This window comes from Epargyreus clarus, unplaced genomic scaffold (assembly GCF_041222505.1).
Source record: "Epargyreus clarus isolate Ecla_fem2 unplaced genomic scaffold, WU_Ecla_fem_2.2 ptg000018l, whole genome shotgun sequence".
Classification (NCBI taxonomy): domain Eukaryota; kingdom Metazoa; phylum Arthropoda; class Insecta; order Lepidoptera; family Hesperiidae; genus Epargyreus; species Epargyreus clarus.
The window spans coordinates 4586831-4658919 of record NW_027332226.1 but is presented as its reverse complement, the minus strand read 5'-3'; the positions used below and the strand labels follow the sequence as shown (position 1 = coordinate 4658919).

The window sequence follows — 72089 nt, the reverse complement described above, 5'->3', positions numbered from 1 at the left end:
CAGAAGTGACATTTTATTGAATCTGACGATGTTCATATGTAGTATGTTATAGTTTAAGATCCCACTGCTTAATTTTTATATTAGTGTGTTTTTAGTCAAAATATAACATTTTATGGTTTATTTTAATAAAATAAAATCGATATATGGGAAATTCTGTATCCTAATCTTTAAATTTCCTTCGATATCTGTGGTAAATAATAAAAAATATTACCATAAAATTTATATAGGATAGTATACGGTATTTTAAAATTTCTTTAATTGAATAAATATTTCAATCATTAAGGTCGTATTTCTTCCTTAACCTAAACATAATTTAATAAACAATCTTTGTATAGCCAGAAATTAATCCTCAAAAATACCACGGTAAAATTAGAATCTTATATATAAAATTCTCATGTCACAATGTTAGTTACTGTACCTACTCTTTACTGATTTTGAAACGGCTTTACTGATTTTCACCAAAATTTATATGCATATTCAGTAAGTCTGAGAATTGGCTACTATCTATTTTTCATATCTCTTAAGTGATAAGGGTTGTTCACCCTTAACATTTTTTTTATTTATATGGCAACACAATGTTTGCTGGGTCAGCTAGTACATTTATAAAATTTACACAACTTTGCAATTATTGGTCGTGTGTAAAATAAAACTGATAATAATAAACATAGATTAGTAAAGATACTTCGCCGCCTTGAAATTGAAATAAGCCAGAAACGGCTTAATAGTAAGTTCTTTTTTGAATTCTTGTCAAATAAAAACATTTTTAGAGAAAATTTACGAATAAATAACTAATACTGCGTAATTTACATAATAAATAAATAATTATTTCAAATATTTTAGAGACATTTTAGCACGGAGACGTGGCAAAACTTTTTTACGCAACTATTTCAATTCTCAAAACTGGGTACATTTTCTTGTTAGGAGTGAGTAATATTTACTAATCTATGATAATAAATATAAACAATTTTTAAATCGTATATTTGAAACCAGTCGATACATCTGTATAGATACATTCTTTCAAATTATATTTTTATATAATAATAATTTATTTAGTTAAACTGTACTATAACATTTCTACGTAAACGACATACTAAAACTATTATCGACAGTTTTGGACATTTTTTACCTTCAGTTCCATTATTTCTTTGTCTTTGACAAGCATGCGGATCAATGGGAAAGCCACCATACGTCCCGTTTTTACAGGACAGTCCCTTTTTTCGATGCTTCGTGCCGTTGTCTCCGAAATGAACCGTTGCCATTGTCAATTAAGTAACAGTAAATAGTATAATTGTGAAAAAAAAACATGGGGTGCTCCATTTATCAGTTTTCATAAAGCGCCCCACATTTTTTGCACAATTATTGTTGTCGCGGGGCGCTGTGTTCGGCGGTGTGGTGGTATGCCACGCCGCCACCTAACCTGCGACCGTATAGGGGTGCGGGCGTGATGTTGTACGGACGGCCTTCTTCCGTCCGGCGCCGGAAGCCCGCTCGTGGTGATAGTCGTCGCGTCGGGGAGTTGCGCCTGTCCCGTGCCGTAGAGAGGGTAGGTGCGGGGAAGGGGTGACGTGCAATAGAAACAATAATTGACGTGCAATAGAAACAAGAGTGTAGGCCAGCCAAAGCCTCTTCCCTATCCCGACCTAACCCCTACTTCCTCTTCTTGCACAGGAACGCTTCCGTCTTCAGATCTTCCTTTTCTTCCCCAGGAGTCTTCTTCTTCCCCAGGAGTCTTCTTCTTCTTCAGGAGTCTTCTTCTTCTTCGGGAGTCTTCTTCTTCTTCAGGAGTCTTCTTCGTATTCTTCTCTGCTGAGACCATGCTAAGGCCGGAAAACTGGTTTTCTGAGCTACCCCAGAGCAATACCGTAAAGAGAGCCGCGCTTTTTTAGGCCCATTTTCGTGTCATTTTCACTTTGGCTGACCTAGTTTTCACCCTTTCTTTATTTAATTTCCAAAAGTTACATACATGTATCATACATGGTTGGAATCCTTATAATTAGCCCTATTTAGCTACATAAGTTTTATATTCATATCTTAATTAGTTACGAAGTTATTCTCGAAAATATTACAAAAAACGTACAAGTTACGTCATTTCACATGTCAATAATCCTAATTATCTCGAAATTATCATAATTGATTCTTATTATTCTTACATCAATATGAAGCTAGAAACATATTCTAGGAGATAACATAAACTTTAGAAATATAAAACATGTATAAAACTCAAAAACCTAACCTTAAATACTGTTTTCATAAAAATACGTAAAAACTCTAATAAAATACTACAAATGCGACCGATAGCGCCATCTACCGTGTCTTATCCCTAAACTTAAAACTTACGTAATGTATTTTTCTTATTTAACTCATAAAACATATTTAGACAGACATAAAAACAAGTTAATTACAATTATTAATTAAATATCATTCATTAGTCGCCGACATCCTCCCCCTCGTGCGTAGCACCAACTCCTGGCCCGGCGACTCCATGCTCGTGGCTCGACGTGACGACCGCCTCCCCGCAGTCTGGCTCGCTGGTCGATGCTCCACCGCCTGTGTCGTCGACCGCTTGCTCTTCATCACGTCGTGCTGGTACCAGTAGCACCAACTTGGAGCTGGGACGTTTCAACACGCCCCCCGTAGTGCGCACTTCCAGTACCCTGGTGCGACCGTCAGGCCCAGGGAAGGTTCGGACCACCTCACCCCTCGGCCAGGCTCCTCGTGGCAGCGTGGAGTCCACTATTAGGACCGTGTCTCCACACTGCAAGTCCCTTGTGGCAGCTCTCGCGTCGACTCTTCTCGGGATCAGAGTTGGAAGATACTCTTTCACCCATCTGCTCCAGAAGTGGTCGGCTAGTCGCTGCGCCGTCCTCCATGTGCGCCGGCCGGTGAGGTCTTCGTCGGTGAATGTTCCCAATCTTGTGCCGCAGGATCTCCCAATTAAGAAGTGATTGGGAGTGAGGGCACCTTCTTCGTTGTCTTCGTCGGCTTCGATAAGAGGTCTTGAGTTCACCAGGTGCTCCGCCTCCAATAGCAGAGTGTGCAGGACTTCTTCCTTGGGATGCCTTTCCTTGAGGGTGACCGCCAAGGCCGTTTTGATGGAACGGACCAGGCGCTCCCATGCCCCGCCCATGTTCGGAGCCCCAGGTGGTATGAATTTCCATCTGATGCTCATCCGCTCGGCTGTAGTGATTAGGTCTTCTTTGTTGAGGCTGGCGAGGGCTTCTTGAAGTTCCTTGTTGGCCCCCACGAAGTTGGTGCCGTTGTCGCTGAAGATCGTCTTCGGCATCCCCCTTCTTGCTGCCATTCTTCGTAGCGCCAGGATCATGGAGTCCGTTGACAGAGATGCTGCCAGTTCCACGTGGACGGCTCTGGTTGTGAGGCACGTAAACAGAGCGCCCCACCTCTTCTCATGACGCCGACCCACCGTGATGCTCATGGGCCCGAAGTAGTCCACGGCGGTGTATGTGAACGGCGGTTCCCCATGCCGCAACCGTTCCAGCGGGAGATTCCCCATCGGCTGGAGTCGTGGCGTGCCGCGGTACACCTTGCACCACTGACACCGATGAACCGTCGCTCTCACCGCAGACCGTAGTCCCAGGATCCAATAGCGCTGCCTCAACTCGTTGATCACCGTCGCGTGGTTACCATGGTTGAATACTTCATGGTAGTACGCGATGAGCAGTCTGGTGATGTGGTGCTTGCTGTCTAACACCACAGGTTTCTTATCTTGCCGAGTGTGTCTTGCCGCGTCGATTCTTCCTCGGAGTCGTAGTAATCCATCTTCCATGACGACATCCAATTTCTTAAGCCTGCTATTCTTCTCGAATGGCTTCATCTTCTTGACGCAGCGTACTTCATCTTGGAAGCTCTCTTCTTGGCTTCTTCGTAATAGGATCTTTTCGGCTTCTTTTATTTGGTCGGGTTCGAGGGGAATGAATCTTCTTTCTTGGGTGTTCTTGTTCACGGGCTTCATTGCTACCTTGGCTTTCTTCTTATTCCTTTTCCAGGTAGGATCTTGACGCTCAGACTTGCGGGACACGTTCACTGCGTGTTTCTTCTTTCGGCACAGGTTGACGAACTGTAGTACCCTCGCGGTCGCTCTTACTAGTCGAGTCCAACTTGAAAACTTGACTGGGTTCGGAGTTGGATGCCGATCAACGGGCTTCGTTGCCCCCACAGTTGACCTCTTCTTCTCTTCTCCCGTGGGCTCCGCCTTGAAAGTACGTGGTTTCGGCCAATCTTCCTCCTCTTGTGCCAGGAATGAAGGTCCGTTGAACCATCTGTGTCCGCTCCCGAAGTCCTTGGGCACTTCCCTCGTTGCGTCGTTACTATCGAGATTCTTTACCCGACTTTCATAATCCTGCTTCAGTGCCGGATCCCCATCCAGTTTCTTTTCGATGTTCCTTAACCGGTTTTCCGCTTGCTTGTAATTGTCGGGCATTTTCTCTTCCTTGTTTTTCCATAGCAAGCCGGTCTCCAAGCGCCCATTATCCAATCTCTTTGTCGTTTCTTCTAAAATTGCCAGAGCCCTTTCTTCTATGTCTGTGGTCGGTCGACGTGGCTGGATCCCCAACGATTCTACGGCGAAATGTTCCTTGACCTTTTCTATATCCTCTTCTTTAGAAGACACGTGCGCGCAGGTTACGAAGTTCACAGGTCTTGATGCTGCTCCATCGGACCCGTGTAGCACCCACCCTAGGTAGGTCAATGATGCTACGGGTTGACCTCTTTTCCCCTTGCGTGTGGCTCTGGACACGATGAGCTCCCAATTGTCTTGTCCGATTAACAACTTGGGTGACTCTTCTTCATAATACAATTGTTTCGACATTGGCTTGAGATGAGCGCATTCTTCAATCCTTCTTATTTCCAATCTCTGAGGCGTCAGGTTGATGTCATCTATCGTACGGGCCCCAGTGATGGTTCTCTTCTTGATCTGGTGCATTCCCTTCAATCTGACGTTGACCCTCATTGAATCTTGCTTGGAGATGGTCTTCCCACCTACGGTCTCCAAGGTGAGTGCTTCCACGGGTCCTTTGAGGCCGATTTGTCTTGCAACCGCAGAGTCGAGAAGCGTGACAGTTGACCCCTCATCCAGTAACGCCAGTATCCGGGCAGTTCCCTTCGGTCCATAAAGCTCAACAGGAACCATCTTCAAATATGCCTTCGCTGTCCTTGCAGTGTTCACCGGGAGCATGACGTTATTCGCAATTTCTTTCTTCTCTTCGGACTTCGGGTGATCCCATCGTTCTTCATGAAGCACGAAGTGATGCCACCGCTTACATGTCTTGCACGGTGGACGCCGACATGTTTCCTTCCGATGTCGTCCTTGGAGACACTTGAAACACATCTTCAACTTGGTAGCGACGTCCCACCGTTCCTTCATTGGCAGCTGTAGAAATTTGCGACATTCGAAGAGGTGATGCTCGTACTGGCAATGTGGACAGGTCTTCTTTTCTTCTATTTGTTCGGACGTGGTGTTCGTGAATTGACGTCTTGGAGGCTGGCGCGGCTGCTGCGTAGTCTCCTGCGTCGCGTATGGTCCACACCGGTCCGCTTCCCTGTTGAGGAACTTCATCAAATGCACCAGGTCTGGATCTTGATCTTCTGCGTCGGCGGCGAAGTCATACCACCGATACTGCAATACCGCCGGCATCTTACCCAGGATAATCCTTACCATTTCCGGTGAGTGTAGATACTGCGGTCTTCTTAGCCCCCGTATTGTCGCGACGGTGTTGTTCACTCGACTGGCGAACACGCAGATGTCGCGCGCATTTTCGTTGATCCTAGGAAGATTCTTTACCTTTTCCAGTTCCATCAGGATCAGGGCTTCTGGTCTTCCAAACCTTCGATGAAGAGCTTCTATTACTTCTTCAGGAGGGCACTCTGAATATAATAGGCTCTTGATAGCCTCCCTTGCCGTGCCCTTAATTGACCGCCGCAGCCGCGCCATATTCTGTGCATCCGTAAACAGCGGTGCGGTGTCCTCATATACCGTCCTGAAGGCGATCCACTCTTCGCTTCTTCCATCGAAGTCGGGTAATTCATGTACGTAGTTAGGTTGCGATGCATTCCTTGGAGCAACACTAATGGCCTTCATGATGGCCTCAGCCAATTCCTTGGTCCCGTTGCTTGAAGGTTCCGCTTGGTCTTCAGGCTTGACGATAGTGACTGGAGGTTGACTGGCTCGCCCCTCCCCGGACGCCCCCAGTCGGTGCCCCTCCCCGGACACCTCCCCCTGATGCCCCTCCCCGGACATCCTCTCCATCGTCGACTGAACCCATGTGTGGATGTTCGCGTTATGCGACCAGTCTTCGTCCTCGACCTCGGACTCTTCATTCTCCATCTGGACCAGCTCCCACTGCGCCTTGGCGAGTTCTGCAGCTGCCTTTGCTTCTTCCAGCTGTCGGCGCGCCAATTCCAGCTTGGCTTCCATCTCCCGACGTTTCGTTGACTTCACCGACCGCGTTTTCCGGGTTCCAGCTGTTGCAGCAGTTGGAGCAGCTGGAACACCTGGAGCAGCTGGAACAGTTGCCAAGGTGCCTGAAGTGACTCTAGACTCATATGTTGTAAGCGTACCCTCAGTTGCGGTGCCCGATGTCCCCGAAGAGTCAGTTGTCCCCTGCGCGCTTTCCGTGGCGCGGGGTGCAGTCGACTGGTTCGGCGACGAGGTTCTCCTCTGGCTCCGTGTGACTGGCATGGCGGCGTCAGTAACCCGACGATGTGACGACCAGCACGATGATCCGGCTCGAAGGACCAGCTGTTGTCGCGGGGCGCTGTGTTCGGCGGTGTGGTGGTATGCCACGCCGCCACCTAACCTGCGACCGTATAGGGGTGCGGGCGTGATGTTGTACGGACGGCCTTCTTCCGTCCGGCGCCGGAAGCCCGCTCGTGGTGATAGTCGTCGCGTCGGGGAGTTGCGCCTGTCCCGTGCCGTAGAGAGGGTAGGTGCGGGGAAGGGGTGACGTGCAATAGAAACAATAATTGACGTGCAATAGAAACAAGAGTGTAGGCCAGCCAAAGCCTCTTCCCTATCCCGACCTAACCCCTACTTCCTCTTCTTGCACAGGAACGCTTCCGTCTTCAGATCTTCCTTTTCTTCCCCAGGAGTCTTCTTCTTCCCCAGGAGTCTTCTTCTTCTTCAGGAGTCTTCTTCTTCTTCGGGAGTCTTCTTCTTCTTCAGGAGTCTTCTTCGTATTCTTCTCTGCTGAGACCATGCTAAGGCCGGAAAACTGGTTTTCTGAGCTACCCCAGAGCAATACCGTAAAGAGAGCCGCGCTTTTTTAGGCCCATTTTCGTGTCATTTTCACTTTGGCTGACCTAGTTTTCACCCTTTCTTTATTTAATTTCCAAAAGTTACATACATGTATCATACATGGTTGGAATCCTTATAATTAGCCCTATTTAGCTACATAAGTTTTATATTCATATCTTAATTAGTTACGAAGTTATTCTCGAAAATATTACAAAAAACGTACAAGTTACGTCATTTCACATGTCAATAATCCTAATTATCTCGAAATTATCATAATTGATTCTTATTATTCTTACATCAATATGAAGCTAGAAACATATTCTAGGAGATAACATAAACTTTAGAAATATAAAACATGTATAAAACTCAAAAACCTAACCTTAAATACTGTTTTCATAAAAATACGTAAAAACTCTAATAAAATACTACAAATGCGACCGATAGCGCCATCTACCGTGTCTTATCCCTAAACTTAAAACTTACGTAATGTATTTTTCTTATTTAACTCATAAAACATATTTAGACAGACATAAAAACAAGTTAATTACAATTATTAATTAAATATCATTCATTAGTCGCCGACAATTATACTATTTACTGTTCCTTAAATGATACTTATATTGAAAATTATTTTCTACTTTTTAGTTAATTTGATCATAAAAGCGTGTTTTTTATTATTTTTAACTATATTTTTTCAAGTAAAAAGTATTTGACATAAAAAAATCGATGTCCCGTTTTGACTGAAGTAATCATTGGTCACTATATTCCATGGTCAATATTTACGTTTGCGTACACTTGAAACGCAAGGTCAAACACTAGTTGTCTTTTTTTATCACATTGTTCTAATAGCTCTGTCCCTTATAGAACATTTGTCTATGTAGTTAAAGGTGAGTAAATTAAAAAACGTGCATGTGTGCTATCAAAGCAGTTTCGCTCAAGTTTTCTCTTAAGTTAGTGGGCGTATAACGTGTCTAGTATAAAATGTCATTGTTAGTGTCCGTCCGAGATTTCTTAATGTAAGAAATGTAGCTCATAATGCCATTTGTAGGTATATACTACAATGAAGTAGATTTTATAAGCAGTGAAAGATTCGTTTCTATTTCAAAGGTGTCTGATATTACGGCCTAAAAATTGTTAAAAGCGGTCGCACTCGCAAGTAAAACTGCGTGTGCGATCTCGTCTCGTCTTAAAAAGTAAAAGTTCCCAAAGTTATCAGTTACTTGATGGATTTAGGCCTTAACTTAGTTATTCTAAAATTAGAGTCGTTGCATAGTGAAACAGAAAGATAGATGTTGATAAAGTGGCTAAGAATTAACCGTCCATTTAAAGAAATATACCATAATAAGAATTGACAAGCAGTACAAACAATAGGCAGGTCACATAAGTATGTAGGTAGGTATATCGTAGAATCGATGGCCGATCGAGCAGACCCGTTCTTGAATGGAGACCATAAATCAGCATAATACGTAATCAGGACGCCCTTCCCGCTTGTTGGACCGATGTCCTTAAGAAGCTGGTAGTGGCTAATGTCACTGGGACTACTACTTGATAATGAGAATAGCTATTCACTTGTTACATTTCGTCAAGTCATGGTGTGGCCAGCGACGTAATGTATACCTACGTCACTGACCATTACGAAATGCAGACACCATCGGCCGAGTCGACTCGAAAGTCGACGCCTCAGATGTTCGACCCGATTCTCTCCCGCAATTTTAGTGAAAGTATTTTGCTTGTAGCGAAAAAATGTAAAATAACAATATTGGCTGACGGCTAGTTAATTTTAAGTACACACAGAAAGTTAGTTGAACAATGAATGCTGTAGATATATTCATTAGCAGTTGTTTCTACTTTTATTTCTTGTCGTCTAATCGTGGCCTAGGTTACGACTATGTTTACGACTTTTTAAAAGTAAAATAATTTGGCAATTTGTTAAACATACATATATTATATCAGGGAATTAAAAGTTTCAATCGCAGCTTAATTTATTGTTGCATTTTTAAAATATACCTTAATCTCCATACCTTCTCAGACGAGGCCTGTGTTTCTGTTTACATGTTTACTGATGATGTGACCAATATAACCAATAACCATGGTGTTTACACGTTCAAAATCATTATTTGCACTAATTTTTATCAGACTTAATAGCTCTCAAATATACCTATTTGTTTTCTTAAAACATAAATACGGCACGGCACGGAGGTTAATAAACACTTAATGACTTTACATCCTTCCGGTATTCACGAATCCATAATAGTAATTATAATTGAAGGCACTTTTTGTAATATTCTCTTGGCCGCTTCATTACAGTGCATGCATTGTATAAAACCATAGAACCGTTATAATAATAGTCGTCAATCTTTGAAGTTTTCGTAGCAAAAAATAACAAATTTGTAACGTACCTAATCTAGGTGTCTTTCAATCCCTTGTATGCTACATCCGATGTAAAGCAAGCGAAAATATTTTTATTCTAACGGAACAAAGCTGAAAAGAAGATTTCAAAACGCAGCACAATGGAAATATTACATCCAATGTTTAACACATTTTATTAACATCTTATGGCGTACTTTGTCAATCGGACTCTGCTGAGCTGAACTTTCACTGTCATTGGCCCCAACTCGGAAGTCATCATACGATGTTCTTGACGTGGAATGATATAATACCTCATTGCTTGCAGGCATGTAGGTTCTGCAAGGATTTTTTTTAAGTTACGTGAACTTTATGATAAACTGGTCTTTGCGTAGGTAAAGCTCCAGTAGCATTATAATATTGATGTCTTTTACGAAGGTGTGTAACACCTGCCACATTTAAACTTCTTTGTGGGCTACAAGTGCCTGTGTACGCTACATTTTATTGAGGTCTATCTTAGACCTAGATCCTATATCTTTAATAAATGTGAAAAAAAAGGATTAGGGTCTGAAACACCTTTTTGTTGGCTGACTAAAATAATATAGTAATAATATCAGCTTTATTGTTTATACATTATATAATGCGTAGATCTCATAATAAATAAATATCGTTTTGTCCTGTCTGCTTTTGATCTTCGAGACTGTGTGGAGAGACAAGATTTCGCTATTAGATTAATTATTAGAGGTTCTTCACAAAGTAAGTTTAAGTACTATGTTCAACGTTCAAATAGCTCAAAATGTACTATACTAAATATACTTATTGTATTTTATAAAATATACTTTTGTAAAATGATTGTAAATACGAGTAAAAATTATTTAGGGTCTCTATTAAGTATAACAAGACCAAACAATTGAATATTAAGCGCATTTTAGTTAACTACTTACCTACCTTACTTGGTTTATAGTTCAAGAGCTCTCTTGAAAAAAATATGACATGCATTAGCAATTCAAATTTCGATTACAGCGAGTAATTTTGAACAAGCACTTAGATGGTGGGAAGTAATACGTAACGTGACTATAACACTTTAAAGGTAGAACTTATCTTTTTCTACGACGGCATACGAGTATCTGCCAAACTTATTTTTAACTATAGCAGTAATATATTTTTGCTATGTTCTGGTTGATGTATGTAAGATAAGACACTACATTGCAAACATAATTGTGCCAAGTGGCTGCGCAATAACATTTTTAACACGAAGTACACGATACTTGGAAATCCCATGTTCTGCTCCAATATGACTTGTGGGCCATTGCGACTATGATGGGTTCCAACTTATATAGAACTCAAGAGAAGAATATAAGTATAATTAAATTGAATATAAGAAATTTAAGCTGTACCCAGGTGTTGTCATGTGGACAACAGAGAAACTGGTGGAAGCATGCCATGTCAATACCTACCTCGCGCAAAAAAGGGTGGCAGATCAATTATTAACTAGTTCCATAAGCTACGAGTAGAAAATAGCAATTTATAACAAAATACATCATTTTATTATTAGGTCCATTACAGCCCAGTGAATAATTTAATGATTGTTATTAATACTCCTACCTTGATGGCTATTTAATGACGTTAAGGAAAAAAATCATAATTATATGAAAATTAATATCACTTTTTATCGGACTGATAGTATCTTTAATAAATTCGTAATCTTTTACAGGGCCTCGGGCAGGACTTAGAACCTTCTTATTTTTTTATATCGATACTACACATACATAATAAATAAAATTATCCATAGCCTCCTCTTATCTCAATTAAGGTCATACCATTTGTTCATAGTCTACAGAAACCATTTATAATCATTTTTGAAGGTGGTAGAACCCTGAGTGGTTCTACTTCGGAGGAACCAACTCCACATCTATTTCAGCCTGATACAACAGTGTTAAGCGCTGCTGTTCTGGTTTGAAGGATGTGGTAATGGAGACATTTAAGTGTCGATCTTTGTACTACAAAAAACAGACAGATTTAATATTAATTACAGGGGTTAGCTCATTAATTTAATTATAACGGTAATTGAAGGTTCATAATTTTTTGTGTAATTAATACAAGTGAAAATGAATTTACATTTAATTTTCTCATTACACATTAATTAATTATTATTTAATAACGTTAATACATTAGGTACATTTATATACTCCTTATTGTAGGTAAACATTTTATGTGTAATTATTACGTGAGAAAATCTTGTTACATTTAAATTGTTAACTTAATGTTATGTTGTCTCTAGCAAGTTCGCACGTAAACGCAATGTAATTAATTATACAACCGGATTTTAAATGTTGCATTTTCTGGATATTCATTTTTAACTCTTCAAGGTTTCTGCTAAAAGTTGTTTTGGTATTCAAACAAAATACTCTTATATCTATAAATATGTAACAGGAACTTTATTGAATTATTATCGCCTGCAGAAAAAATTCATCACATTCATAAAACAACAATATATCTATTTTGCAATTTCGAAATAATAAATATATAAAACATATTATTATGTATTCCACATAAGTACTTCTCACATTTTGAAGTGTATCATCATCATCAACTCGTTACTGTCCCACAGCTGGGCACGGGTCTCCTCTCAGAATGAGAAGGATTAGGCCATAGTCCACCGCGCTGGCCAAGTGCGTATTGGTAGACTTCACATACCTTTGAGATTTTTTTTTATAAATATATCAGGTATGCAGGTTTCCTCACGATGTTTTCCTTCACCGTTTAAGCAAGTCATAATTAAGTTCTAATACGCACATAATTTTGAAAATCAGAGGTGCGTGCCTGGGACTTGAACCTCGGACCCCTCGATCGAGAGGCCGCGTTTCTTAACTACTAGGCTATAGCTGCGTAAGTTTGAAGTGTATATTTTCCAAATTATTCAAATTTATTCGAGGCGTTACTTGCATCTCTATCTCGTTGCTGCAATGCGGATTACGGGAACAAGATGTGGGTTTAATATTTAACGACTGGTGTACAACCATACATAACATGTCCTCTAAAGCACGTAAGTGCGCATTAAGTTAAGCCACTATTGGGGATCCATCCATCTCCGGATCGTGCTCAACATTGCTTAACTTTATAAGTCAATTAAGATCTATAACAATCACGGAGTTGAACACGCCCCGTTTTAGGATGGTTTTACTTTAGAAGCATGTATCATGATTCTAAAGTTAGGCTACTCTTAAACCAAGTCAATAATTATACAAACATTATTTTTTTCAGATCTGCATGGCTCTCTCAGCGCTGTACCACACGTTCTCCTGTCGATCGGAGAACGACTACAACACGTTCCTAATGTACGACTTGTTCGGGATAGCGCTGTCACTGCTCGCGATATACACCTCCGGCGTGTACTACGCGTTCTGGTGCAATCATGTAAGTGTTCTAAACGTTACTTCCATAAATCTCCGCTTGTACTTCTGGTGTTCTTCGATTGGAGGACGACGAACATGTTCTTGATAGTACGATAGGATGTAATTGTTGCCACTCGCGATATATACATCCGGTGTGTACTACGCGTTTTTGTGTAATCATGTAGGTGTAGTAATGTCCATGTTCATTGACTTCACGTTGTGCCCAGAGGATGTACCGCACGTTCTCTAGTTGATTTCAGAACGAGTACTACACGTTTTTGATATAGGTACAGAGGTATGTCCTGTTTGGAAACAGCGCGCAATATAATTTGAAATCAAAATAATTATATATTGATTGTCTTGATTTCAAATAATTTATCATCACTGTTGCAAATCACATAAATATAGTCTGTAGTACGTCTACCACGTCTAGCATACACTTTATTGTACCCATCTTGTTAAAAGAAGTGTGTCACTCTAATAGCAAACGTACCTACATGGTTCTCTTGGCGTTATGCTCGTTGTCGATTTAATTGCAGTATTATGTAAGGTTTACAACCTAGATAAGAGCTACTTCCTGCTCACGGTATGGTTTTCGCATTCTGATGCAAAAAATGCCACGGTTTATTAACTTTTGATTTTGGTGTTTTATTTCATAAGGTTTCAGCAAACGTTCACTTCGGGTAAAACTCCAACCCTGTTTGGAATTAATGGCAGATGTTATTTTGAGTACGAATGTAATGTATTTATAAAAATAAAACTCGAATTTATTTTTACGTCAATTATTTATTAATTCATCGAAATTCGAATATAATATGACACCTACTGCCGATGCAAAAGTTGTTTTAAGAGAGGAATTTCAATAGCTTTACGTAAAGATCTTATCGTTCGATTATGCGTGTTATTACTTTTATGGTTTACTTTGAAATAATGTGCCTTGGTTTACGATATCACATCGGCACCTTTTTAAAAAAATAAAGTATGCTCGTACAGCATGCTGTCTACCTAACAGAAGCAACGACTACCCCGTATGGATATATTTAACTAATTCCATATAGGACAGGGGTTTTACCTGAAGCCAATCCCAGATGTGTTGCCTCTCCTAAGGACTAAGATGGTCATCTCATATGTAACTCAGCCGGCATCCACATCTTTCTACTAAAACGCAAAAACGCTAAAAAGGGTTCTACCGCCTGTCAGAACGTCATTTTCACTATCTACTAAATAAGCAATAAGCATGTACAATTGTACATTATGTTACATTATTTTATTCACGGATTATAATTAAATAATGATATTGATACACAAATAAAATAATGTATATGTTTAAGAACTGACGCATATTAAATATGTAACGAGGGTAATGGAACTTTTAAACAGTTTTCGTCAAGGTCATGCTTAATCCTTAATTTTAATAAATAAATCTCGTTTAAAATACCTATTACAATACAATAAACAGAAAAAATATAACTGAAGAATGTTACTACCTATTGCCATACAAATTGGCGTATTCTTATATACCGGATACGTTTAATAAGTAGCGTTTGAGCTATACTCTAGATATATTTATGGATAGAGCCATCTATTCGAACCGGATTGACAGTGTCTTAAAATTTGGTAGTTGTTTATAAATAAGTGACGTAGGCTTATACCTACATGTATAAGGTATTTTTGTGTCGTATGTATAATGAGTACACACTAAGATGTAGGTACTAAGGCATATGCAGTACAAACACCTAGATTAAAACAAAAAGTTCTAAACTGTAAATTCACCGTTTATATGTATGATCGGGGATGGAACCCGGAACTTTGGCGTCAAACTGATACGGCGACCGTTTTGTCTTGAAGTGTTGCTAGGTAATAACACTTGTCCCCTTGTCACTTGTCCCTGTAGTTCCGGGACCAGAATAGGGCTACGGTATCCCCTGCCTGACGTAAGAGGCGACTAAAAGGGGCTTTCGGGGTTGCGGACGGCAAGTGTGGGAGCTCGAACCTCCCGGCTAGCGACCCCGGGAAGGACGGCGGTATGTGTTGTCGCATTCCGTCGTATACACCAGACGGTGTGGTGATACAAATTCACCTGGGCGGAGCCCGACGGGGCAGTGCGCTGAGAGGCCTCCGGTCGCGTTTCTTTGGAGATCCCGGAGTCCTCTACGCAGCGCCGAGGACGGCCACCTTGGGGTTTGGTGCGGTAAGAGTCCCACATAACCCTGTCGCTCCCACGGCATCGGGTACCTTTTGAAGGTTTCCCCCACGTTAACAAAAAAAAAGTAACAACACAGGTGTTTAACGAAGCAAGGGAATGCTTGTAGAAATTTACTGTTGGCCATAGCCCTGAAGTGACCAACGGCGATCGGTGTTGCTTAACATGACATATCATTTTCGACACAAGCCCCTCCAGAAGAGTTGTACGCGCTTCGATGAATTTTTAATCAGAACCTTGGGAATTGGTTTTATGAACGGTTGGCCACAGAATACCAATATAACACTGTAGGTGGTGACAATTTATTGTAGGCGTTGAAGTCGAATAATAATTGAAAAAGAAAAGAATTACGGATTCTTTAAATATTTTACCACTAGCTGACGCGGCAAACGTTGTGTTGCCATATAAATAAAAAAATGTTAAGGGTGAACAACCCTTATCACTTAGGGGTATGAAAAATAGATAGTAGCCTACTGAATATGCATATAAAATTTGGTGAAAATCGGTAAAGCCGTTTCGGAGGAGTACTGTAAGTAACATCGTGACACGAGAATTTTATATATAAGATAGATATAAACAACCGATTTAATTGAATATGACGTCCAACGTAGATTTCGAGAACACGAATCCGTGTCATGACATGCCATGGCGTGAAATTCCACGGCGCGCGCTTTAAATACCATAGTACGTTTTTACATCATGCCGTAGATATCTACGGTGCCTTACGTGGGTTTGTGTTATCGCCCTTATCAACTAATTATATTGTAATAATTTTGCGGTAGATTATAGATCTTCATGCGCGTCATTGACCATTTACCATCAGATGGACTGCTTGCTAATCTTTTTCTTGAATTTCATAAAAGAAAATCATACATTCGCCGTGAAGCAGAAAGTTTGTGGCTTGTGGTGTGAAATTGAAAGAAATAACAGACATGTACTTAATAGGCACGTAAAAGTAGACTAGTAGGTATGTACTATGTACATATTGCTTTAGCATCTCAAGTGAAAGGCGTCATGTGTAGGTAATGATTATTGCAAATTACTCATTTATACTACCTGAGAAACATTAGTGTCTCTACTGGTCAAGTGTTTTTCACCATTTGGAGGTAGTGAGCTTTCTACCATGGTGTTCTAGTGCGAATTATTCGAGATATTTTTTATGGTTACTGACCAACTGTCGATTTTTAAACAACCTAAACGTCTCTGATAAGTTTTTGTCGTTACGATTGTTACGTGATAACAGTATTTGTCTTTTTGTTTGCCATGGTTAATCTACGAAATGGCTTGACTGAATTTATGTTGTTGTGTATATAAATATATTACGTTCTGGCTTGGAAAGCTTGCTCGGCGGTGCGAGCAGACGGAGCCGAATGCATAACCTAGTTAAAATAATTATGGACGTGTTCATTTGTAGCTGTTTGTTCCGCTTATAATAAGCATATCTATTTCACTGCAATTTTAACTAAATTTCTAACAAGTTATTTCTAAAATGTCTATATTTATGTACACGTAAAATTATAGTTAGTATTCTTTGGTTTTGAGGCTGTTGGAGAAAGCACACAGGCCACTTTCACTGATGCTGTGCATCCTAGGCGGCTTATACACAACGATTAAATTTGTTTTGTGCAAAATATAACTAAAGAAAGGTGTTGCTTATCTTATTATTATAAGCGGCAAGAAACAATCGCAGTTGAGATCAAAAAATAATTATACCTACCCATTGATCTATAACTAAAGATCCGCCACAAGCGGGCAAAACTTGAAACATACAAAATACGGCAAGTGGTGTAAAACGACTCCAGCCAAGTCCAGTCGCTCTCGCGCGGCGTAGTAATACACACGAATGTTACTGAACACGTTAAACGTCATTATTTTGAATTTAAAGCCTCAAAATGCCTTCTTGTGCAATGCGTAAATGCAAAAATTATGCTCGAAATAGAAACAAACTTCATGGAATCACCTATCACACGTAAATGAAGAGAAATTATTAAATTTTGTTTATTTTTCGTGTTCGATCCGCCATGATTACGTGAGTAACCAGAAAGAGACAAAGTATGTTTTTGTCAATGAAAGTGATAAAGACGCAAAATGCATGGTCATAGATCAACAGAACAGAAGTGACATTTTATTGAATCTGACGATGTTCATATGTCGTATGTTATAGTTTAAGATCCCACTGCTTAATTTTTATATTAGTGTGTTTTTAGTCAAAATATAACATTTTATGGTTTATTTTAATATAAATAAAATCGATATATGGGAAATTCTGTATCCTAATGTTTAAATTTCCTTCGATACCTGTGGTAAATAATAAAAAATATTACCATAAAATTTATATAGGATAGTATACGGTATTTTAAAATTTCTTTAATTGAATAAATATTTCAATCATTAAGGTCGTATTTCTTCCTTAACCTAAACATAATTTAATAAACAATCTTTGTATAGCCAGAAATTAATCCTAAAAAAAACACGGTAAAATTAGAATCTTATATATAAAATTCTCATGTCACAATGTTAGTTACTCTGTACCTACACCTGCGAAACGGCTTTACTGATTTTCACCAAAATTTATACGCATATTCAGTAAGTCTGAGAATTGGCCACTATCTATTTCTCATATCTCTTAAGTGATAAGGGTTGTTCACCCTTAACATTTTTTTTATTTATATGGCAACACAATGTTTGCTGGGTCAGCTAGTACATTTATAAAATTTACACAACTTTGCAATTAATGGTCGTGTGTAAAATAAAACTGATAATAATAAACATAGATTAGTAAAGATACTTCGCCGCCTTGAAATTGAAATAAGCCACAAACGGCTTAATAGTAAGTCCTTTTTTGAATTCTTGACAAATAAAAACATTTTTAGAGAAAATTTACGAATAAATAACTAATACTGCGTAATTTACATAATAAATAAATAATTATTTCAAATATTTTAGAGACATATTAGCACGGAGACGTGGGAAAACTTTTTACGCAACTATTTCAATTCTCAAAACTGGGTACATTTTCTTGTTAGGAGTGAGTAATATTTACTAATCTATGATAATAAATATAAACAATTTTTAAATCATATATTTTAAACCAGTCGATACATCTGTATAGACACATTCTTTCAAATTATATTTTTATATAATAATAATTTATTTAGTTAAACTGTACTTAACATTTCTACGTAAACGACATACTAAAACTATTATCGACAGTTTTGGACATTTTTTACCTTCTGTTCCATTATTTCTTTGTCTTTGACAAGCATGCAGATCAATGGGAAAGCCACCATACGTCCCGTTTTTACGGGACAGTCCCTTTTTTCGATGCTTCGTGCCGTTGTCTCCGAAATGAACCGTTGCCATTGTCAATTAAGTAACAGTAAATAGTATAATTGTGAAAAAAAACATGGGGTGCTCCATTTATCAGTTTTCATAAAGCGCCCCACATTTTTTGCACAATTATACTATTTACTGTTCCTTAAATGATACCTATATTGAAAATTATTTTCTACTTTTTAGATAATTTTATCATAAAAGCGTGTTTTTTATTATTTTTAACTATATTTTTTCAAGTAAAAAGTATTTGACATAAAAAAATCGATGTCCCGTTTTGACTGAAGTAATCATTGGTCACTATATTCCATGGTCAATATTTACGTTTGCGTACACTTAAACGCAAGGTCAAACACTAGTTGTCTTTTTTTATCACATTGTTCTAATATCTCTGTCCCTTATAGAACATTTGTCTATGTAGTTAAAGGTAAGTAAATTAAAAAACGTGCATGTGTGCTATCAAAGCAGTTTCGCTCAAGTTTTCTCTTAAGTTAGTGGGCGTATAACGTGTCTAGTATAAAATGTCATTGTACCTACCATTTTTAAAACAAGTAACGTTGCGTTATAAATGTTTTTATGGTTTGTTTAGGTTACTGTGTACATTTATCCGCTTTTTTTAATTCAAAATCTTAATTGTTTAGGTACAATTTGTTGAAACTTTTTAAGTTTTATTATTCGTAATAAATCAATGACGGTTATTTGTAGTTTGAATAATATTTTGAAAACCCTAAATAACATTGTGCTTACTTACAAAGAAATAATAGCATACTTATGTACTGTACATCAAATAGTAGATATGATTTGAAAATGTACCTATGATAATTGATAAGGAACATTAAATTTGTGGTTAGATAGTATCGCTGGTGCTATTATCAAAACCTATCGATAATGATGTTTTTGATAAACGTTAAACAAAGACGCCATTGACCTTCAAAGCCACGACGATTCCTCTAATTGGAATAAACGGAGGAATTCAGACGTCATCACGTAGTGTGATCAATTAGTTACTTGTATCTAACAGAAGTTAGATTTACTTTAGTTACTATCTGTTATTTCAGTTAGATATATCTAACTGGAGTAATTGAAATTATTCCTCTACCAGCTAGCAATAGGTACGATCTAATTCAATGAAGATTGTTATCTAATATGCATATTGCATATGCTCGTAGTCCTTCTTCTTATACTTCTTCATATTATAGACACAATGATTAATGAGACACATTTTGTGTTTACGGTTTACAAAACTTGTTGAATTAATTTGAAATTGTTTTATTTGTAATCATTTCTCGTATATCTTTTTTCGAAGTTTTAAATTTTTACATAGGAACAAAAGTTGCCTATGTTATAAGCAAACTAATATTTTGAAAGACTATACCGTCGATGTAGAGACATGGATGGAAATACATATTATAACAATATGATTGAATATCTATTAAACTATTAATGCTTAAAAATTAATCCTTACCTTATAATAATCCGTACTATGTACCTATATCATTAATATAAATTATATTTTGCATTGCTGACAAGGTCAAATGTTATTGTAATTATAAATTAGCATAAATTGATCAATTTATTCCTCATTATATAATTATGAAGTTACGAACTTAAAATTAATGTCGAATATAAAAGTTCTTTGTTGTAAATCGCGATTGGTTTTATAATACCGATGCCGTTAACGGAAGAAATGGAAAAAAACATAATAACATTTTAACGGTAGTCGGTACATGTTATTAGGTATGACGTATGTAACTTGTTTCGATAAAATATAACAAAAAATATCAGCTTTTGTTATGGTTATATTTTTCTCCCTCACACCTTATATAGAATGAGCAAGAGGTGCATAGTAATGCCATTTTTATTATTACACGCTTTATAGTAGCTTCGTCTATAAGTATGATGTATATGTGTGTATATTTCTACGTAGCTATGTGTCAATAGATCGATTCTTACTCGTATAATATCATTTACAACGACTTCAATTATAAAAATTAAGCTAATTTGAAAATTTGTACATTTTTTGAACATCGATGACAATACAATAATACTTTGGCGTTGACCTGATGATGGGTCAGGGCCAGTAAAATTAGTAGTAGTTTTCTATAAGTACTATATTTTTTCACTACAAACTTTATTGAAACAATTGCTTAACATTATCGAATTGTATTTTGTTTTACTATTAAACGAAATTCCGATTGTCAATGTATAAACATGTCTATATTGGGTTAGTGAAATTAGCATAAATCACGTCGTAATTGCTACAGACCTTGCGAAAGATGTTTTCCGCTCACTGTCTAGTTAACAAGTAATTCCATATTAGTTTGCCACTTACGTATATTGTATGTTAATTATTAATGTAATGTAAAATGCACTTAATGTACCAATAGCTGAAACAATTCAGTGACGTGTAAAGGTTACCGCGGAAAGATTGACGACAGAAATAATTAATTATTCATTAAATCGATCGTGCTACGTCACTACAGCTAATGATATATGTAGATATCTATTTGGTAATAGATTATTAAATAGGTTCAGTCCATTAGCTTCCTATAAGTCTAATGTGGGTCATGCAGTGTCCTCCAAACTGCACCACCTTGGCCGATTTTGAATCACTCGATATTTCTAGATATAGATATACAAATATCGAGCTGCCTCTTTCAGGGTTATTTTATATCCATCAAGGATGCGAAAGCATTTACTTCTTATGTTGAGTTATGTTGTGTTGAATCATCATTGAGGGAACGAATGTATTTTACTTCTTATGTCGAGACGTAATCTAAAAGCTATCAAGGGTTTATTGACAACTTTATTCGCCAATCCTGGGAATGATTTAGACTGCACATTACTATGTCAGCTAGTGAGTAAAGAAATACTAAGTAATAATTCACTAGCTTAATATAAGATTATACACAGAACTATAATTATTTTAACGCTATATATGAGATTGTTTGCATAATTTAATCAGAGCATAAGATTTTACCCACTTTTACTGGACTCGTGGTATTGCCACCACCACAGTGGTAATACCACTAATAGCAATACACACATGTGCGCTATCAGCTACGAGTATATTCCTATTCGAGATTAATTATAAATATCAATGGGCAGCAGTACCACTTACCATCAGTAAACTACATGCTTATTCGCGACTTAAATCTCCCAAACAAGAAAGTTTCATGTTTACTTATATTGAAGTTAGAATGTTTTAATTTAATTTCCAGGAGCTGAAAACGTTCTACATGATATCGGTGACGTTGATATTCCTGGTGGCGATGGTGCTGCAGATCCCCCGCCTGGGCGTGCCCTACCCCGTCAAGATGTGCGTGTTCATCGGCTGGGCGGCGTACGGAGTTCTGCCCACTATGCATTGGACCTACACTATGGGAGGATTCGAAAATCCTATGGTTCAGGTGTGTTATGTTAGATATTTGAATGAATTATCGTACTGTTAACTGCCGAGAATAGATTATATGCAACTCACAAAGTTAAGCAACGTCGGGTGCGATCGATAGTTAGATGGGTGACCATCTAATTTCCATGTGCGCTTCGTTCTTTTAGAGTGTAAGTTAAGGCATCGTTTTTATAACAGTCCTACGTCTTGAATACCTACTTTAAGTCATTTATTATTGTCAATATTTTTGAATGGTAGTGTATTGCTTTTTGTTTGAGGTCCTGTTGAGCTTATATCCGAAAAGTGATATTACGCCATTACGTTGGTAATGGTGTCATAAATAATATAACATATTATGTGTAAATAATATAACATATTATGTTATATTATTTACACCATTACCAAACAAATATGTTTGTTTATTTTTCAGATGTTCTTCCCTAGAGTGATAGGGATGTATGTCATCAGCGGAACTGCTTTTGCTATCTACGCATTCAAGGTAACTATAAATCTACCAGGACAAAATAATTATAATATTTAAACTTGGTATTTTTTTTTTATTAATGAACTTAATCTAGTAGTAAGTTGTTAATACCATAAGGTAGGTGAAAGTTGTAGGATGAAAGACTTGTATGGAAGCTACCTGAAATCCGAAACTATTATTTTGTTTTATTTCAAAATTTAAATAAAACAAAGATCATGTCAGTACTCGTATAGAAGATTGAAATGTAATTTTATTTTCATGAAATTAAACCCGGTCATGGTGTTTGGACTTTTAAGGACGGGCAGATGAATGGAAAAGGCATAAATATGTGGTTTAGCTCAACTTAACATTCCTTTACGCCTCATACCTTTAAACCACAAAGGTTATATAATACCTATATTATACTTAATAGACCTATTGTGCAAGATTTACTGTTTCACGTCACACTAAATGATGTCGGGTAATTTTCTTTAAGATAGCAAAATTGCAGGATATACTCGTATTTATAGCCCTGATATATGATATTATTGTATGATCTTGTAGTTAAGTGTTTTGTAATGAGTTACGTCGTTTTATTTATTTGTAGAAATATAAAAGATTAATTATCAGAATATTCTGGTATCACTTTAAGAGTTCTAATTATTTAGCTTAAAACTAGATTAACAAAATATTTGTGAAGTATGATGTCGGATTGAAATGATTCAAAACCACAGAGCAACCTTTGAAAATATGGCAACAGTGCAACATATTTTACGTTCCTTGGTCTGAGTTTGTTGGCGGTTCAGTGGCACAACTTATTTCGTTAAAGCATCTAATTAAAAATGGCTTTGGCATATGTTTCCTACTAACACAGATAATAAATAATAAGTGAGAGGTCAATATAAAAATACTGTTAATTTTGATAACAGTCATAATGACAGGTCATACATACTAGGCCTTTATTTAAAATATATTAGTGTCTCAATTCTATGGGTTTCTTTTTACAAATCACAATGCACTATAGGCTCTATATGATATATCACATCTTTCAGAAAATCCACAATTACTTCTTCATTACACAATTTTAGCATATATTATGTAACTAAAACATTAATAATACCAATGAATTCATCCCCAGGTTCCGGAGCGCTGGTTCCCCGGGCGCGTGGACTTCGTGGGCCACTCGCACCAGTGGTGGCACGTGCTGGTGCTGGGCGCGCTGTACTACTGGCACAACACCGCCATGATCTACGTGCAGTACCGCATGAACCACGGCTGCGCTAACAACATGAGGATCTTCTAAACTAACACCGACTATTTATATTGGGTCTACTGAGAGCTTATGTCTAACAGTGGTTCATAGTGATGTATTGAACTGTGTGGTTTAGTTAACTGTAATAGCGGGGTTTGCGCTGATGTGATTAGTATGAAGCGCTAAGATAAAGGGTCTTAATTATGTTACTACTTTCATCAATTTCTTGGATTTCCTTCAGTATGTCTACACATGGTACTTTTTATTAAGCCATGTTCGTCAATAGACATAGTAATTAAATATACCCCTAATGCATAATTTTCTCTGCCTTTTTATAAGTATTCCTCTAAGGCACATTAGTTGAAAAAGTATAGTACATTAATTAACAAGTTTGTTTCTTTTAAATATCACATTTTGTCCCGATTTTTTTTAAATTGTAATTTTTATAAGAAATTAGGAGTGTATTTAATTCCTTATTCAGACCATAATATGTCATACGGCCAAACATTTCTACCTATTAAATGGTGTTTTTTCTTCGTCATAAAGTCATAAATTATTTGAAAAACCATCTCAAATTATATTATAGATATAATGCAATTATGTTTAGTAGATTAGAGTAACGGTGATAATGAAAATACACAGCAAGTGAGGTGCTCAATAGTATATTAATATTAGATAGAAAGAAGAATCTCATTAATTATACATGACAAAATTTGTATAATCTTTATATGGAAAAAAGTTAGAAATTTGTATATGAAAGTTTTTAATGCAATTTTAATTAAATAATATGTATTTTTATTATGATTCAAAGAAAACAATGACATGCTTTCAAATTTACTAAAATTGTGTCTGTAAATGATGTTTTATTTGTAAATATGTATTTTTTGATTTACTGTTTATTTATTTCAATATTATGTGCATTTACCCCATCTTTCCTTTTTATTTTACACTAAATAAATGCATAAAGGGACTTTAAATTATAGGATGTGAGGCTAAACCTCACATTATTTATTAGTAGTTATTTTTGCTCAATGCAGTTACCTTTAACAATTATAGTTATAAGTTATATAATATATTTTTTAATATTGTATATTATTATAGCATTTAATTATCATCTGTGATTTCTTTACTTTTCCATGATTTTTATGTAATTTTGTTTCGTATTGTAATTTGTTGGCAACTATAAGTATTTTTAAAAATAATATGGGATATACGGTTTGACCTAGGCTGAAAATATACGTTTTATTTACATCTGGGTGTTTTCTTTACATTTGTAGTTATAAAGTGCCTGTTATTATATTAATTTCTAGGTACTTACTCGTTTTTATGATTGTCGATTCGAAACTAAGTGTCCAATGGTCATAAACTAGTTTATTACTTTTAAGTGTCATAATACTTTCGTTTAATTATTATAAAGTATAATAACGTCAAGAAATTATGAAAGAAAAACATTCGTCACAATCATAGTAAAGCATAGATTAGTAAAGATACTTCGCCGCCTTGAAATTGAATGAGGCACAAATGGCTTATTAGTAAGTTCTTTTTTTGAATTCTTGACAAATAAAAACATTTTTAGAGAAAATTTACGCATAAACAACTAATACTGCGTAATTTACATACTAAATAAATAATTATTTCAAATATGTTAGGGTCATTTTAGAACGGAGACGTGGCAAAACTTTTTTACGCAACCATTTCAATTTTCAAAACTGGGTACATTTTCTTGTTAGGAATGAGTTATCTTTACTAATCTATGTAGTAAAGTAATATATTTTACTAGGTCACAATGGAGTATACAGTGTAACAGTAAGGAGTTAAAAATATTAACTTTTGACTCGGCGCAATTCATTCTGTGTACAACTGTTAAGTTCATATATACCTTTTGTTACACTAACATCATTATCGAAGGGTTTTAAATTAATTACTGCATACAACGGGACACTATCATGAATTGTTGTCGATTTATTACATTAATTCATAGAGTATTATTATATACATGTTACGTTAATTCCATATTTCCCGCGGTTTTAATTTTTCATGTCATGATTGGTTTCTGGTTGCGTCACCTTGCGTCACAGATAAATTATATTGCACAGTTACTTCAAAGATTATTAACAGCGAAGGACGTTGTCTATGATTTTATAATGTCTGTTGCAGTATCAAATTTATCGTGATATTTAAGTGTCTCTACTTGTCACTAGATGGCAGTACATATACAAAATATTTTTTCTACTCCTCGATAGATGGCGATATTAGTAATGTAAAAGTTTATTAAAGTATTGTTTACGTTTTAGTTTCTGTAGAAAGTGAGATACATCTATTCCATGAGGGTAGGTTACAAAACAAATAAGTCTAGAAATAGTGCCAAATAACTACTGTACACCATTTGTACACTTAAAAATATATAAAAAGAACACCGGTAAGGTAAACTAAGATAAGGTACGGTTGATCTTCTAAGTTTTGTTTTATAAAGTTTTTATAAATATCATATTTTTATAAAATATCATGTTTTTATAATTTTTTTATTTTTGTGATTTTTAGTGATTTTAATATTATGTATAAACCAGCAGTGACCGTTTTTGACCGTCGATGTAGCAACGGATGTAAGAAATGTGATGCAGCATGATTGCAGCCGCCACAACGCCTACCGGCTTTATAATGATGAGTGTTCCAAAATACTATTTGACCTGGTGCCTATGTAAACCTACCTCCATTACCCATCGTCGAAAGATTAATTTCCATCTATACCAAGTGGACTCGTGGTGGTTCATCACGATTTCCCAAAAAAAGGTTCGCAGAATTTCTTTGAAAACTCTCAAGTAGCTTTCAGCATTGTTTGCCGTTATAGCTAAAGAAATGACAAATTGTATACATTAATTAAAAGTTATTTTCGTTTGCATTGTCCCAAACAACATTTTTAGACCGCAAAAAGAATGAAACTGGAAAATATAACTTAACTGGGAATGTCGAAAGAAAACAGATAGGTATTTCAGGCCAGGTAGTTTTCCCGAGCCACAATTAGGAGGTGTTCCAGGGTCGAGTCGGGTCGCGTAATAAAATTAAGAAACGGCTGGGGAAAGGCGATGGCTCGGCGGCGTAAAACAAATCCGCTGCGAGCTATGAGCTCCGCACTGGGACGTCTATGGAGTATCGTTTTTGCATTATTATCTTTTAGATACGATCTTTCTAATTGCTTTTTTCTTAAAATTTTGATTGGCTGCAATGGTATAATGTAGTTTTAGTTAATTATTATTAGATTCTGCAACACCTTTTGTATTACTTTTAGGTTCAGATTTCTTCCCACTCACTAGATTGAGGCATAGACATTTGTATAAATTCTAAATTTTGAAAGCAAGTGTGTTTGTATAAAGTTTCGAAAAAATTAGTAGCTATCGCATACACTACTACTCTAGTAGGTATTTACTACTAGATGAAAAAATACTTTTATTTTAGATAGGTACCTAGTTTCCATACACATTGCACAGAAACACACATATTTTTACAGAATCTACGTTTTATCTTTAAGTAGTTAATAAAACCATTATAACTACTCACCTTTTGAAATTGTCAGATACGTAAAAACCAATTGTTCAGAAAGTGCAACTTTTTATAAAAATCTTAGCATTGTCGTCTCCACGCCTCCCGTCACGTAGGGTGTCCACATATTCTGAATAGCACTCAATGGCTCGTCGCGTAACGCACTGGACACTGGACGGTCTTGTTTGTCCGCACATTCGCGTGACGTGACGCGACTGCGTACACACCTTGCTCTTTAGGCGTCGTTTTAGTGAAAGGCGACTATGCGACCGTGATGGATTGGTGATGCGATTGTCACGTGACCGTATTCTGAAGTCACCATTATCCTTCTAATGAGATCAGGTCTCTTCTTAAAAGAAGGATTAAGTCCAGCCCGCTGATCACGTGTGGATATGGTAAATTTCACACACTTTTCAGAATATTACTTAAGAATAACTGTGAAGTATGTAGATTTATTTTTCGTTTACCGCAAAGTAAATGATTATTCATTTTTAATTCTAACAAAACTTCGCCGAATTGAAATTTAGGATTTGGAACTTAGAACCCCAGAATGGAATGTTATAAAGGTATTCGGCATCACAGTATTGTGTTTACGAGTTGGCGATGGTCGCAATCACGCGTTCTAATAATATAACGACGCCTTAGAAAAGGCATCAATGTTTATGTCATCTGAATCTTGTTGTAGCTAATTTGGGTATAGTACTTGAAATATAATTTTGTGAGGACCGTACTGTAGTACCTACCTTTTTTATATCATAGTATAATATAGGCAAGCAGTTCAACTGGTAAAAAAGTAGGAAGTCGTCATTGTTGATGAACTATACGGTATTCATGTGTAAGTCACCTATCACCAAGGTGATCAAAGTGGCAAAGACCATTAATCTACATATGGATAGAATTAACTTTAACTGTTTAACTTCCGAAAAAGTGATTTAGTATTCATACCTAATATTCCTAATAATATTAAAATTAGTTTGTGTAGAAAACATAATAATCTTCTTCTGAAAATATAGCGATCTAAATATAAAAGGTAATACGGCATAAATGAATAACAGAGTAGGTATCACAAGTCAAATCAATACCAAATATTTTAGTGCATTAAGTCTTAGCTATATTTTTATATCATACCTAAACAATATTACAAGTTACCTTATTATTTTCCTATGAAATGAGCAAAACAATATGCATACGATCAATATTATTTTTGAAATTTTTGTGGTGAAAACCATTTCCTTACCCAAAATTAGACAGAGCACTAGAAAGTAAGAAAATATATAACGGGCGAAGGTAACCCGTGGGTCGAGTGGAGTCGCGAAGTTGGCTCGCAGTTAGGGAAGATTTGTCGCGCGCCCGCCACCTAATGCTCTCGTGCTCTTGTAAGTAAAAATTATGATTATCGCCGGCGAGCTGAGCCCTTGATCCCTAACTAACGGTGCGAGCGCCTTAGAACGAGACTTTCCTTTTCGTCTTCGCTATAACTCTTTTTTATTGCCGTTCGCTGCACCACCGGCCACTGGATTACACTTACCCTGATCGTTCAAGTACACTCTTCATGCTATCTACGGTTAAAGTTGCTGGAGACTTTAGTTTGGTACTTTCGATTTAATTTCGCTACGTGCATAAATTCTAATACTACTTTTACTTGATATTTTGGCGGTAGTAGATAGTAGAGCCATTGCCTGTTATGTGCTGACGTTCTTCACATACCTTCTATCTCAGTTCCTAATCTAGGGGACTAGTTTGAACGCTAATGTACTTAGACGAGCCTGCTCACAGCAGCGTGACAACAGTAAATAGAAAGAAACGAAATTGAAATCGCTGGAGATTGATTATAAAAAGTTATTAAGTATAAATCTTTTAAATTTTGCTATTGTCGAAAGTAAAACAATAAGTAGAACAACCATTCATTTAAAAAAATATTCATTCTCTTGTTTTATATTCATGTGTATATTCACAGCAATATTCACGACACATCCAAGGCGCTATTAAGCGGACGTCTGGCTTAACGCGGACATTAAAGACACAATTAAACTTAAGCCTAATAAAAGTTACATACTATTATATATCTACATAGTAATGGCTGCAATCTTTTTCTTTACATGTTCCACTACTGGGCACGGGCCCAGTAGTTTGGCGGGTTAGTGGTCAACTTCAAACTTTTCTTTCAAACAATTAAATACGCCTTCGATGATATTTCACTACTAATACTGTAGGTACTGACATGAGAACCGAGACTATTTAACGGTTACTCAAATTCAGACCGCGCTCGATGGTGCTTAGCAGTACAGATAGTAGCAAGATAGTTGAAGTCTACACGAGCCGCGGGGCTATGCGCCCTTCATAATGTATCTACTATTGTTGAACATGTTTTTAAATAATACGATTAGCACGAAAGCGAAAATCAAGAAACAATCGGTAATACGTACCTATGTATATAATTTCAAATCAAATCATTTTTTTATTCAAAATAGATTATTTACCGAACTCTTTTGTACGCCAATACATCTACCGCCACTTTATTTAATTAAAGTATCTTCATCATCTTCTAATACATGATTATCAATAATATAAGTATTAATTAAAACAATCGGATTTCCTACAATTTATACTATTGTTTAATTTAGGTAATAGCATAGGAAAATGTCCGCCACTATCAGCAGTAACAGCCAACAGGAAGTTAATACATTTCATTTCCTTTTCGTGAAGTGCAATACAACTTACATAAACGAGTCGCCCGGGAAGGGTCGGAGGCTGCGACGGTCGATTAAGGAAGAGAGTGCACCGTTGCCTTGGCGACGCCGCCATCTTGCCTCCCTTCAACCCCCAACCCCCACTGTAAACAACGCGGTGTATTGCACTGAAACACTCGATATATTAAAAAGGTTTGACTCTACAATATCAGCTGCCAACTAAATTTCGATATATTGCTGTTGGGAAGCGAATTTTAAAAGCTTGTTACGAAGCTGTTTTATAAACTAAGAATTATGGTAGGATGTTTTTGTTTTCTAATAGGGTAGGTAGTAAAAAAGTGATCATTGTTGCATACTAGCTTGACGCATGTACTGTGACCAACTAAAACAGGTAGTAGGTATGTATAGTTGTATACCTTACCGAAAATGAGGTACCACTAGATATTTACGAAAAATGAAAATGCTTTGGTACTTAGGTATGAAACATGAAGATCTTTTAAATATAATCAGATAAGATGAATTATAAACGTTGTAAATTGTACAGAACTTAGATTACTCGGAGTCTTCGAGTATTTGGTGGACTCGAGTAAAGCAGTGGATAAACGTCTAGTTTACATTTACTCCTTATACTGCATTAAAATCTTAACTAATCAGAAACCTTAACAAAAGAAATAAGTCACAATTTTACCATACAATTATTACAGTCAGTGACTTTAGTGGTGTGTGTTTCAAAATTAAAAGTTGTAAATATTATAATGCCCGAAATTATTTGACATGGATTTATTATTACATTTAATTAATACAAAGTCTGTCTCTTTATAATATAATTTGTAGTATGATTATATTCGTAATCATGTATTAGCTAAACGTGACATTAAACTATTTGCTTGCATGCGATAGCACAAAATATATGGCAAGTGTTCAATTTCACGTGAATAGCCCAAAAGACATATAGCAGTCATTATTCAAGATTACAGGCCAGCGTGTTCCGTTTTGCGGCAAATGAAATTATTCATTAACATTTTTGACTTCTATAAACAATGCACGTACATAACTCCTTTAATATATACAATGTATACTACGATAAATATGTATAATTACAGTTCTAGTCACACGAAAGTCTGCATGAAAAATAAAGTATGAGAATAACAGATTATAAGAAATTTTCTTTAGTTTCTTATATTTTCATTTTGAAACGTGTTGTAAACATTAAATTCAAATCAGAGACAAAATGCGATATGACTCAACTTAAGTAGGTATTACTGATTGTGTTTTGGTTAATGCATAAAAATAAAATTGTTATGTCAACAAATTTAGCATCATCATATTAAAATATATCGTCGTATCTTTGACCTATATTTTATACTAATTATTGTAATAAAGATGTTTATTATTTACAATTCAATAATTACTTAAAGATTACATTTATAAAGTTAACGTTCAATAAAATAATTTATATTAAGGTATCCGTTCAAACTAAATATTTTATGTACAAAACATTTCTCAACACAACTTGTACATATTCGTTTTACACACATTGTTCTTAGAACAAAAGACTTTACAAACTAGACGTTATAAATATGTATAACAACAAACACGGGCATTACAAACGGTGTAGGTATTTTCTATGTATAACTTCCACCGTTTCACATGGTAATAATACCCATTAAGTTTATATTATTAAAGCAGGAGGCAATCTGTTCTCCGTTTTAATGTATTATGTAGAATTATAAAGGCGTCGAGCCTCGCTTACTTCTTATGATTTATTCATGAGGAAGAACAACGTTAAATTTGAAGATGCCTACTTGTACAGGGGCATTTTGGCACAAAATGTCAAGCGCTTTACGAGCCTAATTTGTTTTTCATAAAGATTTATCGGTAACTAGTTCATAGACGATTTAATTACACGTAGGTAAAGATCGCCGAACGCCCAACTTCGCCTAATTATTTATTCAACGGTTCAGCCTAGTTACTCACTCCAGAATAAGTTTATTCCCTAATTGCGTTATGCCAGGTTTGCTGGAACTTTTTGAAATAGTGCTTAAGGTGTTCCGACACTAAATTCCCGACCGCCGAGCGAGTGCAATATTCCACAGAAGTTTGTTTCAACTCCGCCGGCTTCCAGGAACCGAGAGAATTTATACACAAATATTTCTCAGTAGAAAACTTCTTTGAAGTCGGAAACAAAGCCAATCCACCGCGGTTATCCGTGATATTTTCAGGCAAAGTCGTACCTTATTCGCAAACATCGAATCCCGTATACAATACAGTGCGAAACGAAATTCGAAGGATAGATAATTTCGTACAGAAAGAAATAAGGCGAAGGGAAAAAAATATAAATTGAATAGTCGAATACACGCATCCCGGCATTACCATAAAGGCAACAGGGATCAAGTTGGATTCCTCTACGAACTTTTTTATTTTCCTTCCACCTCTAAATCTCCCAGGGAAAGCTTCGCGAATCTGCAAATGTTGATTTGATGATGTCGTGTCGCCGACGCGATTCGCCACGTGGTACCCGCTTCCGCTCTACTGAATATCGATATACTTTCCTTCAACTTATTGCAAGCGTTGTTATTATTTAACCATTTATTAAGATGGTTAGTAACATTGCTTTTAATATGACCATTTTAGGTAATAAGTACATACACTTTTAAATTGTATGATTAAGTAGGTACCTACTTGATGCTTATTTGCTTTGTTTATTTGGTATGATATGTAAGTACCTACTCTTTAAATCACTGTCGTCAATAACGATATCGAACAGCTTTAAATTATTTTATATCATCATCTATCATCATAATTGAACAATTCATAATTTAAGTTTATTTAATTTTATTTGATAAATAAGGCTCATTAGTCAAGTGCAGTTCGAAACCTTAAGAATACTAAGAACTCCCATGTTTTCTCACTATGTTGACCTTTCACGTTAAAACAAGTAAATATTTTTTTGCCGACTGAAATTCATATGACAGGATTTTCACAGCTCTACACTATACCTACCTACTTTAGTCAGTCTTCCCAAGCTATTTAGTGTTATTTTAAGGACTGACCTACTTCTAGATAGATTTCAGGATGTTTACCTACGCTAACAACCCAACATTAGATTCTTCGCATTGTAAGTGGTTGGATATCACCATACACGTAGGCAAATATCCCGGAGTAGATATTTAAATACAATATTTAGACACATATTTACTGTATGTAGGAGTCCACTTTATTACATGGGCGTGTTATTAAACTTCATTGTAATACTTCTTTTTGTGACATTTTGCCATGTATCTTTGTCAGTCATCCCATGCTATTTAGTGTTTTGTTTATTGACTGACTTATTTCTAGAGATATTTCATGATTTTTTCCTACACTGACAACCCAAAACCTGAATCTTTATGTTGAACATGATGTGGACGCAGCCATACACATAAGCAAATAACCTGGATATAGATATTTAAATATACTATAGGTACTACTTCTGCGAATATTTACTGTATGTAGGAATCCACTATGTCATTTGGGCGTTTTGTCATTAAACTTCACTATAATACTTCTTTAATCATTTTTTGAAGTACTTAAGTACGTAAATATAACTTTTGTAAATACTGATTTTATAATATCATTAGTTTGCCTAAATAATTGTAACAAGCGCCAAGTTCACAACAAAATGCTGAAAACAAAATGAGAAGCAAACCCGAAAACCAAAGCTATTCTACACAAGCACTCAAACGAGGCTTATCCAGTATCAATATACTTAAAGAAAAGAGTGGGTAGGGCAGTCACCGAGCATAATAAAAACGAAAGTAATCATGCAAATTGGAGGAGGAAAGTTGAATTAAAAAGCGGTTCGTGGGGGCAGTCGGGGTGAAGTGAGGGGGTAATGTGTCTTAATGACCGCAATGGATGAACCGTAATCCATCCAACCTTTTGCTCTTACTCGTTAGTTCTGCACGTTGCTAGAGAAACAGAATAGACTCTTATTTCGAAAGGTTTCTAGAGTTAAGTCTGGATATTTTGTCGTATTATATCTGGTATTTTATTTAAAAGGTGTCGGTAGAGTTCGACCGGGGAGGGACCTACTACCGCCACACTTACTTCTTACTTTTCGGAGAATTGAGAGAACTTCAATCTAATAAAAAAGTCATGATCATCGTTAATCTATTGTCGTATAGAAGTAGTACGTCAGTATATAAATTAAAAAAATCAGAGAGAGGACGATTGTTACTGGAACCCTGGTATGCAATGTATAAAGCATATTCGAAGGTGTTTTCAGTTTTATCGATAAGTGAAATTGCTACTCATATATTAGGAGTCTATTTCGCACTACGTCTGTGGTTTTAAAATAGATGTAGGTATCTACGAAACTGGTTCGAGTTGAAGTTTGCCGAATTGCGCTAAATGTTTTAATTGTGTTTATTTTGGTTAGCGTAAGTATATAAGCGCTCAAGTTTGGTAGCTTATGTCTAAGGGAAATAGTAGAGAAGTATATGGGAACTGGAAAGTAAATAGGTGGAACATGGTGTAGATCCGCCGCGGCAGCATCATTGTATTTCTGCTGTATGTCATCGTCATCCCTTTACTGTACCACTGCTGGGCATGGGTCTCCTTGATAGGAGGAGGAGTAACCTGGACCCTCCGTACAAGCCAATTTTCAACTTCTAGGCTAACTGTTTGTTATATATGTGTGTGATTCTATCTATCTAAGACTCTTGGTTTATCTGTAGTAAGATACAAATGTTAAGTGATAAGTTAATAAGAAGGTTGCCAGATATTTTGGATTCATTGGAAGCAACAAATTAATATAGAGTTCACCTCATTAAACACGACAGGATACCTAGTGGAGTCCCATCAACATTCCTTGCTGATCCCGAAAACCAAAATATCGTATTGAGAAAAAGTTGAAATATAAAAAAATAAAATAATTGGTTGTTTACTTCTGTTAAATAAGGCATACATTTTAAATGTAATTTTAATAAAAGCCGTCTACTTTAACATATATCTTACACCCACATTAATGCAAATCCACACTAACGCATTCCACTAGTATCTACTGTCAATCGCACGCACACACCCAGCGCTATCTGGGCAACAATTTTGAAACAATTACCTTGAGCCCGATATCGTAAGATTAAGAAAGTCCACGGACGGAATTAGGATTCGTGGCGGAGAGGGCGAGGCTCCTTAACGGGCGACTCCACAAATTGCGGACCTTAACGACGGCATAAAACTCGACGCGCACTGCCGAGACGCCACAGATTGTACTCAGACTTAGTTCAGGATTAATGGTGTAGAAAACAGATTATCATTGGCTGGATTTCATTTGGACGAGATCACGAGACCCCTGCCACCGGCGCGTGAAAACTCTGATAGCACTCGATGTTATTATTTTCCACATAACAGCACAGCGACGCTCCCGATTTAATTCTATTAGGTTCTGTCGCGTTCGAACGACGACACAATAAAGTTTCAGACGCCGTCAACGTTTGCCGCGATAGTAAATTTACGCGCATTTGAATTTGAATGTCGTTAGTTATTCGTTTCGCGATAAACACAAAACAAATACTTTATAATTAAATTATTACATTAAAATGGGTAGATTAAGGATTCAAGTTATTTTAAGTTTAAAAAGGTTGTATTAAAATCCCTTTGGAATATGACCTCTTCGAGCATTCGCAGTTTGTATCCCAAGTTTTTTCATAGTCAACGAATTAACTTTAATGTTGATGCAAAAATAATAAAAATATCTTCATGCTTAAAATTCTTCACGACTCATGAAGTTTAGCAACCGGTACCTACCTGCTTAACTTTGATGCAATAACGAAGGTAAACGAAGGTATTGGTATAGATCGTTTCAAAGTGATAATATTATCTATCAGGATCAATAGGAATTAATTGATTTATTATGTGCAATAATTGCCTACGTTCATGAACATTAGCATTTACACGTTCTTAAATATAAACATTGGCTGATTGCTGCCTCATACGCTTCATAGTTTTCATAATAATCGACTGAAAGATTGATTGATCGATCAGATCAGCTTTACTGGTCGATTACTTACGCGATAGCATATCAACATATTTATCAATGATTTTCCAATTTGATGTCCTGAAATTGTCTCAATTACCGCCAGCCAATTTAAACAATGATTAAATTCGTTAGCTTTTCGCATCTGACTTTCATGCCTCAAATTGCCTTGAAATTTAAAATCACTATGGAAGCACCACGTACGCGGTACGTGCGGTTTAATGAATACAAATTACATTTGCAAATGTGCTTAATCCTGAAATTAGTTACGCCTCCCGCCGCACCGCGGCGCCACCCGCTGTTTGTAACCCTTCTACAATGCTGTTTGTTAAATTATCTATTTAGTTCAAAAAACTAAAGCTCCAAATATAAAATAAATTGAAAGGCATCAAATTGAGCAAATAGGTACACCTATGCTCTTAAGAGCTATTATTTTAAATTATTAATTAGTGAAAAATATTTCAATGCTGTGTAAATTTTACATAGGTAAGTAGGTATATATTTTATAAGCAATCTTTTACGTGCTTAAATTTAAATTCCCAGTTTATAAGTGTGTGCATAATATATAAATTATTCGAGTATTAAATGTTTATAGTCTAAATAAGGCCTATTTAATAATAAAATACTTAGTTTTACGATATTTGTTATTTAAACGCGATATATCGTTTATGCCTCATTCTCCTACTCTGCGGTACTCTTCAATACTGTCTTGTTTTGGGCTTATTGGGCATATCATTGTCGTTATTACTATTTCACTACTTGGCACAAGTGTTCTTATTTTACTCAAATGATTAGGTACTTACCTAACTTATAAACTTGTGTTATCACCTCGAGCATCTACACAATGGTCAAATCATATAATGTCATACAAAACCTGTTTATATTAGTGTATTTATGTAGGTGGGAGTATAATAACCGAATTGGGTTGTTCACGCCTCATCTACCGCTCGTTACGGCGCGCTCGTAAATCTTCATTCTGTGCCCCCATCTCAGATACCACTCGAATGTTTTCATACTATATCATATAATAACGTTTTAGTTATGACTTCATAAGTATTTATTCTAACTTGTAATGTTTACCTATTGTTGTGTAAGGACAGTTACTTACGTCGTATAAACTATCTAAGATTATATCGTTAATCTAGTCAGTATCTAATAGTCAAAATATTCTAATTTAATTTGTTGTATGCTTATTATTTTTAAGAATAAGTTCAACTTATTGTTCTGGTGTCACTTTTGCAATAATGCTACACAAAATACCTACTGACTTTAATATTTTAAATGTTTTACTAATACTTACTTTCGGCATCAACATCGATGGCGAATACATCACTCACCTTCGATTCGCAGACGATATCGTCATCATGGCGGAGTCGCTGGAGGACCTCAATACCATGCTCAATGACCTCTGTGGCGCCTCTCAACGGGTAGGTCTTAAGATGAACATGGACAAGACGAAGATCATGTCTAACGTCCATGTCACACCCATGCCGGTCGTTGTAGATGGCGTCACACTCGAAGTTGTTGACGAATACGTTTACCTGGGACAGATAATCCAGATGAGTAAGTCCAACTTCGAGAAAGAGGTCACTCGTAGAATCCGACTCGGTTGGGCAGCGTTCGGGAAATTGCGTGACATCTTCTCATCCAAGATACCTCAGAGCCTGAAGTCGAAGATGTTCGAGCAGTGTGTGTTGCCAGTGATGACGTACGGTGCCGAGACGTGGTCTTTCACTGTGAGCCTTATACGAAGACTCAAAGTCGCTCAGCGAGCTATGGAGAGAGCTATGCTCGGTATTTCCCTACGCGACAGAATTCGTAACGAGGAAATCCGTAGGCGAACGAAAGTTACCGACATAGCTCTCAAAATAAGCAAGCTGAAGTGGCAATGGGCTGGCCACATAGTTCGCAGGACCGATAACCGGTGGGGTCGGAAGGTCCTCGAATGGAGACCACGTCTCGGCAAAAGGAGCACAGGACGCCCCCCGACCAGGTGGACTGACGACCTGAAGCGGACGGCGGGTAACCGCTGGATGCAGACGGCCCAAGACCGGTCGGAGTGGCGCAGACTAGGGGAGGCCTATGTCCAGCAGTGGACCAGTAAAGGCTGATGGATGGATGGATGGACTAAAACTTAAGCCTCTGGTTTTCTTAAATGTTTTAAGCTATTATGAGGACTAATAAGACTTGTGTCCTATATGAGGGATTCTGCAGGCTTGCTCTACTTGGCCACTCAAGACATCCTGTTTTTAAAATAATAACCATATCATAATATAATTATGACTTGTTTTACAGAGGTTAAAGTTGTCCTTATGAGATAAGTAACTATAATTTTCTCAACAGTTCGTAAAGTACCGGCGAATCAAAAAGATCTAGTGAATATTCAGTAAATCTTCAGATGATGAGGCTTGTCTGACAAATGAATCCCCACTGTTTCCCAAGATTTGGACCATTAATAGCTCAATGATTCGTTTATCAATATTCAATAAAGCTTAGTTTCATTTAGTAAGTAACTATTACAAGTTAGTTACATTAACCAACTTACTTTTATATATTTTCAAACAAATTTTATTGATAAACATCGTTACAAAACGTAGGAACCCTAATGTAGTTTCAGCAGACATAGCGTATAGCTAAGTATGCTATGTAAAATGTGAGGTTCTAGGGAGGCGGAGGGGCGAGTAGTAAATAAATACACTACGGCGCAGATTTATTGCGGGCTGCGCAAATGTTAAATTCCTCTGATGCATTAGGAGCTCGTTTTATGTAGAAACTATTGAACGGAATATTGGACATATTATTAAGATAGGAATGGCTTTTTGTTTTAAAAATGTGCTAACGAATGTTTTGGAATAAAACCTTTTGAATACCTACTTATAAGAATAGGTATACATACATGATAAACATTTTAAAATAAAATGTTATTTCAAGTTCAGCCTATTTAAGGATTAAAAAAACAATTAAACAATATTTAAACTAAAACTATTAAAACTGTTTTTTTTTAATTGTGTTGTTTGAACTTAACATAAGTATTTAAAAGTATTTAAAGTCTGTCACCTATTGACACCTGTAGGTACCTTAATTTATCATCATCAAGAAACCTTAGGAAGTTAATCGCAATTTTTAAACTCTAATTTTTAAAGTCTACAATTCCTACCTCTCAAATTCAAAATACAATAACAAACACTTTCTGGTACACGACAGAAATTTGGTACTGGTGACGCTACGGACGATTTCCCATATTCTTACTCAAAATTTTTGATAGAAACATATTTTTCCTTTAAATTTCACATTAAATTTTACGGTAACAATTTCAATCAGATGAATAATTTAATTTTGAAATATTGGTAACCTAATAATATTATTAGATTTTACGTTTTATTTACGGGCCAATATTAATTCATTTGAGTTATTTTAGCTATACGTAATGGTATACGGCTTCAGCCGTTTAGTTACGTGCACGTAATGACGTCTCAATAAAAACATCGAAACAGGTATGCGTACGATGTCAATAGTTAGAGCGAGGGCTAGGTTTTGGGTGGAAAGGATCAAAATGGGATTAGAGGAACGACAACCAATCAAGGGTAACTGGACTGGTATACCTACACGAAATAAATGCGGCACATAAAACTTAAAAACACGTGACCCAAAACCAACCTTACTAAAGGACGGTAGAGTCGAAATTATCCCGACGAGGGTAGTTTATTGATGTTTTGTTTCGGAGGGAGGGCAGATGGATGAGAAGGGGGAAAGTAGCGAGTGCAGCCTCCGCAGACAATCTTACGAGTTAATTGTGTTCCGTGCCTGAAGCTGCCTGACTACAAAATAATATCTCACTCAGTACGTTGATATATACCGCTCTTGTTTGCAGCCATCACTGGAGGTACACAATTGTACCGAGCACGGCACTTATGTAGAGCAGATACCTACGAGCTTCTAGACTGCTTCCGTCTAGAGCTTTATTGTGTATATTTTCAATTAAGCTTGTAACCTTTGCACATAGAATCAGAGATAATTGCAATTCTCGTTTGCAACTACGAGTAAATTACTTTAGGTTACCTATCTTTGAATTAAAATATTGAATGAATTGCATGATTCATTTAGTGAAAATTGTATCAACATATATTTCAAGTGCTTTTATTATAATTGAACGATTTAAAAGTGATGGCGTAGTTGAATAGATCTATCTTTCTCTCTAGAAATCCGAGACAGATTTTAACATTTGCATGAAAATTAATAGTTATTATAAACGAACAAACCCCCGTTTTAGAGGCTGACTTTCAAGCACTAGGCCACAGACCACTTAATATCAGATAGGCTCTTGACTCGATCTATTTCAGATAAAAAAAAGTGTCTTATAAGATCTTACGATAGTCAGTACTTTCAGCAAGTAAAATGTCTACAAATTATCATGAATGTACCGCAATATACCGTTGTTTAGGGAAAAGTTCATCCACTTCTCTCGCTGGCTGTATCATACGTGTAGGCTGTGTTGGTCGAGGGTAAATATAATATAACGCCGCAGGGTTGATATGATATCACGTACCTACGCACGCATGTAGACCCCAGACCTCAGTGACTAACAATCCTTGATAAAATAAAAAACAACATTAGTGTTTGCTGCCATAAAGATAAGCGCGATGACGCGCAGCGACTGCGGTCGCGGCCACCGCACACACGTGCTTATGTAAGTAGAAATGAGACCGTGAACAAATACGTCTAATTATAGTGGAGCAAATAACAAAAATTCAGAATTGACTCTCCGATAACGGCGCAAACATCCAACCTACCTTACGGTCGACGTCAATTGTTCACAAATGATTACGGTATGATTTCGATAGGACCATTAGAGGCTCGCAGGACGCGGCGTTAGTCCGCGAAAGCTCCACCAAAAGGAGCAAAGAATCGAAAAGCGATAGCGGCTAATCCCACTAATCGGAGAGCAATTGAAAAATAAAAATGTAGATGGCGGAATGATTCCATTTGGAGCCAAAACGATGCGACAAAATAATAAAAAAGGTACGGGCGGAACGGAATGGGCCTGCCCTCGGCGGCCGACGGCTAATATTGAAAGCAAATCCTCGGCTAAATCCTTAAAGCGCCTGGATTGGAGCACCTGGAAACTGTGTGTTTGCGCCGCCCGCGCCACCCGCCTGATAATCATTTGCTGGATTATTGTATACTTTCCGCTTAATGTCACCGAATTTCGTGAATCAATTGCTCGCAATTTATTGGCATTTCGAACTTTGAACCAATTTTCACCTTCGAATTTGGGAGGATTTAAAACTTTATGCTCGGTGTATCTGCGCCTCGTTATTAATTTTGCTTAATTACACGTATCATCGGTTTCGTGGCGTTAAGTGTCATTATATTTGAATTCCCTATAATTTTCATAATTTATAAATTGTTTGATATTGACTTAGATTCAAATTTGTAGGCTTCGGTAGATTTTGCTTTATTTTATTATACCAATTAATTATCACTTGTTAAACTTATTGCCAATAAGCGGCGAAAATCCATCGTGCGGTTTTCTTCATGCTTGACATTTCTTTTAAAAAGCTTTCGTAAAGGTGTTCGAGGTTCACCAATAAGCACTTGGCTAGCGTGATGGACTTTGACCCATATTCTTCTCACTCTGCGAGGAGACCTGTACCCAGCAGTGGGACAGAATTAGATTGATTATATTACATGTACTTTAATTAATGTACTTTGTAGAAAAATGAACCTTGAAAACCTATTTCTGACTATTATTGACAGTGTTAATCGCTGCCGTGTTTTGGTTTGAAGGGTGTGGTAAAATTTATACGAGTCATTCCTACTTAGTCCTCAGTGGTTACCAACGCTATTTATATCTAACCTATATAAAGTTGTATACAGGTGTCCATGTGTTAGAGTTATCACTCACTATCCGATGGTCTGAATGCTCGTTTGTTACTGCTTTATTTTAAGAAAGAGGAAATCAATTTAAATAGGTTGTCTTGAACCCAAAAATGCATAAATCTCTGATAGTGTCAATGTATATTCATTTAGGTAGTTGTTTGTGGAATTTATCAACAATAATCTGTTTTTAGTATCCATTGAGGGAAAATTGATATTGTAGATGTAAGTAGGTAAGTATGACAACGCAATGTATCCGCCCGTCGTCGTACAGCTCACGGTAATGCGAAATTTATTTCCATTTCAATTTAATGCACATCTTTGCAACTTCCGAAGGCGGCTTTGTCGCTGAATGCAATGTACATTTATACTATCTATTTTATTCCCGCTATTTCGTTCGCTATTTCCTTGTCCATTCTTATTTGTATATTTTGAAGCATTTTATCTAATGTGGTTTTAAAATACCTACATAGAAACCTACATAAAATGGTAGATTTTACTAAACGACTAAATGTAAAGAGTATCTAATCTTATAATGTTAGTTCAATATCCTTTTATGATGATGCTATATTTTTTGTCTTTGTTTGGATTTACAATTAGTCACAGGTATTTAGCTATGATCGCTTCAACTGTCTAATACTTTGTAAATTAAGCGGAATATAGAAAATGCAAATTCAGTCGGAAAGACTTACAGCCTATTATTACTCCATATTTCTATTTTAACCCTTCATAAGTTTGTGTGTGTTACGTGTACTTGCTTATAAAGTTACAGTAACCACAAATTTAATAAGATTATAACAAAAATCTTTATTATCTGTTGCTTTTATTCATATGTTGTCTATATCTTACATTCATACTCTATAATCAAAGATACTTTTTGGAGATTCGGAGGAAAGCTTTTTGCGATTTATCATCATGTAATTCATATACAAATATTGTCTGTCTTGTATCCAAGCTGATTTCTTGTCGCTCTCACGATATAAATCAAATCCATAACATTGTCAAGAGTGTAAATATTTATCCGTGTTGTGTTAAAGTGAAAATTGTAAATGTAAACCATATTACTTTTTTATAATACCTATTTAAGTAGCAAAGAAGCATGTAGCCCACCTGATGATAAGTGGTTACTATTACCCATCTGTAATCAACTTTACATAAGACTAGATTCCAGTATGAGGTATACACAGCAGCGCTTTACACTGCAGTTATAAGTTAGAAATTGGCGTGGCGGTGGTGCCTCCGGGTACATTTGCATAAGTAAATAATATTTTTCTTTAGTATTTCTAGTAATCTACATTATATGTGTAATATTGATTGAGGGTTAGAAAATTAGAAAAAATAACCAGTGTTGAGTGCTGCAAGATATTAATTATCAAGTCCACCCCTTGTAAAAGACTTATATTAGGTATCTACTTAAGTGTAAATAAATGTATTAATGGTAGTTTAAATTAAGGTATTTTGTATTATGGTTATTAAATGTATTTCGGGAGGAATCAAATGAAAATGCGGCTTGCTCAGTGATATTTTTTATTATGACTAGAGGTTTTTTTAAGTTACAAAACAACCAGTATCCCTTACGTAAGTACATTTACAAATTAACCGAAACGGCGCACCGTTTTCTTGTTTGATATGTATAAAATGAAAACCTCATGTTATTTCACGATTTTTATTACATTTCCAATTAACTATTTACATACATATTTATATAATTTAGTATTCTTCACTGATAAGTAGGCACACGGAAATATTTCTAGTTCGTGTAAACTAAACATAGTTCTAAGTAACTTTAACCACTAGTAGGTACAGTTATTTACAGTTCAACTTGTATATTAAGTATTTAGTATAAATAATGAGATCCTGGTTACGTTAATCTCATTGCAGGCGGCTGTAACAATGTTGTTGAAGCTTCCAAATTAAATTAATGATAAATAGCAATACTTTATTAGGTATAATAATTATTTACTCAAGTAACTAGGTTAAGGATCACATCTGCGTTTGGGTGATTTGGAGACAAAATAAAAAGGCAATGTGTTAGTTAACGAATTTTGAAATACGTAATGAATACATTCGTGATAAAACCAAAAATCGCAATGTGATCTTAGCCTAATTTTACAACAGATGTCACGTAAAAAGGCCTTAGTTAACTTTAGACTGAAACCCAACGTCGATGTAGAAACGTATACTTAAACATGTTAGTTAGTTTAAGTAGATTCAAAGTAATTGCACAAGTTGATGATATTTATACATTTTCTTAGAATTACTACCCGTTTAAGTCTTTTAAACAGATTTGGCAACATTTTTTGGCAAAACTAGCTATATTTATTACTAATTACAAAAAAAACATCATACTATACCCAATTAATCAAATTTAAGTGTATGGGATTTCAAAATAATATTCTTATATACATATTAAAATAATAGCTAAATATAAAATATATTTGTTTAAATAATGAATTTTCATTTGTGCTTTTTCCATTTTATTTTAGCTCATTTTAGTCTGGTTAAACGCTACTTTAATTAGCCTTACTTTATCGGGTCAAATGAGACGGTTCACTCATAAAAGTGTTTATTAATTTAAACACTTGAATCCATATTGAGTTCTTATTTTGTACAAGTAGGATTGATTAGTAAAAAGATTTAAAGGCCAATATTCTGGTGCTTGCGTAACCAATCCTATATATCCTCTTGAGTAATATGAAAACAGCTTTATTTTATAGAATAACATGTGCTTTAGAACAAATTATATGGTTTTGGCACGTATGACTATAAAATATGTTTTGTCTCTTCTACCTGTTTTTTCGAAGGCTCTCTGTAATAGGCTTTAAATTTATTTCTACATATATTACAAACAGTATAACGTACAAGTTTTGATTCATTTTGGATATATTTTTAATACTTTAAGTTTTAAGTTATGTTACACAAATTTAAATAAGAAATCAGGAATTTAATATATAAAATATGTAAAGAATCGGCGTAATAAATTTACTTATACATAAAATACGCAAAGTTGGCAGAGTGCTTTAGAATTGTGTTTATTTTTAATATTTACAGACATCACAATATAAGTGTAGTGTTTCAAAATTTTTTTTAACGTTGTAGGTACATATTTTCAAAGGTTACTTGTGAAACATAATATGTACTGAGTATAAATGTAGGATTTTCTTTCATAACGCTATATAAAAGTAATTTCGTAACCAGTTACTTTGAAATTCATAAAGGAAGTCGAAGAAAAATGAACTGAGATATCACTACAAACAGAACAACTGAACAACAATTTATTATACTATTATATTACAATTAGATAATTACGTTCATAGATAACAAAATAAAGCTATTAGTTTGATTTAAGTTAAATGCCTCATTTACGAAGTACATAGAAATGGTACAAATAAATAATCTAATTAACTTAGTACCTATATTTACAATTGAGTCGAATAGAAACTAGGTACACACTTAAAATATTGTATAGTAATCTAAATACAATAAGCTTGTAAAAATTGCACACATCGCTTTGGTATACGTACGTACATAGCTACATATTTACAACGTAACAACGTCTAGAACGAATCGTTAGTTTTATTGCCCGAAGTTTCATAACGCTTAACCATTAACCTAGCAGCAGCGACACGCGCGGGGTCGCGTGCCGGGGCGCTGTGCGCACGAGTCCTCAGTCGAACCACTCCCAGAGGTGGCGGTAGAGACCGTGCGCGGGCGGCGACTAGGAGGCGCGCGCGGCGGCCGGCAGCGGCGAGCGCGCCTCCTCGCGGCCGCGCGCCTCGTCTCAGAGCACGCGGTCCGCCACCACGCCGCCCGCCGCGTACTGGCACGCCGACAGCGGCGCCGAGCCCGCGCGCGACACCGGCGACACCGCGCCGTACCCGCCGCCGAACCCCGACGAGTGCTGCTTCGCCTTCAGCCGCAGCGACGCGATCGACGACGACATCGCCGGGCACGGCTCCGCGCGGTACATGCTGTACGGGTTCGGCGGCGCCGTGTACGGGCAGGGCGCCACGCCGCCGCCCACGCCGCCCGATCCGCCGACGCCGCCCATGCCTCCGCCGCCCACGCCGCCCATCGACGTGGCCGTGTTGAAGCAGTTCACTGAGCCCTGGTGGTGACTCGCCGGAACGACCGAACCGAGCGGATTCACGGGCCACGGAAAGCTTTTCGTACCCAACGGACTCGGAACCTTCGTCGCCCAGTTGTTGTATGGGTATGAGGAGTAGAGGGCGTCCGTGTCGGGAAACGGTTGCATGAGGCCGTTGAATTGCGTGCTGAAGCCGTTCTTGAAATCGGCCGCCGCGGCCGCGGCCGCGTTCATCGCATTCCTCTCACGTTTTCGCCATTTCGCTCTCCGATTTTTGAACCAGACCTGCAACAAAATGAACAATCTTAAAATTTTGGTCGAGCTCACTCGTTTCAACTTATTCTAGTGGGGTCGGAAACTTTTAACTAGATTCAGAATCCGGAGTCGGTTGCGTTGCGTGGGTACCTATTAACTTTACTCATTACGAAGTTGACAGAGCGACGCGGCGCATCGGCGTATTCGAGCCACGTAGTGATAGCGGAGGCGACGGCCCCGCCCGGCCGCAGCCAACGACCCGTCTAATTGCGGCCGCGAAATGAAGATAAACGAGCGTCGCGATTGGACGGGACGCCTCGGCACGCTCGCCGCTCGCCGCGCGTACTCCGGTTCGGCCGCAATAAATGAGCGGGCAACGGGACACGCCGCGGAGGCTCCGATGAATCGATGTTGTTATTTAGCGGAGGCCGAGGCCGGAGGCGGAGTGACGAGCGATAAGTCGCCGTGAGCACAGATAACGCGCGCGCTGATGTATGGCGCGCGTCCGTCAGCCGGCGATCGATCGCCGACGACACCTCCGCGATAAATTGCGCAATCCACGTAGCGACTGCAATAAATATTGTGCCGGCAGCGGTATTTGTCTCACTCACTGTGGCGTGTTCACCCAGCCGAAACGGTAAATAATACCCTCTTTCCTCGGTTAAGTGAACATAAACGGCCGTTTCCACCCCATATACGAGCTTTTATTTTTCGAAACATAAATTTTACGAATTCACATGGACGCATATTTCGTAGGCATAGGTAAACGACGCGAATTTACTGAATGTGCTCGGCAATTTCTGTATGAGATTTTCATGTTTGGTTTAATACCTAAGCCGTAAAAAAGCAAGTTTTCAGTGCGTAATTCTGAGCTAATAAAGTCCGGAAGAACTTCGCACCCTAAGCTTTTCGTCGTAACCGCGAGCGAACGGGTGAAAATAGCTGTAGAGAAAGGCCGGGGTGTTCAATAATGACAACAGAATGATATTTATTTAGGTGCACATATGTGGAAATAATTTCCATTATTTGAATAGCGGGCAGCGCAGCGGGGCGTAGGAGAGGGTCGCGATATTGCGACGGGGCTAATCCTTTAAATATATTATTGCAGGATGGTGAGGTCGGTCGGCCTCCGTCAAGCAACGGGGGAACAACAATTTTTAATGCTTCCGAAATCGATACTAATGTTTGTTCGCCCTAATTTATTCAAATTAAAACAATCATTTTTATAGTGAATGGTTTTATGTTTTAGATAATTATTATTGCGTAGCGCCCTAATACAATTTGTTTCAAATTAAATTTAAAAACCGCAAATATTTTTAGTTTAAGAGTATGCACCATGACGTATTAAACATTTTACTTATGTTAAGTATAAGTAATATAAAGTTAAGTTGTGAGAATACGGTATTTTATTTCTATGGAAACCGGGCGATGCTATCAACTTATCATGCGGGGTGCAGGAAGAAGATTAATGGTGGCTATCAGAGTCGCGTCGCTGTCGGAGAACACCTCTATTGCTGAAGAAATATCTCTGAGTACACGTATATCGAGACTTTGAAAACCGGCGAGCATTATTATCTGGTTTCCTAACATTATCACTACGATGAATATGGAGCATAAACTAATTTTCTTCTTGGACCAAAGTTATACTTGTAGCCATCCAATATTATTAAGGAGTAATTGTGGGGCTTACACTAATGGAGAACAATTATAAGGAAACAAAACATACATGCTATATATACATATAAAATGTATTATTGAATGGATAACGTGTAAACGGAGATCCAACTTGGTAACTGCTACAGGCAATACCGTACACCATATGATTTACTATTCAAATATCGTATTTAAAATAAAAGATAGAAGGTCTGCTTGTTCTTTGAAAATGATTTAAATCATATACATTTATATCGTGAAAAAGGAAGTTAATTAATAAGGGTAACAGACTATACCACCTTGATGATATTGTAAAGATAATGAATATAGGTAGGTATATATCGATTTCGCACAGGCCTCCGATATGTTTTACTTTAACTTTTCAAAAATATGCTTCTGATTTTAAGGGACCAACTTTAAGATAAGCTACGAAAATTATTCGTAGCCGTAGCAACCGCTACAGCGCCAATATTGCTTTAAGTCATATACATATAATACACATAATGCCTCTTTCTAGAAGAAAAGTAATTAGATTTGAAGCATAGAGAGATACCACATTTGAATTACATGCATAGTGTAATTTTTACTACAGAAGTTGTTCACAACTTATTTTCTCGACGTAGTCATTGATGGCCAGACATTTGCAATATGCGATATTAATGCGTCGTCGCCATTTGTAGCCCATAACATAACATAACATTATTTATCTTAAGTTTATAGTTTTTTGACAAAAAAATTATAAATTGTAGGAATAAATTGGTTAAGATTGGTTACTATCAGACATTAGGCATTCATAAAATTCTAGAAGACTAACTAATCTAGAAGTGAATTAAATCGAAAAAAAAACGACATCCTAACATAACTCTTCATTTGTACACGAAATAAATAGAAGTGCCTAATATATAAAATTAAAAGCCAATATATTCAGTTACCACAATGACAAACGGAAGTAAAGGCTTACATAGCAGTCCGAGTGACTATAGCACTGCAGGGGACATTTAATAATGATTTTGCGAGGGGAAAGCAGTTGTCAAGATTTCGATAGTTTTAGATACGTGTCATTTTCGCAAAAACGTGCAAGAAGTTTGCCAAGAAGTGCTTCATTTATATGAGTACGTTTAATTACTGTTCTATCTATTAGATTTTATAAGCTTAAAACTGAATATAGGTCACTCCTAAAAAGGGTTTTTCTGTAGTTATGGCGCTTGGCTTTGTATTGATGACCGCAGCAGGTACTTGGCAAGTAGATGCTGCTTTTTTTATTTATTCTCTTTAAATGATATTTAGGGGAAGATAGTGTTAAAAAATAAAGATAGGTAATACCGACCCCTTTTTATTAAATATGTAATATTATGTTAGTTATTTTTAACCCATTACCTATCGTCCTACGGGCACGAAATTCCCATTAAAATAACTTCTTATTCTGAAATAAACTCTTCAGTTTACATCTCCATTGGCCGCGCTGGCCAAGTGTTACTCGACTGTTCTTTAAGTAAATAGTAAGTGGTTGCTATTCTTGGCCCTATTATAATAGTGCATCACACCTACATTATTACATTTTTTATTAACTTCACCGCAAAATGGCACGTGTCGAATCTTAGTTCACTATTAATATCCGGCTCCATTCATCCCGGCCTGTTTATTTGACTTTCAATAGAAACTGACGCTATAATAGCCTTAGAAGGAACGACTTAGAGGTTATTATTCCTTGTCACCAACTCCCGTTCTAATAGACCGTATTTGATTGATGACACTAATAAAACTGTGATTCTAGTTTAATTTAAATTTAAGGCAATTTACCGACTGCCGGCTGACCGTAAAATAGGTTTATTATTCGCATAGGGCGGTCGCATATCCATTGCGGTGGATATTGTGTGTATAGTGGGTAACGTGCATAATAATTGTATTTCCAAACAATACCATGGAAATTAATGTAATGAGTAGTTTATGGGCGTTGTTTAATATTATGAAATTCAAAAGCTAACAATATTTTGTGACATGTGGCCACCATTTTCAATAGACAGATTAATCGATCTTTGATAAAATAGGAGCTCTAAGTCTTGGAGTCCGGAAGTGAAGTCACCCTCAGAAGTATTTTCTTACTATAAGGACAAAATTCGAATACTTGTGATACTACTTACTATCACAGATATTTTCAGTAGAGTTTCTTTTTGTTTTCAAAGTTGAGTCAAAAATAGTACATGCTATTATTGTACTTCATTAAAACATAGCATTAATTAATTGACAACGACTCACAACTTTGACCGGAACGTCTATAAATAAATGGGTAGTTTAAATATTCGCACAAACATTTTGAAATCATTGCAGTGTTTATTTGAATAGAGATCATTGCCCAAGATACTACAAGTTGCGGAACTCGTGAGTTTAATGTGAATTTTCAGAAACCAATAAATAGAGATTACACGCGATTACAAATGCTAAACATCGTCTCGGACTTCATTCATTGAAATAAATTGTTTGGTAAAGCCGCGAAATCCAGCGATCAAAACACTTACCGTTGCGTCGATCAAAACATAACAAGGATATATGTTGGACATCTGGTATTCTAGTCTTAGCCCAACATTATTCTAAGTAGCAATAATAAGCTCTATTTCGAGATATTACAGCTTATTCCCCGTTGTGTAGAAATCTTTGGCATTAACACAATATCGGGCAATTGCAATGGTAATACTGCTTTTCATGTTCGGCCACAAAAACAAATACTTGGACGGCTTACCGATGTTAGAACTAACCGTGGTTAAAACATGACAACGGTTAAGTTGGCATTAGCGTTTAATTCTGCGTGCGTAATATTTGCTGGTTTACTAGAACATGGTTTTGGTGCTTAAATATTGGTGTGAAAGATGATTATTTGTAGTAATACTTGTATTCTCATATGTCTAGATTATAGAGATCATTGGCATTAACACAATAACGGGCAATTGCAATGGTCTAATACTTGGTCGGCTTAGCGATGTTAGAACTAACCGTGGTTAAAACATGACAACGGCAAAGTTTAATTTTGCGCACGTAATATTTGCTGGTTTTTATATTTTAATTGAACATGGTTTTCGCGCGTAGAAATATTGGTGTGAAAGATGATTATTTGTAATAATACTTGTATTCTCCTATGTCTAGATTATAGAGATATTTGGCATTAGAACAATATCGGGCAATTGCAATGGTAATAGTGAATTTCATGTTCGGCCACAAAACAAATACTTGGACGGCTTAACAATGCTAAAACACGACAACTGTTAAGTTGGAATTAGCGTATATTTCTGCGTGCCTAATATTTACTGGTTATTAAATAGAACATGCTTTTCGTGCTTAGAAATATTGGTGTGAAAGATGATTATTTGTATTAATACTTGTATTCTCCTATGTCTAGATTATAGAGATCTTTGACATTAGAACAATATCGGGCAATTGCAATGGTAATACAGAATTTCATTATTGGCCTTGGACGGCTTAGCAATGTTAGACCTAACCGTGGTTAAAACATAACAACTTGATACCTAGGGCTACCTGATGGAAAGCAGTCATCGTCGCCTATGGACATTTGCAACACCGGAGGAGGTCACTTATTTATACGTCAGCTTTTCGTGTTGTATGAGCCGCGATATGACCTATATATATTGGCATATAGATTTAACAAATTAGCATAGATATTGCTATAAATAAAAAAAAATTGCTTCGTTGATAAGAAAAAAATCTCCTGTAATTGAGTTGTTAACTGTACAATTACGTTATTCAATTAGTCATTAAGCTTTTTAAACAACATTGTACGGTTGTTTACAGTAATCAATAATAATAGCTAATACTAATCACATCACGACCAGGACAACAACAACAATTTATTAGAATAAAGAAATAAAACACAACAAAAAATCGCATTTGCCTAAAATATCCATACGATTTTTCTAACATAGATAAACTGGTCAGTGACAACAGCGCAAATCCTGCTAAACTGTTTGCACGCAGCGCTGTACTGCGCTAAAAGCGCTGTAAAAACAAGCGCACCAGTTCCCGTAAAATAAATAATGTTACGTGCCGCTATCCGTCGGCCGATTGCTGATATAGGGTTTCGGAAAAATGTTCCAATCAAGCTGTCTGAATGTAGCAAAAAAAATATTGCGATTGGCTATTGATGTAAAAGAAATTATTTATTTTAACTCTACCTATATGACCTTACATAAATAAATCAAGTAATTATATTTTAATTATATTTATTTTGGAATACCTGCTAGATTTTTATCATATTTATGAAAACTATTATGGCTCATATGATATTAATCCGTATACCTAATAATAATTCGTCTTTATTTATGATACATTCGATTATTAAAATGGAACTTTAGTAAAAAACTAGATGATACGCCGTCATTCTTTTTAGACCTAAGAAAATGTCATTAATGCTCCCAAAATCGAAATTAAATGGGGGATCAATATTAGTAACTTTCGTAACAATCACAAGAAAACTGCCACGATCATTATAATATTTTTTCCGATGATTCTTGAGCCGCCGGAGTCGACCTACAAAATTTTCTACTACTTTCAAGCAGAAATAGATGTGGCGGTGGTGCCGATACTACTATCATATATGTATTATTAAAATCTAAATAAAAGTGTACATTTTATGCAATTTTACATAAACGTCCAACCGTCGCGGTGACGTGTCGCGGCTGTCGACGCGCGTTTTTTCACGTAAGCTTCATCACGGTGTTGGCACGCGGCTAAACTAGCGTGTCGCTAAATCTATGTTACATCAGATTACACGGATTAAGTAGCGTTCCACGGGTTCAAAATGCAGGTTTTAGAACGATTTACATTTTTACATTTCTATAAATTTTCGTAAAAATCAATATATGCGATTATTTTTTTAACAATTTAATAAAACTGATATGCCTATTACACATCTGATCGAGATAGGTCTGTAACATCAAAACTCTTAAAATATAGCAGAGGTAAGATTTACACGTATAAGCATTTTGTAAAGTTTACTTCCTAGAGGATAATAGCATTGCAACACAGAGCTAGCTTTTATCTCAAATGTGTGGTCTGTATGTAACAGATGTCAAATTCGAGATCGATTAGAAATACTTGGTGCTAACAATGACTGAATGATTTAGTTGGATTAGTTCTAATCAGAATATACCACTGCTAAGCGGCAGAAATACATGCCTCAAAGTTGCTGCATTGAAGTTCTTATAAACTTCTAAGAAAACTGTATCCACATCAAGCATATAAATTTACTACATCAATCTCACAAAAACAGATTTTATTTCAAACAGAAGATATCTGTAAATATATTTCGATGTTGACAACTCTACATACCACTGGAGTATTTTGTCCAGAATCACCCAATAACACCCGTCTGTCTGTCACATCTGTGGCTGTCTTACCGGAATTATTTGTATCGGGATCGATGTTAATACGCACTCTGTCATGCAATACGATACGTTGGGGGCAAATGAAATGTGTCAAGAGTTGTTTCACGGACGATTGGACTGACGACTCCATTCTTTCGCCTCGTCTCTTCCTAGAAAACTGCTGTGGGCGGAATACGCATTGGACTAAAAAAGTGCACTCTTTTTTCGCTGGTCTGATTTTTTAGTCTCAAGACATTACGTCAAAAATGTTAAATGACAACATTAACTTTTAAAATGGAAAGACCTGTGAAAATACTTTTACTGATAATTCTAGTCAAAATTGTAAATGTAATAATTTCAAATTCTAAGGTTTTCACATTTAAAAACCATTTAAGTACACGGTGTACACATGTATTTATAATCTTATTATCTTCTAAACTTTAATTTACTAGTAATATTCTTAAATCAAACTTGGGAAATTGTATTCAGATTTGAAGGATACAGGAATAAAGTATAATAATATAAAATAATAAAGTAATTTATTAGTTTAGCTCACAACCTAAATACACTTGATCTTAAACAGGCCTTCTGTATAATTCAGGCTACATGTATCCTTATATCGTTAATATGTATCCTTGCTATGCCGTAACTTCGTAGCACAACATGGATGGTAGATATACACTTAGCTACTTCAAGATATAGGCTATAAATAAATCAATAACATTCACGTAGGTACGTATTTATAAAAATCCAAAAAATGTGCGTCATGCGACAGTCATATACAAACACTTGCCAGTATTTTAGCTGCAGTAATTTAATAACTTACTCGCAATCATAATTTCTCCAACAATTTTAGTACAGCTGCAAGACATTTGTTTAATCCGCAATCGAAAATACCACTAAATACTATTGTACGGCTTGAGCATTATAATATGTGGTTTGGTGTGACACGGGTAATTTGCAAGTGAGTGCGGTAAAGAAAACATTGAGATAAAGAGATCATATTTTAAGAGTCAATAAGCAGGCAATGACCTTAATGAGTTGGTAACAAAAATAATGTTCGACGATTTATTGGTGCGCAAGCGCACAGATTTATTTGACGCAACGCTGCGCGAACGAACCGCCTAATCCCCAGGCATTAGGGTTGTCGGAAACCATAAGAACAACTTTAAAAGAAATAAATTAAACAATGTTTTCAATCATGAATAATTATGCGCTTGACATGAGACAGATATAAAGGAGTTAAGCGAGCAATTTATTCGTAACGTTTTTCGGAAACGTAAAGCCGTGTAATGATTTGTTTCAACGAACGTTTTTTACAGACATTGATTTATTAAGTTTATTTTTTATTTTCGGATAGTTACGACTCTTATAAACATTGAATAGAGATGTATGTCTTGAATTTATGTACATTGTACACATCTTGAATGCATATATGTTAAGCACTATTCTGGTCTTATAATTGAACATGATGAATACGTTCAATTAAACATAAGTAAAAATATTTACTGTTGTTTTCTTCTCGCACGTGAAAAGAAAAAAACGTCTCTTGTTATGAACATAAATTAAAAAGTAAGTATTTAATATTTCATGATGCATGTACAGCCCTATTAACGGGATACAAATGTTTTAAAGATCTCCCGTTCAGTACACGTCTGTACGACTAAATGAATACTAGCACTTGAGCCGACTTGCACCGATCGAAGTATCGATTTACACCCTCATTACCTCTTGTGCTAGCTATTTATAATAATGATGCACCAAAAATAAGTATCTGAAGATAGCGTCTTTAAATAATGTAAAATATTTTATTGACTGATGTGTCAATATAGGTAGAGACTAGATACTTTACATGTTAATAGATGATCACATATCGATTTATGCAACTAATTATAATGTTTAGAGACTTGGAGGTATTTTAAGATAAAATGCCATATCTTTTATACGTAATCAAAGTAGCACTAACTGAATGGCACCTAAAAAGGTTATTTGAAAATGTATCTCCCAACAGATCTATATTCGGGGAAATAAGAACTAGAATACAGTAACGCCACACTACAGTACCAGTTATAAGGCGGAAATAGGCGTATCGCTGATTTTACACTCCATCCATTTAGAGTGAATCTTTAATCTCGACAAAACCAATCCACTCACATTGTCAGCAAATACACATGATCCTTATAATGCTACAAATTACATCAAACGCCTCTTAAAACAATGATCACTACATACTTCTGCCTTATTGTAAGAATTTGGCGACAAAACACGTTCCTAAGATTAACGTGAACGCTAATACTCCGCGGCCGAAGAAACCGAAAAAATTCAACGAATCCAGATCACAGTGTAAATAGTACAAGCCGAGTTGAAACCGCAGAATCTCTAACGGGCCTTCCAAAACTATTGACAGTGAGTGTGGATGCGATCAGACTTAAGCCCTGGATTATGAAGAGACCGAAATAGACGGTTCAAATCCTCACGGATTAAGGGATTCCGTGTTCCGTCGGACGGCACGGCACAAAAATATCGAAGGCGCGCCGGATGCGACGATTAGTCTAAATATCTAGCTCGTTAATATTGTGATTCGTGTACACCTTTTCGCTTGTTATGCTTTCGAATATCCGCTAATAGGCCGAAGCGTTGTTTGCTTAGAAATGTTCGGGACTCCGCAAAAGTGCCCATGCCCCAAGCGACATGGGCAAGGAAGGCAAGGATTCCGGTTTCGACTACATACGAGGTAGATGTTTAAATTATAATTAAGACCAAAAAATTGGTACTCGCGACAGTGGGGATCATAACCTTTTAAGGAATTGATTGTTCTTTTTAAAGCCTGTTTCCTAACGCACGATATAGAAAATTTCAGAAAAAATATTTTTTGAATTTTTATCTTAATTCAGTATTAGATCGTATCCCTATTATTATATGAAACCTGTTTTCATTTTTTTTTATTTTTAAGTACAAATTAGGCTGCATATCTCAACCTTAAACGTTATATGTACGTGATAACTTCTCGTTTTTTATATAAGTGTTTATACGGGCTAAGTGTGTTTGTTCAGAAAAGTTTTGATTTTCTCTCTTTGAGTCCGAATGTCTTGCATGAATGTCGTGTGCGTAATACAATTATAGGTACGTACGACGCCTGTTAAACTCCGTAGGGATCGAAGGATGATGCTCCGTTCGTCAGTAACTTTAGTACCTAGTGATATTTAAAGATACACGAATGCGTGTGCATGTTGTGAACACTATAAGGCAATTTTTCAGTCTTTTAAAACTTTCTTAACTAAGATTTTTAAGAACATAGTATGTATTGGAAGTGTTATGGAAAAAACATAATGAAACTGTATCATTTTGGCTTTTGATTAACCGGAAATTGCGTGTTAAATTTTCCATACGGAAATAAGATTCGATACGGATACGCCCATTACAAGATATTAAAATTAATTATATAACACCCCAAATCCTTTTACATAAATATCGGTATTTAAATTCAAGAGATCTCAAGTGTATTAATAATGTAATGTACTTAACATACGAATATATTAAAAGACTCACCCGAACTCTCGCTTCGGTAAGATTGGTCCACATGGCGATCTCCTCCCTCGTCGACATATCTGGGTACCGGTTCCTCGCGAACGTGGCCTCCAGCTCCTGGAGCTGTTGGCTCGTGAAGTGTGTTCTCTGGCGGCGTTGTCGCTTGTTCTTCTTGTCTCCCTTGTCGTCCATCGAGGGCTCGTCGGGACCGATGCCGGGCGTCGTGGATTCCGTCTTTATTGTCGGCTCAGAGTTTAACTGACGATTGTCTAGAATGAAAAGGAATAATTAGAGTAGGGTTTTGCATGTTATACAAGTAACACACAGACATGTAGTGCACCTCAACAATGGTGACATGTGAACCGTATCTACTCTTGATCACGAATATCAGAACAACATCTGAACCTGATAATAATAATATTATTTTATTACTTTGAGAGTTACAAGGCTGTTTAAATTAAGTTTTGAGGATTAAGTTGAAACGATTTGTGCACCTAAGTGTACCTATTTATGTTTAGGTTCTTTTCAATAAAAGATCGACAGTGCTTTGCTGTATTAGAGTAGGTATACTTTCAAAATAAGTAGAATTATGTATATATTTTTTCTCGCTGCATCACCGCTATTTCATAGTGCTATTTCAGCAATATTCTACATAACTGAGTCAACCGGCAATAAAGAAATGAAAAGAAAAGGCTACACAGTAATAAAATTTGTATCAATTTTGCGCTAATATTAATCTCAAATAATTTCCTATGGCCATGGTTCATCGTATGAGTGTCCCGTACAAGCGCGCGTGGCTAGACTTTACACACATTGAACAACATTTATTAAGATTCCTCAGGCTTTCAACACGATTTGTTCCCTCATATGGAAGCATATTTTTAATGAACACAGCATAAAGCACGTTAATTGTAACCAAAATGCAGTGGTTCATTGACACGGGGATTTCGACTAAGCCCAATATACGGTTGATTGCTATCCCGTTATCAGCGACGTATTGATGTAATATCGCGTATCTTTCGCCCCCTCGAGGTGACACGATTTCGAGGTTTCGACGCGATTACTCGGGATCTATTAACTGGAAGTGGAGCAGCGTGGTCGATCGTGGACTCAAATTACGATTCCGGGTCAAAACTAGTAAGTGGTCAAAATAATGCTGATTCGTAGAAGTACCTAGTTTATTTCTAATACATAATAAAATATATAGTAACATATTGAAAATTAGATGCATTTATTTAAAAAAAAGTGTTCAGTTCTTTCTTTTATAATAGCTTAAATGCTTTAATATTTTTATAACAGGAATTATTAATGAGTAATTATATAAAAATAATGAGTTCACAAAAAAATATTTTACAATAAATAACATGATAACTTTTATTCAAAATAAACATTTTACTAAATAAATTAAGTTATGTAGAATAGGATTTAATTTACAACTATGACGCGATCCCATCAAAAAGATAAATACTAAAATGACTGCATTACTTGAATTCTAGACCGAAAATAAAGTGTTGAGGTTACAGAAAACAGATAGTTAAACGGTTTATATGATCATTTCGCTTAATCGTCTGTTTATCACCTCGTAATACAGGAATATATGTCACGAAAAATAGAATTTATTGCTTTACCAATAAATTACGTAGCGTGACGTATCTCATTGAGAACAACGAATTTACAACGTCTCGTAAAAGCGTTGGGTGCGCCTGCGCATAATCCCGGTATTAGGCCGGCTCTGGTGGTCATGATTCAATATTTTTTATTTGTATACTCTCCTGGCTGGATGTACTTGACTTTATCGTATTTTTAAATCATTTATTACTGTCACGTGTTATTTGCAGACTTTGTGAGTTGAGTTATGAATATTGATATATTTTTCACAATGGAAATCAGTGTCTAAATTTAAAGTTAGATTATTCAATAAAAAATAATGACTTGTACATCGCGCTATGTATCTTTGGTTTATTCCTTCTCTATAATTATTAATAAATATTAAAATTATTATATTTATAAGTGCAATATGCATCGTCAACGATATCGCTATTTCTATCAGTTTGCTTTGTAAAATAAAAATCTGCGTTAGCTCCAGTTGCCAAAATTTTCAGTTTAATAATAAGACACATAATAAAAAGTTTCAAAGATTACACTTATATAAGTTACATAAAAAATAACCTGTCCTAGATAAGTGTCGTAACATTAGGAAGTCTGCTCTTCACTTCCAAATAAAAATGTCAGAAGCACAGCAATCTCAATGGAGGATTATTTGTAACACTTCAAAATTCTAACAATAGTACAAACAGGACATATCGTAGGTACCTACTCAGACAGTAAAGTTTCCTTATCACAAAGCCAAATGTTTTCATTCGTAAAATTTATTACACTGGATTAATGTTGAAGAATTTTATTACTGCCATAATCATGATTGAATAGAAATTAAATAATTAAATTAAGATTAAGTTCACTCGCCCTTATGATGATTTGAATATATTTACCTATATCTATTTACATTTAAAAAATATTTTTTTATATCAATAAGTAGAAATTTTACTATTTTTGTTTATAAATAATATTAAAGAAGCGACCATGGGATATCCTTGAGCAACTCCATATATAACAGACTCTATTAGCCGATTACAGGTGTTTTGCCTAAGATCATCGACTTATATACAAAATAAGCATATATCTACAAAATGTGAAGCAAAATAAAAATCTGAACCAAAAAATATATTTTTTGATTCTGGTAGTGTAACACATAATAATTGTTGTAGTCTTTCAGATATCACGTGTAACGTGTAGATAGGTGTGTAATGTCTTTCGGTGTGACCGCTTAAAGGATTACGGTTGATATCGCGTTAATTTCGACAACTATATTAAAGCGATCAATCTGTAGCTAGTACTCATTGGTGTAATGAACAAGGCGGGATTAGGGCATAAGGGACTGGTCTTATCACTGACGAGCGTAGGTGTTATAGAAACACGCGGTTAGTGAAGCGAGAAATTTTTAAAATATTATTTTGAGCTAAATAAATGTTTTAATAGTTGGTTTTAGGTTTTTATTTAAGAGTGGATTGCATCGAAAGCATTAAAGCTTGCGTTAAAGTTAAATATAACAGTAACTTTACGGTAGAATGAACGATAGAATGTAAAAATTTTTTAGCCATGGATTTAACGGTTGGTTAGGCTTCTGTGAATGCTAAAGTTACATGATGCAACCTAACCTAAGTAAAGTTAGAAATGGTCTATTTGCGTGCTTTGTAAATGAAGAAAATAAATTAATGAATTATCCTTACACGAAATTTCTTCTCTCCATTGAATATACTATAATTTAGTAGACTAGCGATATTCGCACACTACTCGCTTATTATGAAACAAGTCCATTTGGGCAGCGAACTACCGCTCGCATTCTCTCCAGCGATTACAGTACGATGTGTCGATATCGCGCGATAGCGTTGATAACAGTTATCATCGATACGCTTTGTGAGCCCGCCGACCCATCCATCACTCGGAACAACCTTTGCGTTCGGCCGACGAAGCGAAGGTAAATAGATCTGTTAACATGTGTTACCGATATCGGTACACGGTGCCACTTCACGTACGTACAGATAACATGAACAGCATTTCCTTTAATGTTCCTTTCAATGTGGTTATGTAACTGCTTGTAATGGACACTTATCGATTCGTTTTGTCGCATCGTGTATACGTTCGATTGCCCGGATGTTCGGACGATCTCGAGTGTCTGCGACAGATACGTAAAATTGTTTATGCGTAATTAAACAATTATTGCTTACTCCGATATTAATAAATTTAGTAAGTACTTATTTCAAATTTGTATAATTATTTAAAAAATAACCACTTTGCCCCATGTTCTGCTCGCGGTCAATTTACGTGTCTTTCGTTTAGATATTTAGATGGTTTAGATAAATAGAAGACACTAATTTTCTTTTTAGTATTATTTTACCCGGTCTTTATTATAAAATTTTATATATTTTTCTACGATACACACTATTTATATGCCTACAAAAATTATGATAAGTTACTGGTAAGTTGAACATATTAGAGAAACAAAGAAACAAACAGACTTAAGGATTCCGTAACCTCTTTCTTGCTTATGACGTTCATTTATTTTCATGCTATCATACAATCGATCAAAACCCAAGTCAGTCAATTAGATATCGGGCTAGGGATCGAACTCGGAACAATTCACTTCCCTAGTACTCGTATCTATAGTGATTACTGCCATTCTGACCGTCAAAATCCAGTGACTTCCCAAATCACGCTCTCCAAATTCTTGCTACACTTATCTATTCAAAAGGGAATATTTAAAGGTAGTTCTACACGCCCGGAATGCAGGCTGCCTGCTGCTCGTCCGCTGTTTGCTCAGGCATTAGAGTAACGAGCCAGCTATTTACTAATAGATTCCACCCAGTTTGCTCCCAGTTTTAAGTTTGTCACTCCGTGTGGTCTGAAGCCAGGAAATAAATGATTTTAATGGATAAAAATAATACTTTAATACGCAAAAAGTTAACTTAACTTTTTTTGTAATACAGTAAAACGAACATGACTTTATGGAAAGTCGTAACTGCCGCTTATGCACATTTATAATCAATCCCAGATAGAGTAAAGTACAGTAGACTCGTACCTAAGTACCGTCGTAGATGTGCTCTTACTTTTGAGAACTAAATTCAAATATCGTATAAATGTCACTCACTTACCACGCATTCCAAAATAGAACACAAAAATCTTTGACATTGCTGTTATAAAGCAGAAATCTGTGGAACCGATGAGTTCTAAACCCTTAATTATTTATTAAGGGTGCAATAACACTTGTTTTGGTAGTTTTAAAACAAATTGTCGTATTATTGTCGCAAATACTTATAATAAATTTAAATGATTCTTCGCTGTATGATTGCTTAGTACATAAATAAAGTATGTTTATCATGAAGACATAACAAGATAACTATCAAACTCAATAGTACTTCTGAGTAAGTGTTATGTAGTAATCAATTTGTTTGTTCAAGAACTACACATGTTTTGACGCCAATTTGAATGTTTAACGTGTTACTTATTAACTGATTACATTATTGAATTTAGACAATAAAATACGTGACAAAATCATTAAATTGCAATCAAAATTAACAGTAGAAGAACACCCAATGCTTGATTATGAATTCTTATAAAAAATTTTAGGGCAATAAGTAGGTAACAAAATTTATAATAATTTTGATAAAAATAATAACGTAATTAGATAAATAAATATTTAACGTAAGTACCCATGACTTTACTGTGCGTAAATAAGTAAACTCTTTTGTTATTGTTAATATTACTTGGAAATACGTACTACTTACAAAAATGTCATACATTTGAAATCACTGTTCGGATTCAAAATCATAAAAACAAATTTCACTCAAAACATATCATACACGTATAGTCCGCACCAAACTGCTAGTCCGCTCCGAAATTGTTACGAGCAGGTGTAGTCATACAATTTGCTATGGCGACGCGATTAATTTCTATATTCAGAGCGGACTAGCAGTTTTACGCCGACTATACTTGTATTATAGAAAAAGTTAAAAGTATCATAGCTATAGTAAAGGTGAGTACTCACTGTCATCCGTGTGTTTCCGATCCCGGCGTTGTCGGGGCGGCGCGTACAGGGAGGACTGGTCCACGGAGCCCCCGGACGCCAGGGACGAGTGCCCGCTGTCCCGGAACTCGCCGGTTTCTGCCCATACTGGAAATAATATTTTATTAGATCTTTGTGTAAATAAAGTGTCAGGAATTATTTTTTCGATTTTAAAATTTAATAATATTAAAATATATTTTTTAAAATTAGTTATCGCAAAAGATTGGAGTTGCAAGTTTTGCCAATTTTTTAATATTTAATATTTACATTATTTATTGCACAATTGTTAGTTAAAATTGATATGTTATTTTTGACCGTTTTGATAAGCAACGGCCCTAGCGGTTATATTTACGATAGTGGTTAAAAGACTTATCACTGTTTCATAATATATTTTTTTATTAGAAACAGCTAAAGAAACAGACGTACCATACAATGTATAGCAATATTTCATAATTTGAAATATTGCTATATATTGTATAACAATTAAACTAAAATGCATTAGAAAAATAATATTTATTCCGAAAATTTTTAATAGTACAGCTATTTTGTAATAGGTACTTGAGGAGTCTTCCTCAAGTCTATCATCATCATCTATCTGCTCATAGACTAAAAAGAACGAAGAAAATATATTTTTTATATTTAAGGAGGATTTAAATTCGCCATTTCATTAAAATTGGTTTAAAGATATGTCCACAAACGGATTCTGTCTACATAACAAACATTTTTTACGAGCTTTTATTGAGTATTGCTTTATTACGGTACTTGCTTTATTGCGATTATAAATGTCGCGGTTCATATTTCAGATAGCGATTTTATTATATTTATTGATTTAAAGGAAGAATCCACTTATTAAATGGTTAAATAAACACGTGTAAAGTATACTTCTTACTTCTCTATTAAATGTGAAAATAAATTCGTGCAGAATTAGCCCTTTTCATAATTTGGGTTGAATGATAAAATTTTTGCTACATTTTTACAACCAATTTTTCAATATTATGACAGTATTTTTTAATAATTCTTATCCAGAACAACTATCGTCCCTCACTTATTTTTTTAAATAATTGATACTCTCATAAATGTAATATAAGTTTACTTTATTCCAATTTAATTTAATAAAATAACGTATTCGTTGTACAATGATGACACCCCATCGCTTACGGCGTAATTAACCGTCCCCGAACACTTGTTAACAAATTAGTCACCGGAGACATGAGTGTGTGCTCGCCCTTATTTATAGTGTTGCACAATAATAAAAGCAAATGTTTGAAAAATAAAATTAAGAGAAAATTGAAATGGTTGTGCTTGTGCCTACTAATAATATAATGTACTAAAAAGTCAACTGAAATATTATATGTAATAGAGATAGAACCTTAACTTGACTGTAGTTTATTTCTGAATTATTGTTCCGATGGCAAAGTGCTTTTTCAATTAATAGAATAAAACTATTTCTTGATCCAATTTACAACCATAGATTAGTATACAACTTTTATTATTCCCGCGCAAAATACAACTCCAACGTCAAGCGCGTTCTTTTTCTTTTTTATGGTAACTAATACAATCCCACCAGCCAGTTTAATATAAATGGGCACTTATTATTATAAAAATAACACATCATGGAAATAAGAAAAAATAAATAATTAAAATAATACTATAATTATATAATTTGAATATATTTCTAACACAATGTAGAATAAATATATTTTTAAACATATCTTACACCTTCGTAAAATTGCATCAATTTATTGCACAGTTATTACTTAACATAAGTTACATAATCTTTGATAACAGAAAAACAATACTGAAATGTCTTATATTCGTTAATATTCTGTATGTGTGAGCACATAGATTGTACACATATAGACATAAACCAATAATTCATATTATCTTATTGAAACTGTGCTTAAAAATTAAAAAAAAATAAACCAATGACAGTTTAAAATAAACAAAAGAACACCGGGAAGCAACGAGGCGAATAAACGAATAGGACTGTCGAAATAGATGTTCAATCTATTCAAATTCAATTCTGGAACGAGAGCAGTACATTTTCTATTGAATATATTAAATTCAGTTGGATCTAGGATAAATTGTATCGAGAAGTTTCGACGAATCGACGAAAGTATTCCATTTGATGGTTTGATGGATGACTTCCTGCGCTTTATAATAATATGTGTGTTATTGTTTAAGGGCTTAATATCTCACTACTTTACGATACATATTGACTTTTATATAATACTGTTGTTAATATCGATTATTTTATTTATTGAAACAAATATCTATACAGATATATAAGTGTAAGTCCATGAGGGCGACTGCATGGTAATTTTGAAAATTGCTGAACCAATTTTGACGTTAATTACTGCGTGATTAAACAAGACATTTTAAGGAGTGTTTAATTAGGTGATATCTTGGACAGATTTCCTTGATAGGTACTCTATTATTCTAAGCTAAATTTGGAAGTATACAGTAAAAAGTACTTATATCTTATTCTAACCTGTACAAAGAACGTGGAATATAAAAAAAAGTATTTCTTTTACAATCTTATGGTGGATCATTTTCTTTCAGATCAGGCTTAGAAAAAGCGATAGTATTAAAGGAAAAATAGGTATGTATTTTTTACTATACCTAATCACATCATTAAATTTAAAGACCAACACTATTCCTTAATATTCCGTATAACATAAAAAACGCATTCTGTTTTATGAGGTATGTGGAAAACCGAAAAATTCTTTCGAAAGCAATTTTTGCTATCATAAAATTTGATTACAGTTACATCAGAGGAGCGTGAAGCATTGTTTCCATTGTTAATTCCAGTAACTGCGTTTTTACAAGCTTTTTTCTATATTTATTCGAGAGAATGTCTTCAAGACGATGCCTGAGCCCATTGTTTTGCCGAAAGTCACGCTCCGTACATTGATAGCTGGGAATGTACAATAATTACAATTAAATACGAAACGTATTGAAATATTTGATTGCTTTTTAATTCTTTTTCATAATATTTTGGGGGCAATGGGGCTATTGGTACTAATATAACAATGTTGTTAGATTGTTTTCTGTTTGTATTTTTTAAATATGTGTGTGTGTTTATTATTTAACTAATTGTTAAATATTGTTTGGTTGTTTCTACAAAGAGAATTTGAAAATAGCTAAATATGCAAATGAATTCCTATAGCTTATAAGTAGATAAAAATACAGACTTTCTTTCCAATTTGGTCTACTAGTACTACAAAAAAAGTAACTACACATAATAGGTAAATTGAGTCTGGACTGGAGATTGGTTGGTGGTGGTCGCAATTGACATAATATTAAAATAGAACCTTACCTACAGTTGGTAGGTAAGATTCCATTCATATTTATAGTTACAGGTGTCTTCTAATATAAAGCAGATAATTATCTGTGATAGCCTACTGGTTGAAACTCGGCCTCTCCATCGAGGAGTCTGATGTTCGAATGACGCTCTTCTCCGATTTGCAATAAGTTATGAAATGAATTATCACTTGTTGTAACGGTTGAGGTAAATCGCGAGAAAACCTGTATAAGCAAACATATGTGAATCTACGGGTTTTACCAGCACGGTGGACTTTGGCCTCATCCTTCTCACTCATAGAGAATATAGATGCTCAGCAGTGGGTCAGTAATGGGTTAACGATGACGATTGATTTAATCGGTAAATCTAAGCAAATCCAACAATCCACACACACACCGGTTGACGACCCGCGTGGCGGAGCGGTTACCATACTGGTCTGACGCGCAGAGGGTCCCGGGTTCGATCCCCAGCCAGACAGAAGTCTAAATGGTGAATTTAAGTTTCTGTTACTGGGTCTGTGTGTTTGCGAATTTGTCTCTGTGTGTGTCCATAGTACCCACGATACAGGAAATCCTAGTGGGGCTGTGAGTGTAGAAAGCATTTTTAATTTGTTTACTAATATTTACACGTGTAAAGCCACAGTATCAGCTAGTAACACGGTAGATCAACAAGTCTTTTATCCTACGTAATAGCTGCGGTTTGGTGGTGTTCGCGCTAAAGCTTACAACTTTTGTTTATTAAACGACCACGTTACATTACATTCCACTATATTTACTGGAACATCTGTTCGTGTAATAAACTTGGAGATGATAAGATATTTTTTGTAGACCGAATCTGGGTCATAACTGCTCATAGATTGCTCTACAAAAATCATTTGATCTATTTTATGTTCTTGGATTTTATCATAAGTAATATATTGTATTATTTAGCTGTAGTTAGTAGTAGATATTTGTAGTCAGAAATTTTCAGTCTACATTTATTTAAGAAAGCCAGTCACTTATAACGAGGCAGAATTCTTCGTGGTGGCCTATAACAGAACAGTAAAGCATTACTGTGCTCTGATAAAAAAATGATACTTAAATGCCTTTGGAGGTACCGATGGACATGTCTGGTTGGCCTCAGGTTTTCCTTGAATCCTATAAGAAAAGGATTACCAAACGACCATGCAGTCCACCTGATGGTAAGCGGTAACTGGCGCCCATGGATATCTGTAACTAACTCTATTTAGACCAGGGGTTCAGCCTGAAGCTGATGACAGATGCGTCCTCTTATGTAAGAGCTTGAGGTGCTTGAGGACTAAAATGGTCGCCTCATCTGCTGGCAGCCATAACCTTCCACCGAAGCAAAAAAACCGTTTCACTAGAAATAGGTGGGGCTGTGGTCAACTTGTATATCATGAATGAGTGTGGATTAGGATGATCATACCAACAAGCATCCACGATTCATCCACAAATGTCATGTTATCGCGTCACTAGAACAAACGTCGGTCCGTACAAACGTACAGCAAACGACACACTCGTTCAAATAAATTTAATGTTTGCTGTGATAACGGTGATAAGAGCGTTCATTGTTTTATTGGGGCTGTAAACCGCCTCTCGACGGCGCAATGTACACTCGCGTAAAACTGCGCTTAACGTTACACTGATTGGTATTGCGGGGCACTTTGCAACTGTGTAAAGTCAGTAGTGGTCGTTTTAAGTCGTATGATTTATGTACTTGAATGGTTAGTTCTTTATTACGCATTAAAATAAGTTTTAATAGTTAACTATGGATCTGACTGTTAAATTGTTTATCTGGACATTGGTATATTATTACACAATTTGAAGGGTTTTATAAATATGATTATTGTTAAAAAAATCTTGCTTTGTACCCTTATTTTGAGTGATTGTTATAGTTAAGTGATCAAGAATTCAAGGACACTGCGTTTTTTTTGTTGAGGAGACAATGAAAAGTCTGCTATGTACTGTATGTAGGTGTTATACTTGGTTCTAAATAAAGTTTAACAAGAGAATTATTACAAATGATAATAATAAAATAGCTTATGTTACTCCCACAATTTAGACAACTTAGGTATAACTTTATTAAATTATAAATAAAGAATTAAAATGAAGCACAACGAAACCTCATATTATATTAAAATCTCATATGTTAACTAACTAGACATCCATACATACAAATACACTCGAAAAACATTACCCTACTCAGAAAAATGAGCCGCAAATGATTTTACATCGTTAAAGCTTTATGACCGCGACAGTACCACACCTGTCGTAGTAATTGTATCACAGCAATAACGAAAGTTAACAAACGCTTCATAACTTTTATGATGCATTATTCAGTTTTATTTAAAAAACAATACATCATCTTGTTCAATTGTCAATAATTAGTGCGGTGGAAATCTACTAATACTTATGAGGGTATACCTATTGGGTAACACTGTGGTAACGTGTTGTACATATTTGTATGCAATAAACTTCAGCACATGCAATGAAATAACTCCTAAATATGTAGGTACCTACTACACAATATGTTTTTTGTTTAGGGCATATTATATTATTTATCGTTTTTAAAATACGAAATCCCATTCAGTACTTATTTGTACATGAATGAACTTGAAATAAAAATCTAAATGTAACATTTTGACAAAAAATAAACATTTTAAAATAAATTATGATATTAGTATGAAATCAATTAATTTCTTATTTCTTGAATAATTTTTCAGTGACATATTAAAGAAATATTTAATTTGACAGCATGTGATATAATGACCTAATAAGCTTATTATAAAATAAAAGAGACATAATATGGAAAATATAATTTTATATTAAAAATTAAATTAAATTTATCCAGGTAGGTAGATCTATAATTTCTTAAAAGCTTAGAACAAAAAATATATGTATAACCGTACCTTTAAATTTTGTTTCCAATATTTAATATCTTATTAGACATTATCTTTGTAAATTATGTAACGAAAATAAAAGTAGAGGTATATTTTTAGTTTCAAGTTCCCATCTGTTACGAATGTTATCTTTATATAGATAGAAGATTGAAGTACCCAGATGTAGTAAGTTATATTAACAGCAAATGTCAACGGCCCTGTGGCGCAATGGATAACGCGTCTGACTACGGATCAGAAGATTCCAGGTTCGAATCCTGGCAGGGTCGAAATATTTTTTGTTGTAATTTCAATTATATAGCATCGTTATAAAAATGTATTATTTTTTTAATCTCAAAATAAATATATAAAATTAAGAATTTTTTTACACAAACTATTTTATTAATAAATAAGTTAGTTACAAAAGTTAATAGTACATACTTCAAGAGAGTACACATCACTATGACATATAAACTAGTAAAAACTAATTGTTAGAAGTTCATGTCGGCAGCAGATGGTTCTAACCGGCATATTGTTATATAGAAAATAAAAAATGCGCAATAAAACAGAATGCGCATTATATGACGCCGTTTCGGCATTTTACCGATTTAAGGCTAAAGACAACATCTAATAAAAAAATATATCAGTTATAAAAGGAAGCTTGAATTTTTTACTAAAAAATATAAATAATTAAATTTTATATAAAAAAATAATAATAAACAATATATAAATCTTTTTGCATCGTCATTACATTTACATATGCACGCCAAATTTCAACTCAATCGGATACCGGAAAGTGGGTCAAATTAATTTCCGAAACACACAAGTGAAATTAAATGTGTGAAAGTATGTATTTTAAAACCTTTAAAAATACATGCTTATTGTAACTTTTTTACAATCATTCAATATCTTGCTACTCTAAAACAGTCCAACAACGATTTTTTGACTACCTACCTACTACAGCACCTTCTATATTTTAATATTCTAAGCTTCCCTGCTGGACAAGTAAGGCGTGAAGTCGTAAATATCCGAGGTTAAAAAATGTATGAAGAACATAAACAGAAATGTTGTATTTACACTAAAGACAGATAGTCGCGGGTAAATATAGATAAGTACTTATAATTTACGACGCGGCCCTGACTACTAAATGTGGAAGATATTTTTGTGCTAGTAGTTATGTCAAATGAGTCTGAAGGGATGTACAACTTTCGGGATGTACTTTTGTGAACGAGTGAAAATAATAAACGCCTAAAATTGACCCGAAACTACCTACGTGAGTTTTATAAAGTATTGAAAATCACTGCTTTATGTATCTAATAAGAATAAGATTAATTATCTGAAACCATATTTTCTGACACCTTCTTGATAATTAATATATGTTAGATGTGATCGTTTGTGGAGAGAGACTAGACAGTCACCTGTTTCATTATTGAAATAAATAACATTTACACGATAACTACATTGATAATATTATATGTATTAGTGGAAACTAATACACAAGACTTAAGATCTTCTTTCATTTTGACAAACAAAACTAATTGTTTTTTTTTATTAAACATTATAAATAGCCTTTCATGTGCAATAACATAATATATTAATCTAAAGTTATGTCTAAGAATAGACCCAACAACCTAATAGACGATACAGAGTAATTATGAAGAGAATTAATAACACCAATTAGTAATAATAACTCAAATTAATGAGTCGATGAAACTGACTAATCATATGTTGGTAGAAACATTAGTATCGTGTTTATAGGTTACTCTTGCATAATGTATGACAGTAATTAAGAGATGCTGCTAATCTTATGGAAAGATGACCTTTCAGATTATTTTCTGTTTAACATAAGCGATATTTATTTAAAGTTTAATGTATCATTACAGGTTCTTAACCTAAAACGATATATTCCACTTATAAAACTACTTACTTTTAAACTGAAATAAGAAAGTCCATTTTGGTTTAAATATATTTATCTACCTACAATTTATATTTTATCTTTAATTTAATCTTATAATTTAACTTGCGTTGATCAAAGTTCAGTTGATCAAAGATCAATGTTCATTTTACAATAGGGTAAAAATTATTACAAAAGTGTTTGCCTGATCAGCGAGATAAACTACAATAATACAATAATTCATTGTGTTACTAAATCAATGAAACGATTTGTAAGTTGTGTGTGGACACACATGTAGACATAATGCAATAATGTATATATGTGATTATTAAATCTAACACAAATATAAATTGGTAATTATGTAACCAAGTATCATATTAATCGTTGTTTTGAAGTATTGAGCTTTATTATGATTGAAATATTTCCAGATCTAAGATAACAGTATCTCCAAGACCACCGTGCCATGCTTGGACGTCTGCTTAATAACATAAGCCTGATAACCCGGGACGGAAGCTGTCGAGTGTTTACTTCCGGCGTCGAATGTTGACCATAACTTAACTCGCGTTCGTACTCTATGACTCTACATCGCTTTTTACCGGACTGCGGAGGGTAATGTTTTCGATCGCATATGTGTAATGTGTATGTTTCATGCTTTAACATGTCCAACAATTCAATACAGTCCAGTATGTTTGACGGATTTAAACATATGAGGTGTCGCTGGATTCGTCTAAACTGTGTGAGTGATATAGACTACACTCTACACTATAGATTTCGAAGTGGCCCGAATTTTTTGTTATTATAAAGATTACTGGTGACATTTGATCTAATATCTGTCCATAATAATGGTGGCAAGTAAGCTAATGTTGCAAACACGTTAAGATAAGTGTACTATATTCGTTCGTTTTGCGTAAAGTATTGTATTTGCGTATTGTAGAAAAAAATTACATACCAACTAACAGGTTTATGATTACATCATACTAAATCAAGGTATTTTATTTACAGTTTATCGAGTACTATCAATGACTTGAGGTTCTTTCTAAAAACCTCAATCGTCGTAGTAGACGGCGGCGTTTGTTATAAAGTTAGCAACTACTTACGCTAGCAGTTTACTAGAAATAGTGGCGATAGAAGGCGTCCTTCAAATTACGTGAATAAACTGATAAAATTGACCTTATTGCTTACTGTACCGATACCAATACCATAAAAAATCGCGTAACGAAGTAGTGACACTTGTAGTGATAAGACTATCGATAGTGATTAGCGGCTCGTCTCAGCGTCTACCTGTATGTACTCCCCGACGTATCTACGACCAATCGAATCGCATCTGCCACGTGAATTATCGCTCAAATTAATGGCGTGTGAGTTATAAATGGCCGCGGATTAGGGACGATCCATTTTATTCCTATTTTACCGTTAAAGAACCTTCATTGAAAACGTACACAAATTCACGGGAGCATCCGCTAATTTTCCCTATGGAGGCCCGTTCGCGCCCGTCTCCTATGCGTAGGCCCGTTTCACTCTAACGACCCTTTTCTATGGCGCGATTCATCATCATTTCGCGGTTTGCTGGTTTTCCATTCACGTCCTAAACTCTCCGCAGTACAAGGGAAGGGGCTGGATTTATTAACGAACTTTCACCTGTTCTGTTTCAGATCCATAAATATAGTCATATCCATCTTTTAAAGGTGGTAGAACCCTTCATGGTTCGTTTCTGGAGGCTACTGTCATACCTATTTTTGTTTATTG

At 35.6% G+C, this 72089-nt stretch overlaps 2 protein-coding genes and 1 non-coding gene across 3 annotated transcripts in view; 2 read left to right on the top strand and 1 right to left on the bottom strand.

Annotated features, from left to right (window-relative positions):
• LOC140749420 (progestin and adipoQ receptor family member 3) overlaps positions 1–24883 on the top strand; it is a 30452-nt gene extending 5569 nt beyond the window's left edge. The window contains exons 4-7 of the mRNA XM_073082450.1: positions 12860–13012; positions 21748–21936; positions 22348–22416; positions 23519–24883. Of these exons, the coding sequence (XP_072938551.1) occupies positions 12860–13012; positions 21748–21936; positions 22348–22416; positions 23519–23683 (576 nt within the window). The 3' untranslated portion in view covers positions 23684–24883. The remainder of the gene's footprint in view (positions 1–12859; positions 13013–21747; positions 21937–22347; positions 22417–23518) is intronic.
• Positions 24884–45044: 20161 nt separating this feature from the next.
• Ptx1 (pituitary homeobox homolog Ptx1) lies at positions 45045–62370 on the bottom strand. Its single transcript, XM_073082955.1, has 3 exons — positions 62253–62370; positions 56672–56919; positions 45045–46127 (listed from the first exon to the last, which is right to left on the bottom strand). Exons 2-3 carry the CDS (start codon positions 56840–56842, stop codon positions 45537–45539), a joined length of 762 nt encoding a protein of 253 aa, XP_072939056.1. The 5' UTR covers positions 56843–56919; positions 62253–62370; the 3' UTR covers positions 45045–45536.
• Positions 62371–68666: 6296 nt separating this feature from the next.
• TRNAR-ACG (transfer RNA arginine (anticodon ACG)) lies at positions 68667–68739 on the top strand. The gene has a single exon. It is a non-coding gene; the product is annotated as a tRNA-Arg (tRNA).
• Positions 68740–72089: the final 3350 nt, after the last annotated feature.

Excerpts from the sequence above, each read along its gene's own strand:
- Ptx1 (XM_073082955.1), bottom strand. The coding sequence starts at position 56,842 with ATGGACGACAAGGGAGACAAGAAGAACAAGCGACAACGCCGCCAGAGA. Across the intron at positions 46,128-56,671 it reads TTACCGAAGCGAGAGTTCGG|GTCTGGTTCAAAAATCGGAG; the intron begins GTGAGTCTTTTA and ends ATTTTGTTGCAG.